The sequence below is a fragment of the Epargyreus clarus genome, unplaced genomic scaffold (genome assembly GCF_041222505.1).
Source record: "Epargyreus clarus isolate Ecla_fem2 unplaced genomic scaffold, WU_Ecla_fem_2.2 ptg000018l, whole genome shotgun sequence".
Lineage (NCBI taxonomy): Eukaryota > Metazoa > Arthropoda > Insecta > Lepidoptera > Hesperiidae > Epargyreus > Epargyreus clarus.
The window spans coordinates 7381997-7442944 of NW_027332226.1; the positions used below are offsets into that span (position 1 = coordinate 7381997).

General features: G+C 35.1%; 1 long non-coding RNA gene across 1 annotated transcript; it reads left to right on the forward strand.

Annotated features, from left to right (window-relative positions):
- Positions 1-37575: 37575 nt before the first annotated feature.
- Positions 37576-38771, forward strand: LOC140749634 (uncharacterized). The gene is made up of 3 exons (XR_012103110.1): positions 37576-38082; positions 38239-38382; positions 38678-38771. It is a non-coding gene; the product is annotated as an uncharacterized LOC140749634 (long non-coding RNA).
- Positions 38772-60948: the final 22177 nt, after the last annotated feature.

A 60948-nucleotide genomic window follows, 5' to 3' on the forward strand; every position in this document is an offset into this window, starting at 1 on the left:
AAATTACGGTCGACTCTGAGCAAGAGTAATAGTGTGAACAGCACACAAAACGGTAAGTAAGTGATTAAGGCGTGACCCTGACGTTTTCAACAGTTGATTTTTACTACTTCTCTACTATCTTAAATTAGAGAAAAGTGGTAAAATTATCCTGATATCTATAGTAGAGCCCTAACAAAATCGAATAAGAGTAAATCGTATGACTCGTGTAAGTTAAACGGTTAAAACCTCACGTATTTATCTGTTGATTACTGACTACTTGTTACGGTATAACTATATACGGTATAAAATGTGATAAACTATCCTGACACTGCAGTAAATTGCATCTCAAGAGTGAATGAGTCTTGCAAACAGAAACTAAACAATTACAGCGTCACCCTCATGTTATCACTAGTCGATTTCTCGCTTATTTACAGCGGTACTTTGGGGACAAGTGTAAAAGTGGTAAAATTATCCTGACATTCGCGGCAAATAGCTCTCAAGAGTGGGCGAGAGTAATCGTGTAAGGTGAATTACGAACAGAAACTAAGCAGTCACAGCGTCACCCTCATGTTCCCACTAGTTGGTTTCTCATTGCTTTATTACAGTGTCAAACTACATATATGTAGAAAAGCGGTAAAATTATCCTGATGTCTGCAGCAAATAGCTCTCAAATGTAGGCGAGAGTAATACATCGTGTAAGGGGCATTACGAACAGAAACTAAGCGGTTACAGCGTCACCCTCACGTTCTCACTAGTTGGTTTCTCACTGCTTTATTACAATGTCAAACTAGAGATAAGTAGAATAGTTGTAAATTTTTCCTGATGTCAGTAGCAAATAGCTCACAAAAAGGGGTGGGAGTAATACATCGTGTAAGGGGCATTACGAACTGAATCTAAGCGGTTACAGCGTCACCCTCACGTCCTCACTAGTTTGTTTCTCACTGCTTTATTACTGTGTCAAACTAGATGTAAGTATAAAAGTGATTATATTATCCTGATGTCAGTAGCAAATAGCTCACAAAAAGGGGCGGGAGTAATACATCGTGTAAGGGGCATTACGAACTGAATCTAAGCGGTTACAGCGTCACCCTCACGTCCTCAGTAGTTTGTTTCTCACTGCTTTATTACTGTATCAAACTAGATGTTAGTATAAAAGTGGTTAAATTATTTTGATGTCAGTAGCAAATAGCTCACAAAAAGGGGCGGGAGTAATACATCGTGTAAGGGGCATTACTAACTGAAACTAAGCGGTCAGAGCGTCACCCTCACGTTCTCACTAATTTGTTTCTCATTGCTTTATTACTGTGTCAAACTAGAGATAAGTAGAATAGTTGTAAAATTATCCTGACAGCAGCAAATAGCTCTCAAAATTAGAAGTGATTAATACACTGTGTGTGAGAGAAGCACTGCGAACTGGACCGACGCGGCCACAAAGAGTCCCTTGCATTTTCATTAGATGAAATCTCACTTCTTAGTACAGTTGATATCGACATCACCGACATTGAACGTCGAAATTCGATAAGAGATAACAAAACTATGGTGACATTAATCTGATGTTCCAATTTCCGCTGCAAATAACTTAAGAGTGGATGAGAGTAATACATCGTATGAGGGGTATGAGACGGGTACGAGAGGTATTTCTAGTGAAAACGAAGTAGCAACAGCTTCGCTCTTACGTTTCCACTAGTGGTTATTTTACTGCTTGCTTACTATGGTAACCTTTCTAAAAGCGATATTTCCAAGTCGATCGTCTTCCACATGAGCCACACATGATGATTCATATCGCTCTCGATTCGATAATTTCACATCATGAACATTTCTATTCAAATATTTCATTAGTTGCGACAGTAAAATCTATTTGCAAGTGACTACGATATATTACATTCATTCGACTATCCTTAAGTTCTTTAATTTATTTCCTCGCTCAGATGCAGGAAAAGGAAAAAGCATATATAAAACAAGATTAATTTGATCCCGGAAGGAAATATCTCTTGAATGCGGCTGACGCGGTTAACGCACCATGTGTATAGTTGTCGGAGCGTAAATTGCATTGAAGTATTATACTGGTGTTGGAACCACTCTAGTTTCAATTACTGTTAGATCTTATTTCACAAAACTTTATAGCAACGCAAGTAGTGCGGACATTAAATTATTTTTATGAAATTGTTTGACTTGCAGGTTTGCAGGATGGAATGCAGGTTTCCTGATTTTTTATGTCACCATTATCGTCGAAGACCAAGTAACCCCAGAATTACCAAATTGAAGTTGTACTATAGATTATATTTGAAGGTGGTAGAACCCTTTGTGGTTCGACTCCGGCGACATCACCGCCCCACCTATTTCTACCTAATAATAGCAGTGTTAGGCGTTGCTGTGCTCCGGTTTGAAGGGTGTGGTAAGACAGACAGACTTTTCCGAAGCGTTCCAGCTTAGTCCTCAGGGGTAGCGGCGCATCTGTGGTCGACCTCAGGTAGGAATATCTAACCCTATCTAGGCTTGATTACAGATGTCCATGGGCGGCAGTAGCCACTTACCATCAGGTGGACTGCATGCTCGTCTGCTACTCTTATATTATAAAAAAAAGACTACCATTTAAGACTACGTAAGAACGCTTCATATAGGTGTTTTCTCTTTACGATATCCTTTAAAACAGAAGTAACCAGTACTAGAAGCAACCATTATAAGGTAGAAATAGGTGTAGTCTAAGCGTTTGGAGTCGAACTACCAAGGGTACTTAATGTTTAACAAAAATATATCTTGACTTTGACATATTAGACGAATAGCAACAAGTGAAAAAACTGGTGACATTAATTTGATATTCTCAGCAAATAGCTCTTGTATGGGGCGGATGAAGGTAATATGCCGTGTAAGAAATAGTTCGAGCAGAAACTCAGCGGCCACAGCGGCACACTGATGTTTCTTGGCTGAAGTTCTTATGAGTAAGATAGTCTTTGGCAAAAAGTATGCTTCATAATAATGAATATTACGTTCCTTGAGAAAAAATATGAGAATTTCAGTGATTTCGTTAATACTAACCAATCACCATATAATTACCATACATAGTCGAAAGCTTATCTTCATACATAAATAGTTTAAAAATACATATGTGTGTTTGTTTATGCATTTAAGAAGTTATAATTCTTACGCATAATTAATACAAATTTGGCGAAGCACTACGTGTTTTTTGATAAAATAAAAATAGTATCGTGTCGTACTGTGGTCGTTTGGTATCATATCGATAATGACAAAATATTATTACCGTAACCTAACGCTCCATTATAAGTGTTTCACACATACTCTTTTTCCTTCTTATGGCGTGCCAAAAGAAGTAAATTAAAAAAAGCGTTGTAGTTTTAATCGACTAGTAGAAGTAGTGATTTTAATCTAATCCTATGAAGATCTTGAACGTGGTGCACGGAGGTAATGGTTTGTGCGCGAATAATTCAAGCTAAAACTCGACGCCTTAAGCACTACACTAGTGAGAACGTAATATAAAAATATTTTTAATAGTAGTAGTATGACCCGAGGTTTTTTTTATGATTTTAAAGTAGCAAATGAGCATGCAGTCCACCTAATGGTAGATGATCACCGATCCGAAGTCAATCAGAGATGCATTGCCACTCGTGAGGGCAAAGATTCTTTCATTATTATATAAGTTAGCCAGCATTCACATCCTTCCACCAAAACGCAATATATTTGAAATAGGTGTGGTGGTGTCAGTTACACTCTAACTATGTTAGCTCTACTACCTTATCATAATAAAATAGTGAGAATGAGTTATAATCACTTATTTTCTTAAAATTACACCCGTACGATGTAATATCCTCGCCATTTTGTGAGCTATTTTCAGCGGATATCAGATTAATGTTACCATTATTCTACTTGTCTTTAATCTAATACTGCAATAAAGTTGTGAAAACTCAACTGCTCGGAACGTGGGGCGACACTGGGAACGTTTAGTTTACGCTCAAAATGTATGATGCAATAAAGTTTCATTCTCAAAATAATTTTATACTATACATTCTTATAGAAAACATTTTTTTTTAGAATGGTGCATCTTATCATCAAACTTTCGAGTTAATATGAGGCCAAAAAAACACGAAGTGAGTTTTTCCGTGAGCTGTGAGGGCTGAACGAACTCTTCAAGCTTACAATTTAACGCTTTCTGCATTGATTGACCACACGTCCAATTATGACAACTATGTTATTAATAAGGCACATAGATGTTCGTATGCGCTTAAATTTAAAAGAATGTGTAATAAAAGAGACTACTTATAGTTTTAAAATAATTAGAAAAATAATAGAAGGTAACAACATAAGTGAAGAAAATTAGTAATTTAATAGAATTTTAAAATCAAGTTCTCGAAAGTCGTGCACGAGAGTAGTTCCCTTGAGCGAACACTTCAAGCTCAAACATCGCCTGCAGCACATCGCGTCATACTCACGCCGTATTTCGACGACAAACTTACTAGAGGTCTCACACGTTCTAACGTATCTAATTCTTAAAAAAAATAACATACAGTAGCATTAATGGAGAAAATTAGTGACTTTAATAGAATCTTACCATCACGCTCTCGAATGCGGTGCACGAGAGTAATGCACTTGAGTGAACACTTCAAGCTCAAACATCGCCTACAGCATACCGCGTCATAATCACGCCCAATTGCGGCGACTAACTTTCTAGATGTCTTACACGTTCTAACGTATCTAATTCTTAAAAATAAATACATACAGTAGCATTAATGGAGAAAATTAGTGACTTTAATAGAATCTTAACATCACGCTCGAAAGCGGTGCACGAGAGCAATGCACTTGAGTGAACACTTCAAGCTCAAACATCGCCTGCAGCACATCGCGTCATACTCACGCCCTATTGCGACGACAAACTTACTAGATGTCTCACACGTTCTAACGTATCTAATTCTTATAAAAAATTGATAAAATAACAGGCAATGCTACATTAATAGAGAAAATTTTTGACTTTAATAGAATCTTTACGTCACGTTCTCGAAAGCGATGCACGATAGTAATTCACTTGAGTGAAGCTCAAACATCGCCTGCAGCACATCGTGTCATACTCACGCCCTATTTTGACGAACAAAGTTACTAGATGTCACACACTTTCTATTACTAATTCTTATAAGTAATTCGAAAAATAATTGAATATACAATCATTAGTAAATAAAAGTGACGATATTAAAAATAAAGATTATTACATCAGGCTCTCGAAAGCGGTGTATGAGAATAATGATTGAGCTAATATTTCATGCTTAAACATGGCCTCCTAGTAGCACCATAATGCAATGTACCCAGATCCTGCAATATCATCAATTTAATCGAATCTTTAAATCAGCTATCACAATAATAACATGAGTAATGCACTTGAGCAAACTCTTCAAGTTGAAATATCGCTTAATCCATCATCCTACTTCGCGACTTACATAATATAGTAATATTATGTTAGAAGCAATTTAATAAAAAAATAAAGTGTACTAACATTAGCGGCTAAAAGTGGCGTCTTTAATCTGATCTCAACAGCAAGCTCTCGAACGCCCGTGGATGAGAGTAATGCACCGTATGAGGAATAGTTCGAGCGGAAACTGAGCTCACGCTGAGCTCTGACTGAGCGGTCAAAGCGGTCACTGCTTATTACGTCTAGTTCTGTTTTTAAGTATATATTCAAAAACAAAACAATTAAATAAGCGATAGTTTGTAGTAACATTAGCGGGGAAAAGTGGCGACTTAATCTGATCTCAACAGCAAGCTCTCGAACGCTGTGGATGAGGGTAATGCACCGTGTGAGGAATAGTTCGAGCGGAAACTGAGCTCACGCTGAGCTCTGACTGAGCGGTCAAAGCGGTCACTGCTTGTTGTCTCTAGCTCTGTTTTTAGATACATATCCAAGAATTTTCGCATCTCTGTGTCCTAAAAATAAAAATTTCTTGAGTCTTAACAAATGTTTTTTATACAGTATGTAAACATACAATTATTTACACAATTGAAATACTATACAAACTTTATTTATTTATTTATTTGCATGATTGTTGTAACTAGTAATTTGATATAACCCAGTACAAATATTATGGGATTTTAGAAGTATCTTGATTCCCGATCAATTTGAACTTGGATGTCGTAGTTGACATTTATCATGTTATTGTATGGACATCATATAAGGGTTCTATGATTCGGAAGGGACGTTAAGTCATGGGTTCCGTTGGTTTTTCCTTCTGAGCCGATCCAGAGGTGAGAAAACATTTTGAGTGATTTTAAAACATCTGACACAGGTTGACCGCTGACCTGTCCCTTCATCCACCAATTTGTACTGAAGCAGCATACTTAAACATATTTACAAAGATCTTCCGCAGTTCTTGAAGGGCCCGTATCCTCCAAAAAAAGGATTAAACGAATCATGCCCGTTATCTATGCCTGGTTTATTAGATAAAATATTTTTTTAACATTCGAAAGAGATTTAGGAACCACTCGGAAATTGATTTTTAAATTTATCACCTACCTATGACGGAAGCCCGCCGATCGAAAATATGAATTATGGAGCATAATTAAATTCGACTCTTCTGAGCGGAAATTATGTAAGATTAATCAACAAAATCGGTTTGGTGTTATTAAATTTACATTATCTTTTATATTCAAAAATACTTTCATATAACATGGATTTCGTTATTAAGCTATTGCATAGCTTTTATCGCGGGCTTTGAGCGCGGCGACCGAATCGAGAAATTCCGTAACGAAAATAAGTAACACCTTTCAACAACTCGGTTGCCTGGAGACTTGATATCCAACTATCAAGTCTCCAGGCAACCGAGTTGTTGACTGTCAATAGAAAAATATGGATATAATTGAATAAAGTATTATTTTACATTCCTTATTATTTTATTTGATATTGGCGACGAGATGTCGAATGAACTAAAAACAATAAGAAACTACGAGCCACATTACGTGGGTTAATGAAACGAACCGAAAATTACATTTCGGGAATAGAAAAAATTGACAATGAAGAAATAAATATACGACTGAATTCTTTACGAGAAAATTTGAACAAATTCTACGCGATTCAAGAAAAAATTGGATGGCTTACAGAAGAAGAAAATTAAGAAGAGGAAATAAAATACAGGTACGAATTTGAAGAAATATATGCAAAGCTAAAATTTAAATTTTTGAATGTACAAAAAGAAAATAATCGGCTAATACCTGAATGTTCTTTTATATCGGCAAGAGCGGAAGTTTATTTTATAAACTGTTAACTGTCAAGGCACGCTTGAGACGTACACCTAATACAAAAGGGTTATCACCTTATCAGTTAATGTTCGGCAGAGAAGTAAGAACCTATATGTATGCCTTATATAAGAAATCCGCCCCACTATCCAGATTACATTACAATGCACCGCCAACGAAGGAGTTCGGACAAGGTGATAAGGTACGAGTACAAGTCCGCAGTTACACCAACCCAAGAGTTAAATGGGAGTTCGGAGTCGTCATCCGAAGATTAGGTAGACTCCATTATGAAGTCAGAACTGAAAATGGCATACTGGTGCGCCGTCACCTTGACCAAATGCTGCCGGCGCCCCTGGTGGTGTAAGTGAAAATAGCGGTGGAGAACTGTTGGATATCAAGTCTCCAGGCAACCGAGTTGTTGACTGTCAATAGAAAAATATGGATATAATTGAATAAAGTATTATTTTACATTCCTTATTATTTTATTTGATAACCTTAATTCGTCAACTTGAACACAGATGGCAGTAATACACATTTTTTTTTATAATCCGTGCGGAAATCTTAAAATTGCGTGAAGTATATTTTATATTCCCATTAAAAATTCAAAATTATATTACCACATTATCCAAATTATATGTTTTATCAACATAAGCTATGTTGAATTCTGGATTAATAAAATAACGTAAAAGAGTGTTTGTAATTTTTAAACGTACAATTACAACTGACAGACTTGACAGTACAAAATGAAAACGCCATTATGATTTATGGTACAAGTAATTTGTGTACAGTGTTTTAAATATGAACAACCAGCAATATAAATGGATCAATGCGATGTGCCTGTAACATTCGGCCAAATGTTACAGGCACATCGCATTGATCCATTTATATTGCTGGTTGTTAATACTTTACGTCACTTATTAAATACTTTTCTATTTTATATTTTAGAATGTTCAGTCTTGCTTGGAGTTATGAAATGTCAGCTGATATTTGCAATGTCTTATATAATAGAGATATGATAAAATAGTGGATAAAGATGTATTAATGTAAATGTTGATGATTATGGAAGAATATATTGTATTTCTGGAATTCCTTCTGAGCGTTTTCATAGCATAAAAAATGCTATGCAATAGCTTTACCGCGGCAGTCTCCGAGTGCCACACGTTTTTTTATGCCTATGTTTTTTTTTAATATTGTGCATTATGTATTATGCATACATGATACTTAACATTTCATCTTACAGAGTGTTTATACTATATTTTATAGGCACGAAGCATTGCAAGTAATTTAATCGCTAATTACTAAACTTTCAACTTTTCTTTCTGTAGGCATATTAGGGTTGCTTATTTATTTTCTATCATTGTTATTATTAACGAAACCAAACCGAACCGTTAAATGCGGTAACAGAACAAAATCGAGTTCGATTAAACGATTTCGCAGAGATTTGTGGCCACGGAAAATGCGTGTTTGACACCTCCATTATTGCATCGGGCTTAAAATTGGATTGGATTGGTGCAATGGATTAGAACCGGGTTAGATTGCTTTACGTGCGCGTAATTGCTCGGGCTCCAACACTTCGAACCGGAACGGCACAGCTCGCTGTGCTGCTTTCCGGCAGGAACGGGTTAAAGTTTTTGTTCGTTAAAGTCGAATTCATACACGGGTTTGTATGCTTTACCATGAAGTTTACATAGGAATTACAAATGTGGATTAAATTATGTTTTTATTCAATTAAATCATAGCTTAAATGACTACAAATGTAATAATGTGAACTGAGTTAATGGCAAATTCTGAAGCATTGCACTTTAAATAAATTGTAAAATAAATATTGCTTTCATTTAGATGCCTCTTATTGAAATTATTGTAATCAACCTTCGTTAGAATAAGATTATGAGTAGGTATTAAATTAATTAGTAAAATATAATGAACGAGTTTATTATGAACGAGCTTTTGCCCGCGGCTTCGCTCGCGTTACGAAGTAATATTTTCATCCCCTATTTTATCCCTTTGGGGGTAGAATTGATCAAAATCCTTTCTTAGTGGATGCCTACGTCATAACATTTACCTGCATGCCAAATTTCAGCCCGATCCGTCCAGTGGTTTGGGCTGTGCGTTGATAGATCACTATGACAGTCAGTCACCTTTGAGTTATATATATTTAGATATGTAGCGATTTTGTCTCTGGTGTTACTAATGGTAGATTATACTGATTTATAAGATACATTCTTGCTCATGAGACTGTTATATTAGGTCTTAGTACTACAAAGATTTTTCTGTTACCAACCATTAAACCACTTTTGTATCCACTCCGACCCAATTAGCAACCGATAACAACTTAATAAAACAACAAATTGAAGAAGTTCCCCCATTTAGTTCACCCTATTTTAGGTATCAGTGTAGACGGATGCAATCACTCGTCGACACCTTATCGTCAGCTAGTTAAGCGTTTCGCTGATTGTTGGATTGAGTTATAAATCTCCTGCGGCACGCGATCCTTCGGCCACGAGTATAGGCGGAACAAGAAGTGGTTTATCTATTGCGTAAAACCACAAGCCATTACTGTTTAAATTATAGGTATTCGAACGTGTGGTTAGAATATGGTACTCGTACAACTTGTAATTACATACGTGTATACGTTTTGGTATAACAGTATGATAACGTCGATTATTTGATATATTTTTTTATAATATAGGAGTAGAAGACGAGTGCAGTCTACGTAATGATAAGTGGATATTACTGCCCATGGACAACTGTAATCTAGTCCAGATAAGATTAGATTCCAAGGCCGGTCACAGATGCGCCTCTCTACGGGACTAGGCTAGAATGCGTCGGAAAAGTAAGTAGATTATAACTTGTGATTGTGAGCTATATACCTATTAAGTCCTTTCTTAAATTTTGGTAATGAGGTGCAAATCAAGGTACCTAAACCAAAAAGATTAACTATGTAGTAGCCCTATATAATTGACATCTTTGCTAAGTACCAGGTTAGTTTTGTAAAATAATAACTTATGCCCACGACTTCGTCTGCATAGTGTCTTTATAAAACCCAAAAAAGACTTCGTCGGCATCGATATTTCAGGCATCGGTTTTTTGTGAAACTTAAATAAAAACAAACAACATCATCACTATACATGTAGATAAATGACTAGTGATTATTGAAGAGATACTGCATAAAATATGAAATTATAACGACATTCCATAAAGTTTTTATATCTAGGTCAATTAAGCTCTTATGCCAGTAATTGAGCTTGTTAAGTGATAGGGTTATGAGGAGAGTACATGGCTTCAAATATAATAAATTGTTCGATGTCGTTACACATGAGTGTGCTTAATAATGTATAATTTATATCGAGAAATGAACTTTCTTTATTATTATTTATTTATTTATTTATTATTACCTACAGCATATTCACTAACATTACAGGAATGCCTAATTCGTTAGTAAATGTAGTCCAATGTGTTAGTATACATAATACATATATTATTAAATACTTATAATATTCATTCATTATTATTATATAAAAGTTTAATCGTTTTAGCATTTGTCAATATTGAGGTATAAGTCAAATATAATATAAGTCAATACAAGTTAAATCAAATTATTAGTAAAGTAATTATTATAGTACATCAAAGACGAATATTAACTGTTATAATTTTTGATAGTACTATCGGATCGGAACACGACTGCAACTAAATGATATTATCTAAGGATTCTTATATACAAGCGAGACCGACAGGCGTTGACAGTCGCTAACTACAAGCGCCGACAGTCGGCGGCAGTCGCCAACGGTCACTGACAGCCCGAGGACAAAGCACGACCAAATATTGCGATCATGTTTTGTTATCGGTCGCTGACGACAGGCGGTAAAAGCTAACTGTCGTCAGCGGTCGCAGATTGTCGCGTGCTATTGTTAGTGAGCTAGCGACAGTCGGCGGTCATCGTCGACAGCAGTCGCTAGTATTGTGTATTAGGCACTTTCTACACTCACAGCCCCGCACTGGGATTCCCTGTATCGTGGATGCTATGTACGCACACAGAGACAAATACACAAACACCCAGACCCTTTAATCTAAATTCATCATTTAGAAATCTTTCTGGCCGGGGATTGAACCCGGGACCATTTGCGCGTCGTCAATTAGCTTACTACCACTCTACGTGACTCTACTATTACTGCTACTAATTATTATAATTTTATAACTGCGACCCTTTATTAATAAGCTACAATTTAATGAACTAAAACCGCTATGCTCCAATGAGGTATGCTCAAGATAGGTTAGCAGCCAATCCATTGCCATTTTTTTTAAATCATCAAATAAAATTAAGGAAGGATAACTACAAAAAAGCATGAATGAAAATATAGTTAAAAAAACTAAAAAAACACGCTTTTATGATAAAATCAACTAATAAGTAGAAAAGTATTCTATTTCATACTTTCATACATGCAGGGTAAGATAAGGATGTATGTTGATCTATTTCTACTGAAAAACGGAGTTACTCACTGACAAACATACAATGGAAGCTAATATAAAGCGTGTAAAAAAAACTTGCCAATCATTTCAACAAAAATAATATTACGAAATGCGAATTACAATTCTAGTTGCATTTTATGAATACACATTTCGTTTGTATGAAAAACGTGCTTTTATTATTTCGCATCCGTTTTTCTAATCAAGATATATCAATAAAAATGTTTGAACTGAAAAATGGGAGCACAGAACCATGAATAGTTATAAAATCAATACACACGTAGCGTAAACTGATAGTTAACGTGAAACTAGAGCTGTGCAGTTAAATTTTATTTAAACTATGTCTAGCTGTTTCACGGGCTGTGATATTGTTCAACAGAGGTAAATAATCCTTTTCCAATAGGTACATTTCGAAAAATCAAACAAAAACTTTCTCGCAATTTTAGCGATACAAAGATTATTATTTTTATACTAGCGGACCCGGCAAACATTGTACCGCCTCAAAATCTATTTATCAAATATATTTCATATAAAATATAGCCTATGTTACTCGTGGATAATGTAGCTTTCGAATGGTGAAAGAATTTAACAAAAACGGCCCACTAGTTTTTGAGAATATTCATTACAATCAAACAAACAAACAAAGTTTTCCTCTTTATAATATAAGCAATAATAAGCATAGACTAGCTGACCCGGCAAACGTTGTGTTGCCATTTAAATAAAAAAAAAATTTAAGGGCGAACAACCGTTATCACTTGGGGTATGAAAAATAGATAGTAGCCGATTCTCAGACCTACTGATTATGCATATAAACTTTGGTGAAAACCGGTAAAGCATTTCGGATGAGTACGGTACCTAACATTGTGACGCGAGATTTTATATATAAGACAAGTGGCAAATGGGCATGCATTCCAACTGATGGTAAGTTGCGTTGCTGTTCAGAAATATATATCCTCAACGTCAAGAAAGAAGAGAGTCCAACCTGAGGTCTGCCACAGACGTGTTGCTACACCTGGACTAAGTTAGAACGCCTTAGGTAAGTATGCCTAACCTTTTTTTTTCGTGGGGAAACCCTTCATGGGTTCCTCTCAGCTGCGGGTGTTCCTCTGGACACCTTTTGTCGGGAACACGGGTACGCTAATAGCACTCGTCCGCGATCCCGGTGGCGTTTGCCCACGTCCGGGCCCGTCTCGGTTCGGGATGGAGCTGGAGCTACTCCATCCGCTCATCTTTAAGGTGCACGCGGGAACACCGCGCGCGCCACCTCGAGGCTTAATGGTGTTTTTGACGTAGGACACTCCCGTGTCCTACGCCAATGCCTCGCAGCGTACCGTCGAGATATTACTGCCGTCCGATACGGGGCACACGCAGTGTATCCCAACCGCCACTGGAACGCTTTAGCTTCACCTGCTGCTGGATTGCAACGGGCTACTGGGCCCCCCCACCACGACAAGGCGCACTCCAACTTGGGGGGAGTATGCCTAACCGAACCTAACCTAACCACACACTTCATTAGTAGAACATAGCATTGCAACACTGCTGTTATTAAACAGAAATACCTATTTCGTAACGTTGGTGTTTTCGAAACTCAATCACGAAGACTCCTACCACTTCTAAAATATACTACGAAGAGAGTATAATTAATTTTAAAGGCAAATAAAACTAAAAATCTACTTCCCACTAACTCTGCGAAGAAAAAAATTAACCGCATCAGCTGAGATCCCACGAGATAAAACCATGTCTAAGTTAATAAGTTCGTTGGAGGAAGCTTTGATAAGTAATATAAAAATACACTTCACCGCCTTCAAATTAAATTAGGCAAGAAAATAATGATTTATCATTTATTGTTTGAATTCTTGACAAATAAAAAACATTTTAGAGAACATTAACATAGAAACGACGAATACTAATTAATGTACGTAATAAATAAATAAATATTTCAAATATTTTTGAGACATTTTAGAACGGAGAGGCAACACTTTATTTACGCAACAATTTCTGTTCTCAAAACTAGTTACACGTTTTTGTTAGGACTGATCAATCTATTTATTTTACTCATCCGAGGGAGTAAGCCGCAACTTTCTATATTAATGCGTTTTAGAATCTAATCCGGCTTAATACGTCACAGGGATAATATTTTTGTTTGAAATGAAAATGTTATGTTTTCATAATAAATAAAAGCAAATATTTCTTGAACTCTCTTCTTGGAATGATGTTGTTACTAATACATTATTCTGGACATTTCAATGTAGACTTATTCTACAGTCTTTAACTCATAATGGAAATAAATCATTTTAATGTCTCACATTAATTTTATTTGCTTATTAGTCTATATATGAATAAGAAAATAGTACACATTTCGGCTTACCTCTTTCGTTAATTTTGTCATCCGATTTTATTTATTTTTTGGTGTCTATAAATAGACAAGTTTTAGTTTTTTTTTTTTTTCATTTGATTATGATCGAATTTTGAACACTGGGCAAATGCGGCGAAGTGTAAAATTATACCTATGTAAAACATCCTATTATCATGACATTATGAAAAATCATAAAAATGTAGCAAACAGATAGGTACCAATGTAATAATTGTAATTCTTGCTAAAGTTCCCAATCTTAAACAATTGGTAGATAAATTTCTTATCTCTTGGCTATAAAAAGATACATTTTGTATATACGAAAATCTTAAACTAACATACGATACATAGGTAACTCAGGTGTTATTTTTATAAAAGCATTTGAAAATCCTTACGCTGAAAAGTATTGAATAGTATCCAATTTAAATCTGTATCGTGGGTTCGCCACACAAGATTTTATCCGCGCTTTTACACTCATTTACGTATATTCAGGACCGCCTGAGGGTCTGAGAAAACAAGATTTCTATCGCATTCAATATCAAGAACATGATAGGAATCTTTTCTCGGAGCCACTCGCTATTTAACCCTTGAAACCATATTACACATATCGGGTCACCCAATCCCGGGCTCGCTCTAGGGAAATTAAATTAATCTCACAAAAATACAGAGTAAAGAGTATAATAATACTGGAATAACACAACTCTCCGACATAATTATATAATTGTGAATAAAAATACCCGTATCATAAGATAATACGACGTAACATAATGTAATACTGAACTTGATTTAAATTGAAATCATAAAGGCTCAAGTGACGTGATGGACACTAAGGATCAACCACGTATACTACTGGGTTCGATTTCCAGCCAGGCGTTTTAAATATTGAATTTAGAGTAATTTTCTAGATATTTTTATTTCGTATGTGTGTGAAAGCAGTAATAACCTAGTGGAAAGAAATACAGTCTAGGGGTTACAAAAACAAATCAAAACAAAAGGACAACAAAGGGGTACAAAATTATTTGTAAAACATTATTATTATGTATTGTATTCGAACTAGAAACTACACGCTTGAGATATTTAAAAACAATCACAAGATTATGTGAAGTCTACCAATCCACACTTGGCCAGTCCGGTGGACTATGGCGTAAGCTCTTGCTATGAGAGGAGACCTGTTCAATAGTGATACAGTAATAGGTTGAAGACTCTGTGTGTCCTTAACCCCTATGACATAGATAGAAAGCGTCACTATTTTTAAGTATGAAATACAAGCGATTCTAAACGCCCTATTAATTGTGGAGGGGAACATATTCTCACAGCGGATATATCGACTAATCTGTTCTGTTCACTGTACCAAACTAATTAATAAGGGAGTCATTGAGGAATGTATGTATTATTGTATATATATGTACTGTTGGAACGACATAAATAGATGTGACGGTGGTGCCTCTGGTGCCGAATTACGAAAAGTTCTATTGCCTATAATGAAAGCAAGAAATGATTAAGTATTCGTTATTACGTTTCTCAGTATAATGTAAAAATAAATTCAATTATTGGTAGCTAAAATGTAACTAAATGAAACACAAGATCTTTCGCAAGTTGTAACTGAATCCATTATTAAGCTCTAACGGATAATTTATTATAAATATGTGGAGCATGCAACACTTTCGTAAATGCATTTGGAAATTTAATTGTAGCGGAAATTAGTGGACAAAACAGCGTATCTGAGCGTTAAATCCCAATAGAAACACTTGTACTCTAATTTATGTTTTAAGCTTGTCAACTGCAAATATACTGGCGCATTGAATAAAACATTAACAAATTAACTAATATTAAATGTAACTAGTAGAAAAATAGATCATTTTCCACGAGTTTTTTTTTTATTTCATTAATATCTTCTATATAAAATTCTCCTGTCACAGTGTTAGTTACCGTACTCCTCCGAAGCGGCTTTACCGATTTTCACCAAATTTAATATGCATATTTAGTAGGTCTGATAATCGGCTACTATCTAAGTGATAAAGGTTTATTTAAATGGCAACACAACGTTTGCCGGGTCAGCTAGTATATACCTATATGTAATGTTAATGTTTGGGTAAAATGTAGCAACTTTTCATTGGTTCCCCTGACGATTGAACAGTTTTAAAATTGATGACGATTATATTGTCCTGATCTGATGATGGATTCGAATGTTAACCATAGTACAGCTCACGTAAACCAGATATCGTATTCATGTTTAGGCTTGACGAATTAATCTTGATAAATACTCGTACCTATCATTTGTTTACATGAATTAAATAAACTCATTTTTAATTTCACCAAAATATACTTATAGGTACTTATTTAATACAGTTGATAACTGGAAAAATCATAGCTTTGTAAACAAAACTTAATAATTTTTTAACGTGTTTTTTTGTGTTGTTCATATTAGTATATTGCAAAGAACACGAATCATTATAAGAACTTAGTATTAATATTATTTATTAAATTAAAATTGAAAATGTCCGAATAAAATTAAAATAATTTAATTTGTTTGTTTAATGTATTGGATTACAACACTTACATTACAATAAACGTATTGTTTAAATTAGCGCAGGATTTTATTATAATGTGACCGCAAACGGAGCCACAAAGTAGGTGTGAGTAGTTCTGATTAAAACCGGTCTGGTGGAGAAAATATATCCGAAATGAGTAACTGTTAACAGAATATCTAAACACGAATTTTACTTATGTAAGGTTTACAGTTATGGTAAATAATGTATGATTAAGTATTTTTGTCTTATTATAGAGGTACAAAATAGGTATACAGTTTACCTAATAAAGTATATTGCCGGCTTTGGTCACAGATGAGATCCTGGACCTAATACATAAGTAGTAGAATAAAACCATTTCTTGTTTGGTTTGTCTCCAATTTTTGTAAATTGGATCAAGAAACAACAGCAACAGTTGGCAGCAACAGTCGGCGATGGTTCGCTGACTGTTGCCGCCCGCCGCTAGCAACCAACAACCATTCACGGTCTCTCATGTCAAGCAGCCACAGTCGAAGATCGTCACCACCGGTCCTCTTACAACAGCTTCCGACTGCTACCCATTGCCATCGACCGTTGTTCACTGACTCAAACTTAAATGAGAACATACTCGTAGCACTCAGTACATTTTTACAATATAACTAATACTAAATTTTCTAACGTATATAAGTTCAAAAATTACGTGCGCCTTGAAGTTTGAATCCGAATGTCACGTCATCATACCAGCATGATGGAATTCTTCCCATTCGTACTTCACTGGTATTCACCTACTCCGAATACCGAAGCAAATAACGCTATTCAATAATACGTACATTCACACACAATACACGTAATGCCTGTCAGTACGTCCATACATCGTGACCCGACAATGACGCACGGTATTCCTGCTCGTGGAATACAATCGTCATCTTCATTATAGTATGATACTCGTATGAAATATTTATATGAACTTATTAACATCATGATCCCTATTTTTAGAAGTTATTATGTAACATTCATCAGTTAATCTTCGTAGGAGAACTAACTCATTCATGTTCTGTGACCCTTACCATGATTTTTTACGTTGTGACAAATGTGATTGTTTCGATATTTGTTTACGTATTTGCCAATACAATTTCCAATCAGCGCCCCTAGCGGATTATATCAGAACTTGGAAATTGTATGGGCCAATATGTAAATACCAACAGTCATATTTGTCAAAACGTAAAAACTCATGGTAAAGGTACTTAATAATGGATTGAGTAAACGTAACGTAAAATTGTGGGATGTTATGAAAACTCATGGTAAGGGTACTGGCCGTAATGTTAGGCGTGGAAGCCCTACTGTGGTGGAATGCATACTTGTCTGTTATTTCAACCTTGTATAATAAAGACAAAATTCAAAAATTAAACAAAATCCCACGACGGTTAAAACGTAATTGAAAAAGGATAAAATTATTAATTAAAACTCGTCTTCAATAACTTATGTGACGAGAGATAATTAACGTAAATACTTTCATGTAAGTTGGTTAGATCTCTCACAGAGTCGCATATATGAACAACAGAATATTCGATTTCATAGCACTTTCCTACGCACTTGTTCTCGAAGATGTAGATATGGCGAAACATCGCCTGTCTAATATGTTATAACACTTAAAATAATATAAGCAAGTCCGCAGATGGAAGGGTGATCTCTAGTGGCTAAACTTCGAATGACTCATTAGAACACTCCCAGTCAGAAAAAAAATCATACTTGTGGAGGAACTTAAAAAAAATACACGAATCATGTAAGTATTACAGGTTTTTCTAAATTGTATTTTCTTACATCTTGTTTTTCCGACTTTAAGGTAGGCCGCTAGACAATGCTTTTAGCCTTAATTCCACCTCTCTTGTATATTTTTGTACAGCACATTTTATTTTTTACAAAGAGGAAAAGAAATATACAACGGAAAACACCGAACTCTGACAAGATTTCGACGTTTATCACTTCGGTGAGTTGTAGCAATCGTCATCAACGGCTGAAGTCACAAAACTAATTTATGTAGGTGTTAGTTGGAATGCCTAGTGTTCTGTCTTTATCGCATTTCGCAGTATTGTACATTATTTTGTTACCTACAATGATATTTCCGCACATAATAAATCCCTACATAAAAAATATATCTATTACAGTGTTTAAATATTTGTACGTAAAAAAAAAAAATATCGAGGTATTTTTTGCAATTATTTTAGCTTATTTTTTTCTATCCGTGTTTGTATATATATATATATATATATATATATATATATAATTTAATAGAGATAGGTACGGAAAAAGCCTTTTAGATGTTATATGACCTTTGCATTCCGTGCACTGTCATATACTACATCAAATGAATTGCAGTACTGCATGTGTTTCGGTGGCCAACACTACTAAAAGTTTAACCATTAATATTATTAATGTTATACCTACTTATTAAGTTTTTAATTATCTTTGCCCTTTGCATAAATTTTTGGTTAGTCTAATATTGACGTTGTAACTCGTGTGAGGGTGATTTAGGGTGGATAATTGACATTAATGGGGGAGTGAATCGGCCATAAAAACCTATTTAACGGGCAATGGCATAATAATAGGGGTAGGGTAGCAGAATATTAATTCTAGCTTATGGGGTAATTAATTTGCGATACTCTATTCCAGAGTATCGCAAATTAATTTATATTTTTATAAAGAATAATCGACTAAAAATGAAGATCAGGAAAATAGGTACGAAACATAGAGACACCACTAGAGTTTAAACTTTGAAAACTATACAACGAGTTTCTAAATTAGTTTACGTAAATTAAAATAGAAGTCTATTTACGCCGTTATACAATATAGCAGCATATTTTATTACGGAATAAGTTTTATTGGACTATGGGCGAAGAGTAAGTAATATTTATTATATAGCTTTCACTTTGAATAAAATATTACATGTTATTCCTACTTTTATCAAGACTTCAGATTTAATTTTCATAAAATATACGCCATCACTTCACAGGTAATAAACCAATACGAATAGTACTCAAATCCTTCAACGATCTGACTTCACGCATTGAATTTAAATCCAATTGGTATTTCGTAATAGACCGCGCGCCCACAATCTAGATTATTTTAGATATATGAAAGCCCGCCGGTGTCCCGTTGCGTTCATATAGTGCGTTATTACCTCGCTGTAGGGATAGGCAACAGTTTTGACACAAACATGTGACTAGAAAAGCTTTATTGACGCAGGTATTTTTTACTTGCCCAATATTCTCATTTATTACTATAGTAGGGCCATTTAAAGATTTTCTTTGCATTTATCTCATAAATTCACAATAGATATGAGACTTCATTCTAATGTAAATATTATGTACATTCATTCAAAGGTATAAAAACCATTACTGTCTTTGTAAATTGTTGACAAAATAAGTACGTTAAAATAACGTGCAATTGCAATAACGATATTTAATTATAACTAACTGATTTAACTACGACTTTAAAAATTCTCCTTACAGCAAATGCAGTCTATTAAAATATTATTTTTAGCGTTTAAACCCTTCAACTGAGTACTTTCGTCACGCCGCATTGCATTTAAAGCCGATTGATATTCCGCAATAGCCGGCGCATCCACAATCTAGATAGATGGAGAGCCCGCTAGTGTCGCGTTGCGTTCATATATAGCGCGTATATTACCTCTCTGTAGGGATTGGCAACAGTTTTGACGCCAACACGTCACTAAACACGCTCTGTGATAATACTAGCTGCTTCCAGTGACGAACTATTAAAAATTAAGAAATGGAAAATTCCAAATGGTATTAAATGGTTTTAAGTTAGTTTAACTGATCTATGGAATTATTTTAACGTTTAACACAGTAGTACAAATGGATGTAATGTTAATTCTACGCATATTTTATGTCACATACTATAGAGATTTACAACATTTTTGTTTGTTATTTTTCTTATACTTAACTTTATTTTAATAAGCAAAATGACTATATTTTGATATTGTTTGACTTAAGTGGCCTCTTCCCGTATAAATTGGAAATAACCCGGATATTATAGTGAAAATATTTCCAATAGCCAAATGAACCCGTGGGCCAAAGGTTGCCGGCGCCTGAACTACTCTATAGGGAAAAAACCGTTGTTACGTACACGGATACGTATCTCTATCAAACATTACACACAGCTATTATTGCATATAACAGTGAAATATTGCAGCTGCATTGAGCGAGCGAAAAAGTTCAGTTATTGAAGAATGAAAAATAGATGGTGAGAGTTTATTTTAAAGCAGATACTATTTTTTTTATAACCAAATCACCGATATGACTTTTGTGAGGCACGAATATTAATTGGTTACGAATAGGCATTGGTTATTAAAACGTTACAACATAAATAACAATACAAGTACAACATAAATAAGGGAATTTGCTTCGTACATTTTAGCATAAAGGGATAGATTGTCCAATAACGTATGTACGATGCGGTCGCTTAAACCTTTATCAGCAGCGCAGGTAATGATAGAGGCGGCTTACCCACGCCGCATCGGAGTATGTGCCGGTAATTGGAAATTGCTCTTAATAGCTTAGTTTGTTTAATGTTTTATTTAATTTTGGTTATGGTTAAACATGCCCATATATTAGAATTATCAGGTTATTACGTGCGTTCGTTTACTATCTAGTTAATAAAATTTAATTTGTAACTACACTGCGCATCATCGGAGATTTTTTAATTTTTTTTAAATCATGAGATTGTTTAAATGTATAATTATTAATTTATTACTTCTTCATACACAGTTATTATTAGTTTTACAATATAATATTTTTAATCCAAACATAAAAATAATCTTATTAGAACTTGGCTTATCATGGTATATTGTATTTATTACGAAGCATATATTTCTTACTCATTACCAGTTTAACAGAATATTACAGATAAATTATTATTTTTGCGATAAATAAATATATTTTTAAATAAACAATTCAATGTGTACAAACAACACTTAGAAATAACGCTAATAACTAAATGTACTTTATATATATTTTCCTTAAAGGGAAAGCGAAACCGTCCAATAACGTGTGTACGATGCGGCCGCTTAAACCTCTATCAGCAGCGCAGGTAATGATAGAGGCGGCTTACCCACGCCGCATCGGAGTATGTGCCGGTAATTGGAATTTGCTTTTAATAGCTTCTCCTATTTGATGTTGGTAACACATGTCCACACGTTGCAATTATCACGTTATTTGTGCTGGTTCGATTACTAGCGATACAATTACAATTGCTATATACTAGAATACATTACGCATAACGTGGAAATGTTCTGAACTCATATATTATTAACTCATTTATTAACAATATTTGGTGCTGTTTTTGATATAAAAAATAGATACATATAAGTATAACATAACGAATACTTAACACATTTTCATTTCATTCATTAATTATCTACTAACTTTACAAAATGTTATAGATACTCAAATATTTTTAATAACATTAAATTATTCAATGGGCAATTCATCAACCCGTAATCCGCATATAACTAATATGCTTTCATACATTTTAATATAAAGGGTAGAGAGGTCTTCCAATAAAGTACGCTGTGCTTAAGGCTTTATCAGGTCGCGCAGGTAACGATAGAGGCGAGCATTTACCCGCAAAGCATCCGAGTGTGACTGGTAATTGGTATTCAACCTTAACATATACTTGTTGAAGTTATATATTCGACTAATTTTGTCCTTCATATGTCGAAATTTATGGAACTTATTATGAAAAGAAATAAATTTGAAATTATTTTGCTCTGGCTATCTAAAGAATACTATTTGAGACTTTCGTCATTATCAACTCCTTATACCGTTCAGATAGTACCCGTATTATGGTGATAATTTTTTTGTTTCATATACCATTAACAGCTCTGTGGAGGATTTTTAAATTTTGTAATATGTTTTTTTCAATGGTTTACTACAAGTGATACAAAATATCTACGTATCTACCAAAAATCATGTTTTTAGGCTAACAATTAGCTAAATATTACCATATTTTCTATAAGTAACTATATATTTTAATTCATATTTCAACGTTTGTATTTAACCCATTATAATAATGTATGTGACATTACTACTATTACGTGTTTTACATTTTTTGTCCAATCTCCATTGTCCAATGAGATTAGGTACGACGCGGTCGTTTAACCCTTATCAGCTCGTGCAGGTAATGATAGAGGCGAGCTGGAATCACCGAGCGTTAGTCGTTGTGAGCTAGGAATTGATATTTATCCTTGAAAGCTAAGTAACCATAGTATTTAACTCATAAAATATGAACTGTATCTAATTTCGTGTTTAATCTTTTTAAATTGAAAAAAGAAAGACGGTTAGTTGAAATTGTCCAATAAGATTAGGTACTGCGCGGTCATTTAACGTTTATCAGCTCGTGCAGGTAATGATAGAGGTGAGCTCGAACCACCAAGCGTTAGTCGTTGTTTGCTAGGAATTGACATTTATCCTTGAAAGCTAAGTCCGCCATAGTATTTAACTCATAAAAGATAAACTATACCTAATTTCGTGTTTTATTTTTTTAATTGAAAAAAGAAAGACAGTTGGTTGAAATTGTCCAATAAGATTAGGTTCGCCTTGGTCATTTAACCTTTATCAGCTCGTGCAGGTTATGATAGAGGTGAGCTCGAACCACGGAACGTTAGTCGGTGTGCGCTAAGAATTGATATTTATCCTTAAAATCTTAGTATTTCAGTTCTTAGTACAAATGTAATTTTGTGGTATGTTAGTAGCGAAGGGAATAACGTGATCAACTTGTGACGGTAAGTATTCACTTCTAAGTACAGTATAATTTACTATAAATACAGTATAATGTAAAATTCAGCTCATTTGAAGTAAATATGTTATTTATGTATAGATAATTCTAACCACTAATTATTGGACTTAAGATGCTTATAGCGTACCTACTCACGTCAGGTCATGTAAAACGCCGCTAGGTGGGAAAAATACAAACAATACCTACTTACTGCACGCGAGCTATTGATTATACCAAGTTGCTGTTTGTTTGTCGATAACGAGTATGTAATAATGTACATAGATTAACATTTAAATGAACTAAATATAATGTAGTCCATGTATAACAATATATACAAGGGAAATATAATAAAAACAAAAACCCAACTGTTCAAAAATATAATCTATATTACTTCTACAATTTAGACAAATCAAACAACATACCATTTATGCTAAAATCCGTGTAACGGCTTGGACTGTAGGGCGCGTCATAGAATGAGACCTACATACAACACTCTCAGCAAAACATTACCCTCTGCAATCAGGTAAAATACGTAGTTATATTGATGGGTGTTTCCAGCGAGGGCGCGATGCGGTCGCTCGAACCTTTATCATCAGCGGGTAATGAGAAGCGAGCATATCCGTGTTATGCTCTCAACGCATCGGTCGATGGGCTCTGGTAATTGGCGTTTACCTGCAATAGCCAAATGAATTGTCCATATCAGATACATGTTGATTGTGATATACATAATTATGTTGTGTATTGTATTAAATAAATAAGTTGACTTTAATAAAATAGTTGCTACTTAGTTTGACTGACGCGCCACTCTCACGCGTAGTAAGACTGACATTAAAATGAGACCATTTAACTAATCGTTGAAGATAAATACAGCAGTGAGCCTATTCATGAATTGATTGTCCGACTTAAAAAAATAAAGGTTGTAATTTAGACACTGGAGCGGCAACAAAATATGAACTTATAGAGTTAGTGAATCTTTAAATTTTATTAGTGATCGTCGAATGTAAAAAAATCTGATAGGCTTTCGTGATACAAATTACATATATTTGAATGTACGTTACATGTAGTTTATAAGGATACAGCCTACCAACATGTAAGAAGTTCCACAACTTCAAAATAACGTTTACAACGCACATAGATCACAAATAAACATAACTTTGAACATCCAACGTAGCGGTGAATAAATTTAATCGTAGTCCCGTTATGACTGCATTAATTCAGGGCTTTGGGAAAAATATTACAAGGCTTGAGACCTCAACAATACTTATAGCCAAAGTTAAGAACGAGGATTTCCGAAACAAATAGGGGTTCCGCGATAAGACACTCAGTTTATATTCAAGCACTTTCATTGTAACAGAACAAAGGATTTTGTATTGTTTGAAAATGTGTTTTGTGTAAAATGGCTAACAAGTTCCGCGAAATTAAAGGGACTGTCATACTGGATATTATCAACGTCATGTTATTTGATTTGTAACTTGATACGAGGACGATCAAATAAACGTAGTGTGTAGTGGCCTAATTAACAGCTCGCAAAGTTGTATACACGACGAGAAACGATAAGCGAGAAACTATAAGTTCTCTATTTAAAAATTTAAATGAACTGTCACTGCTATAGTGAAAATCGTGAATTTTATTTATAGTGTGGTAACTTTAACGCTTGAGAATCCCTGGTATGCTTATGCCGTTCGTGATTCGGTGAGAATCTCGTTAATCCTACTCAACTTTTACGTCACCTCCCTTTCGAATGGATATGTAAGCAGACATAAGAATCAAATTCAAATAGAATTCAAATAGAACATATTGTGCAATTTAATGAATATCTTATAATGTTTACTGTAAGGGAGGTAACATATAAACGACAGCTAATATACGCGCTGTCGCACAGGCAACACAGGCGTGTCGACGACTGCCACCGACTACTGTCGATAACCGTTTGCCACGCACGGTGGTAGTCGACGACAGTCGCTGGCGACAGACAGTGACAGTGGGCGACAGTCGCCGGCGTAGGCAGTTGCGGATGCAGGCAGTCGCTCGTATGTAAGCATCCTTAATTGTAGGTACTTACCTAGAACTCAATAGTCCTTACGTGCAATAATATAATTAATTCTCTCTCAACTACAACTGCTGATTCACGTTCGACGTTCATATACTTCAACTGACACGGAAACTAATCGAGTCAACGCTATTACTTGTCAATAACTGTTCGGAATCTTCGGTTATATTGCTATTAACTTCCTATTATAGGTCTTCGGAACATGCATATTCTTGTGGGTTGTTATAACTGTAGTACCTAAGTAATTTGAAAAGTTAAGATAAGAAGGGACCGGTCAGGAGTTGCATAATATATTTTAATATATACATAACTTTGAAAATTCAGTGGTGCGTGCCTGGGATTCGAATCTCGGACCTCTCGATTACGAGGTCGGTTTTCGATCTCTAGGCAATAACTGATTTCAATTATTAACATTAAATACATAATTTGTGTTCTGTCCTTCTGTCTAGTATTCCAAAATGTACAATAACCTTGTAAGGAGATTTCAGGAAACTTAACGCAACTTTATGACTTAAAACAAGTGGTGCCTGTACTTATTTATGGCTTAATAGTTTCTTGTTATTCTGCGGTAAAACAATTTCTGGATCAGAATTTCGCAACCCCTTCGACACGTCCTAGTGTTGACAATATCTTTCCTTGCACTCTGCAAATATTTGAACACTTCCCCTCCTAAACTCGTAGAAGATAGTAGTTCGTGATGTCATTGGATATAAAGGCCAAAAAATAATAAGAGAACGATTATATAGAACTGTATAACCACGTATAAAAAGAAAGTGAAAAAAAAATATATATCCTGACGTAACAAAATTGAATATTATTTTTATATCATCTATAATACTGAGAACTGACGATGTAAGAAAAGATTGATATAGTAATAACAATTTTAATACGAATAGTTATTATGTTCATCAAAACCAGTAGATTGAAAATATCCTTTCCAATATTCTTTCGTTTAGAAATTCACTTGAAATTTCTTGCGAGACACTTTAAGGCGCATTTTATTAATATAATATGAAGTCGTATCTCAAAGTAGTTAATATCATTTTAGAGGTTTTCAGACAGTTAATCTATTTGATATAGGTCTGTGGTTAAATTCAACTATGTACCAAATAAAAAGGTATAAATGCGATATAATTAAGCATCGAAATTGTAGGCACTTCGATATAGTTATGGACGACCTGTCACTGTACCTACATTAAAATAGTTCAAACATAAGTTAATATAACACAAAATTCAATATTTTTTCTTATACGTACACTAGTTTTTGCCCGCGGCTTCGCCCGCGTTTAAAAGAAAATAATATAACATACTAACATACATAAAACTGAAAATTCGTATCTTCAACTTTGCTAAAGATCATCACTTGATCAAATGCATAGTTTACGATTCAATCCTTACTAATATCGATTAAAATAATCGATTAAATTAATAATAGTTTTGGGTCCAAAAGATCGATTCTCCGATTAATCGATCTTAGATCGCCATCCCTAGTTCCCGTGGGATTTCCGGGATAAAAACTATCCTATGCTCTTTCTCGGGTCTCTGACTATCTTTGTACAAAATTTCATTAAAATCGATTCAGTGGTTTAGGCGTGAAGAAAAGACAACCAGACAGACAGAGTTACTTTCAGATTTATAATATTAGTAAGGATTCAGAATAAATTCGGACTAATAAAAGTTACTTTTGCCAAAGCAACGTCGTTTATAACATAAGAGAACAGCTCTTCTAACCTTTTACCTTCAAAACATGTTCTTTGTGTATCCCGTATGCCAACATATTTTCTGCGCCACTAGATTAGCCGTGGATTGTAAAAGCAGTCTTAAAGCGCAATATTAGGTTCCAGGTAAAACTCATAAACTTTATGAGATCCTCGTGCATGTGTTTTACATGTAATGTCCTTTGAGACTTATATACGTGAAGATGATTAAAATAAAAGTTGTTTTACATTATTAGCTTTGACTTCGTTTACTGATTAGTAGGAGCGTAATAAAGAATCACTGCGTTAACTAAGGCATTCAGAAACCACATATGAGTACATAAAGATGATTAAAATAAAACTTGTTTATCATTATTAGCTTTGACTTCGTTTACTGGTTAGTAGGAACGTTATAAAGAATCATTGTGTAAACTAAGGCATTCACAAAACAGTTAATACGCAAAGATGATTAAAATAAAAGTTGTTTTACATTATTAGCTTTGACTGCGTTTATTGGTTAGTAGGAACGTTATAAAGAATCATTGTGTAAACTAACGCATTCAGAAATATACTATTTAAAGAGTTACTCCAGGTTATTTAATTGGAGTAAGTAGCATACGAGCATATAGTCCACCTGATAATAAGCCACTCAGGAGCATCTTTTATCAACTCTAAATAGAATGAAACTCCTATTTAAATAAAATAAAAAAATAAAAATGATTTATTGCATCAAAAGTAGTACATTGTTTTACAATATTGTTGGGTACCCTCTTTTGAGTACGTTAGTACCTATTTGAGGTCTATTAGTGCGAATTAAAGTATGGTTTAAATCGAAAACTTTACATAAGTGTATGCAGCATCCAATGAATGATATGAAATTCATGATGTACAATATATACATGTTCTTACGACTTCAATATCCAATCTTGCCAATCTTATAAGGCCCTGCAATAACGCTGGCTTGATCGGTATCAAAACAGATGCCACTATTATTCCATATCTTTCGTTTTCCTCGTACGCTTCAATATATCATTGATGACAAAATCATATAGGATTTCATTTTGCTTATGGCATTTCTGCGGTGGCCATAAGTAAGGGTATGTCAGTAACCATTTTGATCGAAATTTGCCTGTGTTTTGCGTGAAATGTGAGTAGGTAATACATTCATTAGGCTTATTCAATAGCGAATTTGGATAATACATATCATGTAAAGCTACGTGTTTCGAACTTTGTTGGAAGATCATTAGTTGAGTTGATACGTACTCAACCCATTACTGTCCCACTGGACACGGGTCTCCTCTCAGAGTGCGATTAAGGCCATATTCCGTGAGATTTTTTTTCAGAACTCTGGCGTGCAGGTTGCCTTGCGATGTTTTTCTTCACCAGTTAAGCAAGTTATAAATAATTTCCAATACCCTCGTTTGTAAGATTGGAGGTACCTGGGATTTGAACTTCGGGCCTAACAAAGGAAAGCTAAGTTACGAACCAGTAGACCGTAACTGATTTTTTCATTGGTTGATCAAATATAATTTATTATTGATATATTACGTGGATTAGACTCTAAGATTTTCATAGGTTCTTCTTAACAATTAAATGATTATGATACTTAATTTTCGATGTAAAAAATATTCTATGGAAAAGTCATAGATAGTCGAACACCGACAACTGTGGAAGGATGTTTACCGACTAAAATAATCTCGAACCTGCCAAGCACTCGAAGTTAGAAACTTATTAATTAGTTTGAAGTTAGTTTTGGTAACATACATCATCATTATTATCTAATAAACAAATTTTATACATCAATAAGGTTATTTTAAACGTAATAAATATTTAATTGTTAGCATTATTTTTAATGATTTTTATTGTCAATACAAATCCAGTAATTAATGGTAAATTTTAGGTAGAACCCTCTGTGGTTCGACACCGAATCACCTACTTCTGGTTAATAACAGCAGCGTTGTGTTGCTGCGGTTTGGTTCAGGGATATATACTTTTCCGAAGCATTTTAGCTTAGTCATCAGGAGTAGAGGCGGATCTGTAACCGACTTCAGGTAGGAATCTAATCTTATCTGGGGTTGATTACAGATGTAAATGGGCGGCAGTAGCCACTTACCTGTGGATTGCATACTCGTCTGCTTCATCCATATTATAAAAACCTCTATTTATTAACAATGGTTTTTAATAACTCCTAATTCGCATTTTGACATCAATCTTATATTAATAATTCTTTAAAGTACAAACTAACCTCAATAAATTATTGGTTTCGGCATGAAATAATCAATAAAATAGTTTTAGGCCAATGCCAAATTAGGAAGGCAATTTTCCATCCAACCTGAGTCGAATTCAGTCAATTCTACTGTTTGTCGAAACCCGCGGCGGTTAGGATAAAATTGAAAATGTTATTTGCTTCTATCAGAAACTTCGGTTTCATTGCGTATTTAAATTCTAACCGCTTCTTTGGGAAAACTAAAGACTAATGGATTATGTGGTACGTAGTCGTATAATTTCTGTGTTAGTAGATATAGTGATATATTACGCAGGAATCCATATATTTTGAATTCATATATTGTTTGTAGTGTTTGAAGGTCCTCTGCTAAATGTAAAATTCTTCACGTAATGCCACTTTGATCAGTGTAAACATGACTATGGAATCATATATATATATCATATATATGGAATAGCTGTCTTTTACAAATCATCTACGTAGTGATAAAGTGGCTTTTGTCTTTCTTTCCTTTTACGTTTTAAGAAACTCGGCCTCTCGATCGAGGGGTCCGAGGTTCAAATCCCCAGACACGCACCTCTGATTTATCAATATTATGTGCGTATTAGAAATTAATTATCACTTGCTTAAACGGTGAAGGAGAACATATTGAGGAAACCTGCATACCTGAGAGATTTATAAACAAAACATCTCAAACGTACGTGAAGTCTACCAATACGCACTTGGCCAGCGCGGACTATGGCCTAATCCTTTTCATTCTGAGAGGGGACCCGTGCCCAGCAGTGGGATAGAAATGAGTTGATTATGATGAAGATTGATCGATTCACTTGATGAACGGAAATATGTAGAGCATCAAATTAATAGTACAGTTTATAAAGAATTGAAAAATTGCCTTTTATTTGCCAATAAAATGCGCGGTAATTTTTCTTACGCCTAAGATAAAATCTGCCTGACAAATTCGCTAATACAAAATCGTATAACGTAAGAAAGTTTTAAGCTCGACAGTAAAATATGGCGGCAATAATACTGGAGTCGGCGTTAGTCGAATTCACAGTCAATCCTTCTGTTTGTCAATCAAACACGGTGCGGATCCGTTGAAATTGAAAACGTTATTTAATTTTCCTTCATAGGTACAGCCAGCTCCAAAAGTAGATGAACAGATTAAGGTTTCAAAAATACCCATTTTTTTGTTTACGAGGGGAACCTTCAAAAGGTACCCGGTGCCGTGGGAGCGACGCAGGGTTATGTGGGATTCTTACCGCACTAAAATTCCTCGGTGGCCGTCCTCGGCGCTGCGTATCGGGCTCCGGGATCTCCAAAGGAACAACCGGAGTCCTCTTAGCGCGTTGCCCCATCGATCTCCGCCCAGGTGAGCTTGACGCTCGCCACACAATCTGGTGCGTACGACGGTATGCGACCACACTTACTGCCGCTGGCTGTGCGGTTCAAGCTCCCACTCTTTCCGCCCGCAACCCCGGAATCCCTTTTAGTCGCCTCTTACGACAGGCAGGGGATACCGTAACCCTATTCTGCTCCCGAAACTACAGGGACAATACCTATACACCTAAGCGTTCATAAGTAGCTAACCACAATTAGCACTATAATTAAATGAACGTCGTAAAGTTTCAAAAGTAGATGAATACTACAGTATCAAACGTAGCTGAACAGTGACATATCATATTAGTGTCATTAGCCATTTTGCACATACCGTGTCCAGTTAATATTGACATTTTACGTTGTTCATTTAATTACGAGTATGATGCTAAGGATATTTAGCTACTTATAAGGTTTGGGTGTATACTGTATATGTATTTATGGAATTCTGATCTGCTCATCTACTAATGAAGCTGACTGTACATGTATTTATTGTGGTATATTTCATTCTCAATTAAAGTTTAAAGTGCGACGGGACGTTCATAGGGCTTTCTGATATTCTCAATTTCATATATTAGGATGGTATTTGATGTTGGAGTTTGCGAGGCAATATACCTACTTTAAACGATATTAAATGTGTATTCGAGTTGTATTTGCTGTGATATTTTGTTAAATGATTTTTATTTATTCAATAAGTAATTCTGAGTAATAAATTCCTTCTAAGAATTACAAGTTAAAAGATATATGTTGGAGTTTTGTAAATATCGCTTATATCATGAATAAAAAATTTTAAGGTATTTTTTTATATTCTTGTCAGTGAATCTTTTCGCTTAACACCCATTTCATAGTATGCATGGTTCGCCATCTTGAGGCACCGCCATATTGGATTTGGGATGACGTCACAATGCTAATAATGCATTGTTATCTAAACCAAAGGTGTATGCTAAACTTAATCGGTTGCGATTAACTGGTTTACTTACTTCTAAGTTACTTTACATAGGTATAAGCTATATGCAGAGATAGTCAAAAAGACATTTTATACAGTCACAGCCTGACATGGACACACAGAAAGACAAATACATAAATATCTAAATTCAACATCCAAATGTCTGGCCGGGGATCGAATCCTAAACCCTTTGCGCATCAGATTGATATTACATCATTCCCGTCACGCGATCGTCAATTAAAAAAAAACATTTATTTCTAAATGAAGCCCCAAAACTTAACTTTATAATATTTTAATGAAACAACACTACAGCTATTTCCTAGGTGAACTTCCAATTTATTCTCAATTGAGTAACCCAACGTGTGTACATAGCAACAGTATCGAATATCTAGATGCCTTGTCCACCATCTTGGCTATTATTGTGTTCGAGCTAGCTTGCTATAAGGGTAAATCCAATGATTACGGGAATAGCAGGCATTGTCTTACCCTTGCCCTGGCAACGTCTCTGTTTACAGCTTGCATAGGATTAGTGGAGACTAAAAGCTAATACAAGCTAATAATACACAAAGTAGATATGCAATATACGAGTATCTAAAATATTAATGTTAGAGTAGAGATAGAAATAATTTGCCATTAAAGTAGAGTTAAAATTAAAAATAGTTTACCTAATAATAAAGGCAAGGTTTTGTTATTAATTCGTATATTTCACATCATCTAATCATCAAGACGTTCTCAATCGGTGTCCATCAGGCATCTCTGATTTTTCAAGTTATAAGCGTATAAAAAAATAATTATTGCTCGTTTTATTGTCAAAGAAAGGCATTGCGAGTAAGCCTACGCGCAGAAGAGTGCCCAGTGTAAATTCTAATAAAAGATTTGTACAGCGCGGTGGACCCTGGGCTAGACCCCTCTCAATCTGAAGGAAGACCAGCAATATGACAGTAATGGGTTGACGACAACGACGACTAAACATATACATGCTTTTTTATAATATAGGAGTAGCAGACGAGCATGCAGTCCACCTGATGGCAAGTGGCTACTGCCGCCCATGGATATCTGTAATCAACCCCAGATAGGATTAGATACTCCTACCTGAGTTCGACCACATATGCGCCGCTGCCCTTGAGGACTAAGCTGGAACGCCTCGGAAACGTATGTCTCCCTTACCACACCCTTCAAAACGGAACACAGCTACGCCTCACACTGCTGTTATTAGGCAGAAATAGGTGTGGCGGTGGTGCCGGCGGAGTCGAAATACAAAGGGTTCTACCGACTTCAACTTCACTCAACTTCACTTGAAAGGTGAAGATTATAGTACCATCAATCCTAGTATCCCTTATTCGATTTATTAAATAAACCAACTGATTCGGGTTAAATTTATAAATCCTAATCATTTACACCTTTCGGACTCGAATAATACAAAGGTAGCGACCCAAAGCAACTATAATACGAGTATTTTACTGTGCTCCAGAATCAATTCTGCAAAATGATAATTTTATTCATAGAGTTCCCGCTAGAATCGTATCGCTTACTTTGTCCGTGATTTGGTTTAGAAATATTTTATGAAACAGCCGTGCGAACCGACCATGCACATGCTACTAATGTGTTCCTCATGTCCTTATGCGCCGTTACTTAAGTACTTAGGTACTTGTACGCTTCTAAATGGCTGACGGTAAATGTATGTATTTACAGAGCCATTTGCTTGCATTGGTATGACTATATGTGTGCATGGAGAACTTGAGAAATTATATGCAATTCTCGGAAATGTATCACGACGCCGAGTGATACTATTCGAAGAACTTGGCAAAATTGCGTTGAGTTGGTATGCTTTTTTTATATAATTGAAGTATCAAGCGAAAGAAACATATTACGGTCCACCTGGAAGAAAGTGGTCCTGTCGCCCAAGAAAATGTATAGGTCCAGGGGTTCTACCTGAAAGAAGCGTTCCACTCCAGAGCACTAAGATGTTAGTGTCAAATACTTAAGAAACTGAAACTTGACTAAATTAAATAGAAGAAACTGCTACAAATTAATTTTCCATTTAAAACGCGTTCATCTAAGAAATTAGTATCAAAAGTCGAAATGGCTGTTGTCCAACAATATTCGAAATTTAATTTGAACTTGCCAACTGGAGTGACATGGGGGCTTTGGGGCGACAAAGAAATATTGCAGCCCATTACCTCCACAAACAACAAGTGCCATCAGTAAAAGTGTGACCTCGCGAATGTAAAGTAGTTCGGTATACAACAAAGTAGCAGTACGAATATGCTCAAGGTACCAATGAGTAATGACGTCATTTCTCATCCACCTTATGAACTCTAGTATATCCATGTCGTACAAAATTTCACTTGTTCTTTTGTTAATAGAAAGTTGGGATTCAGACGAAAATATTTTATGATGAAGCGTTTTATGAGCGCCGTTTGTTTCGATATGCCATTTAGGGTACGACTGTATTGGAACAATTTATGGACGCCGCTTGTTTGTGGCTTGAAGAATCGTGTATTTTGTAACAAATACGGAACGTTGTTCTGAAATTTAATTTCTGGAATTGTACTCTACAATTTTCTGTATGAGATTTTTATCATAGTTTCTTTATAAATGACTCTCAGATTCCAATATGACGATATATGGTCCATGGAAATAATTTCGTGCAAAATACATTTAAGTTTGAAACGTTAAAGTTTATTCATGTGACGTGATTCATTTTATTTCGTAGCAAGGAGCAAGGCGACTATGTCTAACTACAGGTAAAACTAAAATCCTTTTAGGGGTTAATTATAGATGTAGTTACAGGAACATGATTTATTCAATATTTGCAAAATCAAAGCGATGAGTAGTGTTCCCGACTCAACGTCGGGATAGTAGTATCATTTAAACCTCATTTGGCTCGATAACGCACCTACACGTCCGTCCACACCGACGCTCTAGCATGACCGTCCCCACACAGTCTAACCACAGTACAAATATGGAATCCATATTTCTAGTGTGGTCTAACTCCATGTCGTATGCGCTCGAGACAAACTACCCACAAAATCATACACTACACGATGCTTGTTTACTTTAATTTATCTTAACACGAAATACTATCACATCTGTCTTAAAACAGCGAAGGTTAACACTTGTAATAAGACGATATAGTTATAGCGATAACGCCTTTTAAGTCGAATCAGTACCCTTACCAGGAGTTTTTACGTTTCGACAAATATGACTGTTTTGGTATTTGTTTACGTATTTGCCCATACAAATTCCAATCAGCGCACCTAGCGGATTGTGTGAGAACTAGGAAATCGTATTGGCCCATACGTAAACAAATACCAAAACAGTCATATTTGTCGAAAGGTATAAACTCCTAATAAGGGTACTGGTTATGATTTACCATTAAAATTATTGTAGCAAAATAACTATATTTTATCATTTTCCCACACAGGATATATTCAAAATCTTCTATAGACACCTTGAATGAGTAGATGGGTGTCGGGCCACAGCGAGTGATAAAAAGCAGGCATGTGCTAAATTGGATTTTGCCAAAACGTTTTCTTATTACGATAAGTGCTCTTTATAGGTATACTGCGCTAATGTTGTTTAACTAGAGTTTCAAACTTATGTTCTAGTAAACTAGATATTCGGAGAATTGGATACCTAATCATGTTTACTTAATACTAATATTACGTTAAATAATTACGAGATATCAGTTGAATAGCTGTATGAATAATATTAATACAAAGTTTCAATTCATTAGTATAGGAACCAAATTACGTGCGTTTCAAAACAAAGAAGACGATTGCAAAAAAGTTGTACAGGTACTCCATCGGAGATCCCGGAGTTCTACCAAAATACTACCTCTAACTAGGTATCTCAACCTACCTCATTTCAAGCAATTAGGGCGTATCTAGACTCCAATTCCAAATTTGTCTTAGCCGCTTAATTTAAGACCTGCATCTCCCAACTTTGGCAAAGGCATAATTATGTTAATTTGCTTCTAGTGTTCCAGTGAACTACAAATTCCTGAAGGTATTCCAATTAATTAATTCGAATTGTATTAATTAATTCAAAGATAATATATACTATGCTAAATAAATACTTGGTACTATTATGATATTCATCAATCTACGATGTAATTAGTAACCGCTAACCAACCATCTGCTCGAAATGGTTCCTATTTTTTATCACGACGATAACAATTGGATCGTACTGGGCAATTTTCAAAAATTGATAGCCTAGTGGTTAAATCTCGGCCTCTTGACCGAGGGCCGAGTTTCTTGTCCTAAGCACGCACCTCTGATTTTCTGCGTTATGTGCGTATTATAAATTAATTATCAATGGTTTAACTTTGAAGGAAATCATCGTGAACTTACCGCTTCCAAATCTATTTATCAAATATATTTCATATAAAATATAGCCTATGTTACTCGTGGATAATGTAGCTTTCGAATGGTGAAAGCATTTTTAAAATCGGTCCAGTAGTTTTTGAGCCTATTCATTACAATCAAACAAATAAACAAAGTTTTCCTCTTTATAATATTAGCATAGAAAAAAAATCTCAAAGATAGGTGAAGTCTACCAATACGCACTTGGTCAGCGCGGTGGACTATGGCCTAATCCTTCTCATTCGGAGAGGACACCCGTGCCAGTAATGGGTTGATGACGACGATTTCTTAGTATATAAGCATATAGGTCTCTATTATGACTCCCGCAAAATAACTGTCCGTAATCGAATATTAACACAAAACTCATGGCGAGAATCACATAAAAACAGAATTAAAAATGCATACGAGATATATTGACAGCGGTGTATCGAGAAGGAGCAGGTATGATAAAAAACCGATCATTTATTTACACCTACAATTTTTTCCGCGTCATTTATTTGGCGCCGATACACATCATTCATATTTATGTCTCTTGCTCAATAAATGGTGAAGTGGGAATTTCAAAATGAAATAACTTTTTTATCCATACAAATAAATTGAATGAAAGTGCCTAATTGTGAACTTCGATAAAAGCTTTTTTCAAAGATAGTTCTTATTTGCGCGATAATAATATTATTCAGATGTTTATTCTTTAAAGTTTACAGAGAGCAGGGAACTATTTTGAACCTTATTCCATTCTTCTCATCAGAATCGTCAGGAATCAGGATTAACTATTTTCCATGTGCGATATTAGCGTGGTTTTTAGTTTGTAGTTAAAAAAAGATAGGATAAGATAAGTGGATATGTTAGCCTAGTTTTACTCTCGTTTTCAGTCTATCTTAGTAACGATATTAAGGGCCGTATTAATAGATGGATCTCAATATCAATCTTAAGTTCGTATCAACTGAGTCGCTCTTAAGTTGCGATCAGCGACTTGAGAGCGTCGCTAATTAATAAATGAGTATCAAGTGCGTATCATTTGATACCGGTCTCAAGAGAAGCATCTCATTCGAAACAGTAGAACAGATTAAAAATATTTTTTAAAATGACAGCTATGAATGAATGAGAGTTGAACATTACAATCACGTCATGCAGCGTTTCGGTTCCGCTCCTTTGCTAATGCAATAAAATGTTTAATGTAGTGAAATATCTCATTAAATATATTTATAAAATAAACAAATAGTTTTTAAATTATATATTTAATTAAAAGTAAATGATTTCACGTGCAATATTTTTCGGAAAAAATATTACGAGTTCGATTTCAGATACTGTTACTGTGAACAAAACGCGTCGCGTCATTAGTTTGTTTACTTTTGTTCCGTTGTTATTTGTTATGAGTTGGTTGTGAAGTGCGAATTATTTAGCTGTATTTACATTAGTTGGACTGTTTTATTATGGAAATGAATAAGAAACACATATTCAGGGAAGTGGAAACAACGTTTTCATATAATAGTGTAGTGGAGTGTATTAAAATTGACGGATATTATTCGCAACAGAAGGACTCCGCATGGTATAAAATTGCTAGTGAATATAATGCCAGCTCGCACATACCCCGTCAAGTAAGTACTCATCTATTTTTCATGTTTATCAATAACCTTAAACCAAATAATAATAATTCTTTATTTCATGAAGCATCAGTACAATTGCAATCTTCTCAGAGTAGTCTTTATAATAATCGTTTATTTTAATTCAGTATCGTCAGCTGCCTAAATTGGGTAAAAAACCTGTAGTATAGGTTAACTTCCCTACAGAGCTACTATACTCTCTTATATTATTAATTTAGAATGAACAGAAACTTACAATACAAATACTACAGAAACAACATATACAAATGACTTGTATTTGATAAAAATGGCATGATTTTATATTTATGATAATGTTGTAGGATACGAGTAAACAAATAATGCGGTTGTGGATGACCTAAAGCAACAACAATGTGAAAACATTGTCAAATGGAGGCGGCCCTTCTACCAGTGACGCAGAAATTAATCCAGATGTATCGTAGCTGACTCCAGGGCTCCTTGTTAATGCTGATGATGATTCCGACACTGTATCAGGTATGTATTTAAAATGTTTTAAAAGTTACTCTACATATCTAACTATTTGAAGTACTGCATCTACATATCTAAATATAGTTAGCTATGCGTTAGTTAATGTTATACAATAATTAGTAATATTTCAGACTGCATTACTAATATTATTTTTTATTTTAGAAATGACTGTTATGCCGCGCCTAATGATACACAAGAAAAGGAGAAAGTTATAATCAAGCCTAGCACTCCACCCTGTTCACTTTCTTTGCATCCGCCTGCTGCCTCAATGTTAGAAAAAAAAAGAAAAGCTTTTGATTTTATTAGGTATTAGCATTATGTAATTTACTTATAACATTATTATTATATTCAATAAAAACAGAGAAGATTCAATAGGTATATATTTTAAAACCTATATTTGGTATTATAATTTAGAGTTACATTTTAAGTAATAATAAATCTCCTATTTAATATAAAAAATTATATTATAAGGAATTTCATTTTATTTTTTTTAGAACTATATTATGAATTAAAGCTGCATTTGGAATAATAGAATTTAATAAGTTTCCTATTTTATATAATTAGGTTATATTATAAAGCATTTCTGGTTTTTCTCTTTCAGGTAAAGCTGAGTAATTTAAAATTTAAATCTACTTTGAAAAGGAACTATTTTTTATAATTGTGATACTAGAAACAGTTTTGTGTAATATATTGTTTATAAAATTATATTTGTATTATTTTTGACACATACCAGCCTTACCTTACACATTTGGTTAAACTTTGTATGAATTGAATAATAAGATATACAAAAAAAATACATTACAGAAGTATACTCTGAGTTTAAATATATTTTGAAGGTGGTAGAACCCTTTGTGGTTCGACTCAGGCGGCACCACCGCCACCCCTATGTCTACCTAATAACAGCGGTGTTAGGCGCTGCTATGTTCCTGTTTGAAGGGTGTGGTAAGGGAGACAGACTTTTTCGAGGCGTTCCACCTTAGTTCTCAGGGGTAGCGGCGCATCTGTGGCCGACCTCAGGTAGGAATATTTAATCCTATCTGGGGTTGATTACAGATGTCCATGGGCGGCAGTAGCCACTTACCATCAGGTGGACTGCATGCTCGTCTGCTACTCTTATATTATAAAAAAAATATATTAGTTACAATTGCAATCTTAATTAAATCAACCAATCCTGGATAAAACGTGAGAAAAATAAAAAATAAAATAATTTCATTACAATTAATTAAAAAAAATCCATTCAATTAAAAAATACAACATAAAAATTTAAATCCTAATAGCTAAATTATGAAGTTGAATCAAGATATAAATTAATATAAAAATTAGTGATACTGTGAAAGAGAAGTGTAAATAGAATCTATACCTTTTTTGAAATTTATTTATAGGCATTTAAAAAGGATTTTGAGCGTCCCTAAATAAATTTTCGGTAACCGAGAACTAAAGCGATCATCATCGTAATCATTCATAATAATCGTAATAATCGATTTCGTCGAAAATATTTTCGAAATCCATTTCGCGGCTATACGTAAACGTCGTCTCAAGTCAAGGTCCGACTACACTCAGCTAATACCATCTCAGAACGCATCTCAAGAGGCTACTTGAGAGTGAGTTTGATTTATTAATTAGCGAATGCGATGACAGATCTCAAGTGAGAGCGCGTTTAATGTTAGACACTTAAGTTTTGTTTATTAATACGATAACGAACTTAAGATCGCACTTGAGTTAGATCTCAAACTTGAGATCGGTTTATTAATACGGCCCTAAGATCAATAAAGATATGAACAATATGTGTAACAATAGATCGTCTAATATGTGGGTAGATGGACTCTAACCTTTTACGGTACCCATTCTGACCTTTAATCTGCTTAATGTGGGTACAATCCTTCGAGGAACCTTATAAAAGTTCAATGAATAATTCTTTTTATGTACCGTTACTTCGTATTATCAAATAACATAATGAAATACAAACAATCCTGATGTCTCCATTATCCAGTATTGTGGTGTTATTAAAACAAAAAAATTGATAAAGATACTCGTAACATTAAAATAATAACGCGTATTGGAACACAGATAAATAATTAAACATCTAGACTTTATCTTTAATAAATAAATTCTCGTGTCACAATGTTAGTTACCGTACTCCTCCGAAACGGCTTTACTAATTTTCACCAAATTTTGTATGCATATTCAGTAGGTCTGAGAATCGGCTACTATCTATTTTTCATACCCTTAAGTGATAAGGGTTAGCACCCTTAACATTTTTTATTTATATGGCAACACAACGTTTGCCGAGTCAGCTAGTTATTATTTACAATATCAATTGTGTTATTAATTTATTCGTTCGATAATATCATTTAAAGATACAGGGTCCTCAGACTGCTAAACTAAATTAAACTATAATAGGTTATGGAGTAAAATATATTACCTGCCCTATAACTACTTTTATTCTTTTTACAATATAAAAATAACAATAGAACTTGAGTAGGATACGCGGAGGTCGGCAATAGATGCGTTGGTACCCCCAGGATTAAGTCTGAATGCTCCGTATAAGTCATTAACTTATACCACATTCTTCTAACCGCAGCACTTATAACTGTTAGCTATTTGTTAGTCAGAAAGAAGTGACAATGCCACGAGAGTCGAAACACAAAGGGTTTAACCACATTCAATTTATCCTACCTTCACTCTGCTAATAGCAACTAAATGCGACCAGAGGATATTAGGAACTAAAGTAAAAACATTATGGTAAATAATTTAATAGTTAACTTCAAGGCAACTAGTGTGGGCTGTGGGCATTAGGGTGTTGGGATGTTTTGACCGTAATTTGTTTAATGGATAAAGTCTGAACCGAACCACACAAGAACTACGTTAAACTGTAGTTCTACATGGGTTCGGCTTATCTTTCAGTTTATTTTACAGATTAGTTAATAATACACGTACCATACAGTTTAACTTGTATGTTTTTGTGACGAATACACAATATGCTTACTTTTTTAATATTTCGGGTTTTAATCTTATTTTTATAGTCTAACGAGCTTGTGTCCGCGGCTTCGCTCGCGTATCAAAGTAATATATTTATCCCCTTGGGGGTGGAATTGATCAAGATCCTTTCTTAGCGGATGCCTACGTCATAACATCTACCTGCATGCCAACTTTCAGCCCGATCCGTCCAGTGGTTTGGGCTGTGCGTTGATAGATCACTACATCAGCCAGTTACCTTTGAGTTATATATATTTAGATAATAATCAGAATTTTATAACATTCAAATAAAATTCTATACTATCATGTAGTTGTATGAATGTTTGACAATTCAAACATACTACTACATTATAGTATATTGTTTCTTACTTTATTAAATAAATAAAGATGTTAAAGCCCAAATAAAAAACACACTATTTAATAAATAGTGTATTTTTTATTTCTAAATAAACTCAATATTTTTGTGTTGGTAAACAATTCGTAACTTAGGATAAATCCTCTGAGATAAATATATTTTTATAATCAGTAATGTTTTCCGCTTCCGTTCAATATGTTAATAGATCTGAATTGTTAATGGAGGTGACATGTGGAGAGTACAAACACCACTAATCAGGTAAACGGATGGTACTTGAAGTTACGAACAACAAGATATCAATTTCCTGTTGTAAATGTTCTGTGTATAATGTAACAAGTATTTACTTATTTACATAATCTAGAGCACGGTAGTGTCCTCGCCAAGTTGGGTAATCAATACTTTACCATTTAATGAAAAGTAGTGGCAGCTTAGTGGTTAAAGCTCGGTTTGGCTCGGGGATCAAATCCCAAACGCACTTTTGATTCGCCGAAGTCAAGTGCGTATTCTAAATTAAATACTTACTTACTAAATAAAGGTAAAGGGAAGGAAACCTCCACACTAGAGAGTTCCTAGAAAAAGATTTGTGTGAAGTATACCAATACGCCCTGCGATCAGAATTGGGATTAATGTATATCTCCACTTAATAATACTGGAACAGCGTGGCTGAATACGCTCTAGAACAGAAATAATTTGCCAAGTACGCGTCGAACTCTCACATGGAGGCTTCTGTACCACCAAATGTTCATTATTTTTTACTTATCTTTATTAATTTTATTATTTTCAATAATATTTAGTTATATGACACAACACTAGATGGCGTTGGGGTGATGATGAATGATACGTAAACAACGTATAATAATTATATATTATAAATTTATTTTTAGTATTTATTGTTATAGCGGCCACCGTTATGCATCCTCTGTAAAAATTTCATGTGTCTAAATATTACGGTTCCGGAGATATAGCTCTGTGTTAGACGGACAGACGGATAGACAACGAATTCTTAGTAATAGTGGTACGTTTTTACTCTTTGGGTACGGATCCCTAAAAAACTAGTGTCCAAGGCAAAATATAAACGAGTTCCAGCGACGCAAAAACAACCTTTCGTATATTAGGTCACCGAACAGAAAACGGAGTTTATTACGTGTAGTGCTATTCAGTGGAGTGCTTTTCGACTTTTAATTTTTTAATGCAAATGGCCTGTTATCGAATATCGCGAGGCAGTTGGAATTGAAAATGGAAAAATACAGACGCCTTTCGGTTTTCCATTACCTCCTCCGGGAGGCCGAGCAGGGAATAACCCAGATACTATCGTAACAAAACTGTTTCTTATTCGAGTTTTTTACGGGCTTATTAACCTTTTGTAAATTAAATATTGGAAAATTTAAAGAATAATATATGTTGTATATATTTTTGAGTGACCCTTATTTACTTGACCCATTTTCATTACATATTTAACGACAAAATAAAGGCTAAATAGGACTTCAAATGGAATTATATTAGTTTGAATATGTCTCTCTATTCTCCTTTCATAATATTTTGAGTATAGTACAAGTTTGTAGATTTGTAAAAAAGGTATAGTAACTTAGGTCCTAACTGAATAAATAACACCAATAGTACTTTTTTTTAATAATAACATTGCCTTAAGGTAAAAATCCAAACTCTTATTTTAAACTAGCTAACCCGGCAAACGTTGTGTTTCAATATAAATAAAAAAAGTGTATGTGTGTCAGCTACGACGCACGATTGGAGTTTACTCCTTACGAACGATAATTATGATATATATCGAATAGAAAAAAGGGTAAATGAACGCATCTGCTAAAATGATAAGAGAAACAAACATATATCTGTAATTATTCGGATTATTTATATTACTTCAATAATGCGTATTACATAAAGTATGTTACAAAATAATATAAATAATAATAATAATAAAAAAAACATTAAAACTTGATGGTTAGGTTGCTGTTTATGTACGTTGTATATAGATGTATACAATAGATGCTACTATATGCATTTATTATACAGCATGCATACCCTGTACTCGGCAGCAGTATACAAGTTGTGGCAGAACTTCGTAATACGCAGGCGCGCAACACACACGTACAAACATACGCACACATTCAACTCTCAGACTGGAGGTAGTAAACTATACAGTGAGACTACGAAGTATCGCGCAAAGAGGAGACCCCGAGAATGAGATACGCTGTGTAATGTATTCCATCTCATTCTTTTACACGTTCAATCCTACAGATATATATGTTTGTCTCTTTCTACGTTACGCCTCAACTTTTCGTGTTACACTTGATTTTACTCCTCATAAAATTTCCGTACCGGGCCTTATAACTCAAATCGTTTCTTAAGGAGTAAACTCCAAAAATGTTAAGAGTGAACAACCTTTATCACTTAGGGGTATGAAAAGTAGATAGTAGCCGATTCTCAGACCTATTGAATATGCATATAAAATTTGGTGAAAATCGGTAAATCCGTTTCGGAGGAGTACGGTAACTGACACGAGAATTTAATATATAAGATTATAAATCAAAACATAATTAAAGAACTTGTCAGCGTACAATATTACATACACATACATATACTTCTGTAATATAAAATTTAAGATGTTATTAACTTCCTCGTAGCCTTATAATTAAGTGATAGTAATTACTCCTTTATTGTATATGCGTGCAAAGCATTATAATTTGCCCTAACACAGATAACTATGGATAATTAGAATGTAATATAGGACTGTGAGAATTGAGGGGATTGCCTACTTATTTGCAAAATTTCAAGTACAGGATTTCTGAAAAACCTTAGTAATTACCCTAAACTGTTAAATAAAAGCAGCCTTTGTTATTTTAGTTCTAAAATATTGAATAAAATATAAAAATAGAAGTAAATTTTAAAAAGGGTTTTGTTTATGAAAATAAACCACAACCTAACTCTCGGTATGAATGAATATTCCATTTATACCCTTTATACCCTAAGTGTCATAACCGTGGTACTTATCTCAACAAAATGGTTCGAAACATCAGTAACCCACTTACTAAACCAGTTAACTCAGCTTTTTGGCTTATAAAAGAAACCATTTGCGCAATTTTTGCGGGTAAAGGGGTCACGAAGCACGCACTCGAAGCGTTGCTTGGAGAAAATTAAAACAATTACGAATGATGTTCAGGGGGTATCCATTAGGCGTTCCGACCGGCGTTACAGATAATGCTGGCAACGTGGGGTTATTGTTCGGAACAACAATGGCTGTACTTACGCGAACGCTCTTATCGCGTCAACCACGTCGTTTGTAGCGACATGGCGGAGACCAGCCCACCTGCATTGCGAGATATACTTGTGCTACGACGTAGCGCTCTAGCACTGTAGCACCGTAGCTCTGTAGCACTGTGGCATTTTAGCAATATTGATGTATGTAATTTGTCTGTCAAGTATGACTCTATGTTTTCAATTACTACTGCATCGATAATAAAGTGATAGTTATCCCGTAGTATATCTGATATCCTAGAGAAATCTCCTTATGCAAAATTGTAACTATATAATTCTGGATAGACTAATTCAGAATTTTACCACTTGTATATGAGATTAGTAAGAATCCTATTATATTTATATTATTTAATAATTATTACATTTGTAGTTTGTCTACAACAGTCACATAATACTATTTTTCTTTTAACAAAAATAACAGTAATCCATCTCTGTAACATATAAACCATATAAACTTGCCTATTCTGTCTAAAATTGCAAAAAAATAGTTACTCATCTCACTTATCGTTTAATCTGAACAGAATAATATAAAATAACAATGAAATAAATACGAAGTAGTCTTAAGTGCTTATAGCGACTAACGTAAAACGATTAAGAGATAAAGAATTAATCATCTAAATTGTATAAAATTAACAAATATATTATGAACGTGACAAAATGTCACGTGAATAGAGTACTTGAGTGATAGGCGGGTCAGGGTTTGTCCATTAGCTTGATTACGGCCACAACGTGGGCTTAGGGTGACATTCTTCCACACGTTGAATAGACGCGGGTACACAACCCCGTCTATTCATATTCATTCACGCTATTCAGTTTTCAATAAATTGATGACATGTGAATTTTTGTGAATTTTTTCTTTCCTTTAAATCACTTGCATTAATCTAAAGTACGAGTATATTGAATAATAAAATATATTTGAAAAGGGAAAACTGACTTAGTGAAAGCTAATAAATCCTTAAGGTTTTCATCCGATAGTAGTATGAGAAACTTATTTTTGCGAGCAAGTTATAAGTCCACTGTATGTATTCGACACATACATTTTATCTCATTGAATTAATACTTACACAATATTTTAGTACATTTAATATGTTTTACATTTTAACATACATAATATTATTATAACTTCTACTATATATTTCTTAAGTAAAATAGTCATATTGTTCCATATGAGGAATATTTGAAATAGACGTGTCACGAATATCCATTATGGGGGTACACATCTGGTCCTCGCCTGCTTCCTGCCATGTATACTGTACATAGTAATCTATAGATGGGACCCACTCAATCACTGCTACCGAATGTACTTCGATTCACGAATGACACACATAAAATAGTCGTAAAGTAAAAATAAAATATGACGTAAAATTAATTCCCTCAAAACGATGTATTTTACCTTAAAATCAATCATTATGTATAAATAAATGAATGTTTGTCTGTATGTCCTTTATAGAATCGTAAACGATGCATTTGATTACATGATGATCTTTAGCAAGGTTGTTGTGCACAAAGATTTCTCAGTTAGTACCAGATGGAGCCACTGTCATTCAAATAAATCCCTTAAAACTTTTTTTAAAGTTTCTCAGGTATATAAGTCTCCTAACGATGTTTTCTTTCACCAGTAAAGCAAGTGATAATTAACTTATCATACACAAATAACCTTGAAAATCAGAAATGCGTGTCTGGGATTCGATCCTTAAACTCCTCGTTTAAGAGGCCTTATTTCAACTACTAGGCTATCACTGCTTATAATCCCTTTGATGCTCATGTATAATCGTGTTTCAAACGTATTTGTAAACGAAATGTCGATAAGAGAGAAAAATTACCGATTCATAATGGAGTAACTATCTCTTTTACACGTAAGCGTACGGAATAAAAATAAAAGTGCCAAAGTGTCACGTAAAAGGAGTACTTGAATGATAGAGGTGTCACGTTTATCCATTAGGTTGATTACGGGTACAACGCTCGTCCCTAGAGGCTAACTCTGACCTTCCGCACGCGCTGAATAGACTGGGCCTATTCAATCTTGACTATTCAAACTGTTCGATCGAAACATGACATGCTGCTGATTTCTACTATTTAATCTAAATTCGAACAATAGTTCATGTATTTAAAGTAATAAAATACCAAATAATCTATTCGATTTGATATTATCTACGTTGGTAATATAATTTGTTTGCAGCGAATAATTAGGTTTCATTGTTGTGGAATTTGTTTCTATTTACAAATGTGTAATTTATAGCAATGTGTAAATTGTTAACATTTTTATGTATGTTAACATTGTTATTACTTTATTAATAAACAATTCTTAGTCTAATATTAATGCAAGACAAAACACTTAAGATTTTTTATTTTTTTTTGTTTGCGCAACTATTAATGTTCTTTAGAGTTATTAATAATAAAAAATGAATAATTATAATTGTAATTGATTTTCTACCACTGGAAGATCTACTCGATTATTTAATTTTGTAAAGATTTGGGTACATACAAATATTAATTAACCATACTAGTTTTCCACGCAGATGGTTAGGTACTATTCTCATTAGGTTTGGTGGACATCTATGTGATGAAAGTAGATTTTGCTCAGAATTAGAGTATTTCTGTACAAGTAATGGTCTGAACCATATCTAAGTCTGTTTGCTAGTAATCGAGATCACTTCTTCTTCAGACAGATTGACGGTATTCGAGGCTTATATTGTGTATTGACGTTGGCAGAAAGCAAACAGTAGATTAGGTAACGTTAGCTGTAATCTAATTTGTGCACTAGTGACGGTCGCAATGTAACTTTCATTCGGATAAAAGCAGTCTATGTCACAATGCGAGTCAATGGACACTTCTGAACATTTATTCGCTTAATTTGGCCCAAGTAACAAAAGATCGAAACCTTTTACCGTTACAATACTAATAACATTGCCTTTTATGGCCCCGTTCACTATGAAATTAAATTTTACTGATAGTGGATTTTTTGCGATAGCTAACCTTTAATTTGTTCTTCTTGAAGTTTTGTAAAAGGTTTCTTGAAATATATTTAAAATAGTTTTTGTTTATGTAGACCTAAGAAATATAAGAGTCATTTTAATCCTTAAGGATTTGAAAGTACTAAAAGGATAAAAGTATTTAGCTTTTTTACTTTCAAAACGACCTTGTGTCCCTTTAGGATTATATTATTTTAAATAATGATTATAAATATATGAACTTTTGATCATTCATTCAAAGATACCCTAATATATAGTCGCATAAAGTAAATTGTGTGTAAATGCCTATCTGGGCACGAATGGTAAATAAATGTTATTACGGTAGCAGCAATGTTTCGTACACACATAATCTCACAGTCGGACTCCCAATGTGTGTGTATGTGAAAGAAAAATAAAATTTATTTATCCCATTAATCATCGCGAAACGCAAACGCCGTAGAGTTGAATATAAACATTCTTTGTAATAAATTACAGAAGTACGTTATCACATCAACAGTAACCGTGTCTACAAACAATAGCGGGAAAATTAGAATGGTAAATTCTATATGCAAAGCTCCTAGTTTTGTATGATTTACGATGTTTACTGAACCTACGGCGTATTTAATAACCTGCTAAAATGTAGGGTTGGCAATTCTTTCCGAAGAATATCGATTCTTAAATCGATTCGTATCATCGTGTTCATATCAAAATGGTTCAAAATATATCGATGCCTTTCAACTAGATTACTTTATATCTAGAACTAGATTACTTTATATCTTAACAGCTGCTGCCAATTATATCGTCAAATAAATCTAACTTGTCTTCCGTACCACCCAGTTTGGCCGACTAGGAAAAAACTAAAAGTAGCAAGGCAAGGTTGTATTTCGTCATTTTATTTTTCTAACTACAACCGTTGCAAATTTCAAAATCGAATGTTGATTTTTCGGTATCTGGGATCAATTCACTAGTTCATTTCATTGCTGAATTTCGGCAAAAGAGTCGATATTTTTTGGAAGCTTTTTAGTCAGTAGTTCGTTTTTATAGTTTAGCCCAAAAATCGATTATGGATTCATCGATTTCAAATTGCCAGCCCTACAGGAATGTTCATACGTATGCAAATTCGTACTTAAATCCCGACTCCATGCGTTAATATTGCGTATCCAAAATTATTATATTAGCTGATAGGCCTGTAATAACACATGTCATTATTATTAAAAAGCCTTCAATTAGGCTAAAGCGCGCTCGTTCATGATTCACATATCATTAAATCGTTTGAAATTTTGATATTTTATTAATGCAAACCTCACTGATTCGCTGATAATATTTTATGTAATTACCATATTAAAGTTTAGATTATGATATCATATTGTATGTATTCGTATGTACCAGTAATCAATATGTAATTAAATAATGTAAATATGTATTTGCTAAAAATATAGTATGTATTGTATATATCTTCTAGGTGTATCTTCAAGGTGGTAGAACCCTTAGTGGTTCGACTCCGGCAGCACCACCTCCACACCTATTTCTGCCTCATAACAGCTGTATTAAGCGCTGCTGTGTTCCGGTTTGAATGGTGTAGTAAGGGAGACATACTTTTTTGAGGCGTTCCAGTTTAGTCTTCAGGGGTAGCGGCGCATGTGTAGCCGGCTTTAGGGAGAACCCTATTGTACTCGTATATGGAATTAATTATGGATGTATGTATATATTGCAATGACCACTTACCATCAGGTGCACTGCTTTCTTGTTTGCTATTAAAATCTACTAGGTCTGTCGGCATCCACATCCTTTGAAATGCAGAACTGTATCTCAAACTACTTATATTGGATCGAACTATATTGGGTACCACCTTATACTTGTACTTTTCCTATTTTAAGTACTCGACGTCTTTGTCTTTTTGCGTAGTTTTTTTTCTTATTATATAGGAGTAGCGGACAAGCATGCTGCCCACCACTTAATGGTAAGTGGCTCCTGCAACCCATGGACATCTGTAATAATAATATTATTAGATATTCCTACCTGAAGTAGGCCACGGATGCACCGCTACCCCTGAGGAATAAGCTGAAACCCGTCAAAAATATATGTCTCCCTCACCACACCATCAAACTAGAAAACAGCAGCACTTAACACTGTTGTCGAAGTATAAAAGGTTCTACTATCTTCAATTTGTAAAATTCTACATTCTTCAACTTCAATATTTAAGTTTACATTACCCAACGTTAACTAATAACGAAAGCGTAGCAAATTAATTATTGAAAAATCTTGGGCGGTTTCCACAAATGTACATATTTGCTAAGACTAATTACAGCTAATCACACGTTGAGCACATACGCCTGTGAATCGCTCGTCAACATCGTTAGGGATTTGATGGGCACTCAAATTAATTTATAACGTATTTCATGTGTTTATCTACACCATGATGTTTAGTGTAATGATCGTAAAAATAAATATTTTTAATCGATATGTTTTTGAGCACTTTTATGTATTTGGTTTAAGAGGTTTCGGTTTTGTTTTTAAGTTTAATTAAACTAATTTGTAAGGTAGAGGATACCTTTTTTTTTCTTCTCGAGGGGGAAACCTTCAAAAGGTACCCGACGACGTGGGAGCGACGCCGGGTTATGTGGGATTTTTACCGCACTAAAACCCCCCCGGTGGCCGTCCTCGACGCTTGTTGGAGAACTCCGGGATCTCCGACGGAACACAACCGGAGCCCTCCAAACGCTATGCCCCGATCGGGCTCTACCCTGGGGGAGCAGTTTTCGCTCCTCCCTCACCATGTAGTGTTTACGACGGTATGCGACCACACATACCGCCGTCCTTCCCGGGGTCGCTTGCTGGACGGTTCGAGCTCCCACTCTTGCCGCCCGCAACCCCGGAAGCCCCCTTTTAGTCGCCTCCTACGACAGGCAGGGGATACCGTAGCCCTATTCTAGTCCCGAAGGTAGAGGAAACCTAATGGAAAGTCACCATGACCTATTAGCAGCTGTTACATTAGGAGGAGTCTCAAATGAGTCGCCGCCTTTAAAAAATGACCTTTTTGGACTTTTATGAAAAGCCTCATAAATGAATTTGGTTTGAGGGCTTCCGTTTTCTATTTAAGTCTAATTAAATTAATTTGTAAGGTAGAGGATACCTAATGGAAAGTCACCATGGCCTATTAGCAGCTGTTACATTAGGAGGAGTCTCAATTAAATCGCCGCCTTTAAAAAATGACCTTTTTGGACTTTTATGAAAAGCCTCATGAGGCGGCAATTACAATTACTATCATGGGGTTAAAGGGTTTGTAGTCTTCCTTATGTTCTCCGGTTGCGTTCCGTTGGAGATTCCGGAGTCCTCTACGCAGCGCCGAGGACGGCCACCGGAGGGTTTTAGTGGGGTAAGAGTCCCACATAACCCCGTGTCGCTCCCACGGCACCGGGTACCTTTTGAAGGTGTCCCCCTCGTTAACAAAAAGAAAACAAAAGTCTTTCTTATGTTAAATACTTCTTTATCGTTAACACTAGTCTTATTGTCCCACAGCTGAACACGTGTATCCTGTGATTGATAAGTATTAACAATTTTATTTTACACTTTTCTTGCCTTCCTCATAACCAAGTAACAGACAAAAACTTTTATTTACAACAAATTGTCACCTTATTCGTTACTTCGTTTATTCTCAGCGGACTCGGTTACAAACTGAATATTTTATGTTACGTACAAATACTTTATGAGGTACGTAAGTGTGGTAAGTAAGTTCTTCATGAGTTTAACAATTTAATTGCCGACAAAGCCCTGCGGCTACATTTTTTACACCTCGGGATAATTTATTTATTAAACCTCATAAAAGAGGTTCTGTATTCGCCTGTTCTTTTTAGCGGCAATGGAGGGTTATGTCTTTTGAGTGTGTGTATGTATGTATGTATGTATGTATGTATTTGACATGTCCTGCAACCCAAACATGTTAACACATGAGGTGTCATTTGAATCGTTTTGTTTTTGTGAGAATGACAATATATATAGCATATTTGGGCATTCGTTTTTTTTATAATAAATCTCTAGTTATATCTTGCAATTTTGAGTTTTGAGTAACATATGAAATGTGCAATGTTTAATCCTTGATAATCACTGCGTCAGTGGGTAAAAGAAAAACTACGGGGAAGGTACAAAATAATCCAACAAAGTAACAGATTTTATACCGCATTGACTAATACTAAGAGATCCAGTAGACATACTAATTTATGTATCGTCATTCGACGATTCAAGAACCAAAATATTTAAACGAATAAACACTCATAATGAATAATTTCAAATATTAACAGTTAATTCATAAAAATATATAAGTCATATGGTTATTAATCCATTTAAGGTATGTGTAAAGCTCTTATTACACGTATGTCAGTATGAAATATAAGAAAAACAACTTTGGCCATAAAGCAACAAAGGGTTACCATCAACCAAAAATAGCACATGCTCGCCTAAACACTTGCGTACTCGAAACTTTGACGCGCCAACTTTCAGCCTACTTACCCCAATAAATATGTAGAAGTCATTAAAACTCAATCTTCACGATGCCCCTGGAAGTGACATTAACCATGACCTCGCTCGTTCGTAAGTAGAAAAGTATAATATGCATAAAAAACTATCCTAAATCTGATGTGGGCTCCATCCATCATGTAAGGCGACAGGGGCGAAGGCTTGTCGACCCTAATCGAACCACAAACATATACGCACTGGTATAGATAAGTGTGATGGGAGGTTTATAAAATGTTAAACATGTGTGCCATATACGTATATGACGGCATACATGAAACCTTCCTAGTGTAATCGATGATTTACGCCCCTTAGTAATATTCAATCCATCGAATGCTTTTCCTACCAAAAATTGTCATTTTACAATCTCTGCCTATTAGAAATTTTGAAGCTTTCGTATTTAATAAGTGACATATAAGAACCTAAATTACCGAGAAAACAAAGCTTGTTTAGGGCATAGCATATAAGTGTATATCACATCGTAAGTTCCAATAATTCATTTATGTATTATATTATTGTCATAATCATTCATGAAAGATAAAGAAACTTAAAAGAGTATTAAAGAGTAAAGGAGCGTGGGCTATTTTATTCTGTACATCTAGACCTAAAAAACATGTTTACCTGGCGGTATTATAGTAACAGCTAAGCGAATGTCAAAAGTATGGCGGTATTGTTATGGACACTCATATATCGACATTTTTCACACTCTAATTATTTTCTATAGCATTTTTATAACACGTGATGTCTAAGAAAACGTAATGTCTGGGCGCTTTCATGTAGGCGTCGCCAACATCTGTTCACGGTGTCGAGAAATAACTCAATAATTGGAGGAACCCTTTTTAGGGGTCTGTAGCTAAATCGAAGTAATCTAATCCTTGAAATTTCATCGTATTCCTCTTGTGAAAAAAATTATGTGGGTTCTATTGTATATGAACGTATTTATAGGTTCGGTACAATACAAATACACGGGTCATGCCTGTAAAAATGTTGGTTAGATAACTCTAATTTTGTATGACATGACATCTTCTATGTCGGTAAATACAAATGGGGCCTTATTCGGAGACCGTATGAACTGTATATCAAAGCTTGAAAATTCCTGCAGTACTCTAGTAAGTAATGTTCAATAATTTACATTATTAATAAATTGTCTGACTTTAAAAAACAAAGCTTCAAAATATTTCACTGCGGCTGTAAACAATTACCTCACCTTTTTTAATTACACACAGTAATTTCACCTCACACGTGAAAACTTTAAAATGGACCTTTGATATGGGCTTTCCTTAAGCGTGAACAGATTCCTCTTAGGCTTGAAACTACAGTATTCTTGTACTGTTTCATAAGACCGTAGTCGGCGCTTGCCTTTGTTTGAAGAAACCAACTCTTTGTTTAACTTTCTAAAGTATTAAAAGTATTTGCGTAAGTTTCGCACCTTAAATTTAATACCTTTTAGGCGAAATGGAATTTGGGCTTATTTTTCATACTTTTTTTTTCTTTTAGTTTTAGATTTCATTTATTAATTCGTTTTCTAAAGCATGTTTCCTCACGTTTCCTTCGCTGTGAAACCAAGTGACAATAAAGTCCTAATACACACATTTCATTAAGAAAAAGATGCATAGGATTTGAACTATGGATTCCTCGTTTGAAAGGCCGCGTTTCGACCACTACGCCATCACTGCTTTTATTATTATTAATAATAATAATAAACATTTATTGCCATAATAATACAGTTTACACAAAGAATATTAAGTAGTTGAATATTTAAATATAAATGATTATCTCTTGAAGTCCCTATTGAGGTAAGTATAAATAAAAGTCTAGAAGATTTATAGCTCTATTTCCAAGCTCGCAACTCGCTATCTCATCTACATGAAACATTGTAGACTTCGAGCAATAAGAGTAGTAAAGTTTATAAAATAGTCATACATTTATAATTTTGAAGGTGGTAGAACCCTTTGTGGTTCGACTCCGGCGGGACCACCGCCACACCTATTTCTACCTAATAACTGCAGTGTTAGGTGCTGCTGTGTTCCGGTTTGAAGGGTGTGGTAAGGGAGAAAGACTTTTCCGAGGCATTCCAGCTTAGTCCTCAGGGGTAGCGGCGCATCTGTGGCCGACCTCAGGTAGGAATATCTAATCCTATCTGGGGTTTATTACAGATGTCCATGGGCGGCAGTAGCCACTTACCATCAGGTGGACTGCATGCTCGTCTGCTACTCTTATATTATAAAAAAAAAAAAAATTTGAATTATATAAAACTCTTAAGTAACCTTGTGTTAATTAAGACTATTATCACAGTAAAAATCTGCGTCTGTCTAAGATATATTAAAAGTAGTGTTATTTTTTCTTAATTATCTATGACTGTCTATGGTTTGTTGATATACGTATTCTGTTGCTTTTTATACAAGATTGACTATGTATTCAGTAGTTAATTAAATTTTTAAAGAAAATAAATCTTATTATTTATACTTTCTGCAGTACAGACATAAAAATAATAGTAATATTTTTTTTCTTTTCCATAAATTTTCACACAGGTGAAAAATATAAAATTAATTACAATCTAAATCGGAATTTTGTAATAGGACGCTGGGCAAAATGATTTTTATTAAAATTCTGGTAATTTTTCGTAAGCGCTAAAATGTTTGCCAAGTTACGCCAGGAATTTTATTTGCTTGGTTCCCTAAGAACAGGAACGTCGGCAGATTAGAGTAAGTTTATATAATTCCACTCATTTGTGTGCGTAGCTTTGCTCATGTGTGCATAACTTTGTAAATACAATAAATGTTAGTGATGTGACTCCTACTAGACTATTATACAACCTATAGAATATACCAACGAATTAGTTTATTTACAACATAAAGTTTAGATATCATGATGCAGACATGACTGTTTTTCAATAAAGGTTTAACCATTCCGATCTCTTCCTGATTCGTTGGTAGCAATACTTCCATCACACTAAATTCTGTTATAAAATGACAGTGTTAAGCATTGTATAGTTAGCACTTTAATGTAAACATATAATAAACGATATAAGATGGTGATTCGAGGCAATAACTACAGTAAGAGTTAAATAATCTACTTAATAAATTACCCACGCGAACCACTTCAAGCAGTGATATCATAGTGGTTGAAACACGCCCTCGCAATCAATAGGCCCGAGGTACGAATCCCAGCCACGCACTTCTGATTTTTTAAAGTTATGTACAATATTAGAAATTAATTATCGCTGTAACTGCTAAAAAACACTTCGTGAGGAAACTTGCTTACCTAAGAGATGTGATGTCTACCAATACGAATTTGGCCAGCGCGGTGGACTATGGTCTAATGTTCTCATTCTGAAAGGAAACCCGTGCCCAGAAGTGGGAATAATTAACGGTTACTACGTCTAATTGTTTTAAACTAAATATAATATTGAAACCATCCATCACTGTGCTCTCAAGAATAATAGTTTTACTGACAATCGCAAAGTCATGCTGGAACCTTCCCCACATTATTGAATAGACAGTAGACAGGTATATGAGAAATTGAATTTTTCTCGTATGACTTTCAGGTAAACGTAAGTGGTTTGCTCTTCTTGGGTGTCAATGTACTATTATTTTCACTCAAATAGATCTGAAATACAAATAAGAAACATGCCCAGTTTTCTGCTATAAGTCGAGATACTAATTGTTAAAAAATATTACTGTTTAGAACGGATTTTAATTTGATGAATGTCAAGTTAACTTATTTAAAGTGGTATTTGTTTATATTTGAAGGGGTAGAACCCTTTGTGGTTCGACTCCGGCGGCACCGCCACACCTATTTCTGCCTCATTACAGCAGCGTTAAGCATTTTGGTTTGAAGGGTGTGGTAAGGGAGGCAGACTTGTCAGAGGCGGCCCAGCTTAGTCCTCAGGAGTAGCGGCGCATCCGTGGCCGATCTCAGGTAGGAATATTTACTCCTAATATGCAGAAAAGAACATATTGTGATAGGAACTAAATATTTCATAATGATAAAATAAAATATTACGATTTTTTTCCAGATAACGATGACTATTTATTGAATAAACATTTATTTTCATTAAATACAAAAAAATACGAATTTATTTCAAATCGTGACAGAGAATCGTACAGTCGATTGCGCATGGCGACGCGTCGCCACACCGTACACACTACTGCATATAGACTGTATATATATACCATCGTATAGCGTGCGCCACGGCATGCGTCGCCACGCCAGAAATCGGTTTCACGTGCGGCTATAGATGTTTCACATCAAAAAATACAAACATACAAAAAAGAAACTCGCCCAGTTTTTTGCTATAAGTCGAGGTACAAATTGTTAAGAAACATTACCGTTTAGAACGGTATCTTAACTTGATGAATGTTAAATTATCCTATTTAGTTCTATACCTTGATCTATCTTTGGTTTGTTCGCTTATATTTATATTATCCTCACCCCAATACATATTAAACATCATCGTAAGTCTGAACTATTTCCTGAGACGATTAATATATCTAGGATACACATGGATACGACAAATGTACGACAAATTTAATTTGCGTTTGATTGAATTAGCAAATTTCAGACATCTGTTATCAATTAAATATAATCCATGTAGAAAGAAGGTCTACCTGAAGCGAATTACTAATGCGATGTTACTAAAGACTAAGATGATCCTCATTTTCACGCTAGAAATGTCGTGGCGGTAGTAGATACCTCCCTGGTTGAACTATATTTTATATAGATCATAGTAATGTGAATCACTTCAAATATTATATTATATCTTACTGTATATTAAAGCATTAGTAGCCACTCATGCGTTCTAATATGTCCGATTAAGACACTTCGGCCATGTCGACCCTTTAAAACCAAACGCTTTACAGTAGGTACTCGTTTAATAATGGTGAACGTTTCTGTGATTCGAATGTGTTTGATAGACAACAGTGAAGTAGAATAGCCAATACCTACCGAATAGCTAGTCTGACGTTCACACATTAGCAACACATCACGGCATCAATGACCAACTGAAACTCGAAACAGAGCTGCAATTCTCTTTGACGAGACGATCTTCAACTTGTCCATCGTTCCTCTCATTACATACTCTTTTACAAGAACGAAAAGCAAGCAGCATGAATGAAAAAGTAGATTTGCAAAGGTATTCTTAAAAAGAAATTGTATTCGCCAAATTGGCCGACATTGTGTGTAGCGCGGATGCGGTCCCCCGCCGCGGCTTGTCACTGCTAATTTGCACACAATTGTTCATCCCGGGCTGGAGACACTTGTCTTATAACCAGCGAGTACATAGAAGCGAAGCGTGGTCTATATAATACCTTAAGGTAATGGTGATTAAAGGTTAAGTTTTCGATGTGTTAGAATAAGCATTCTACATTTAAAACGAATATTGGTTCGACTGAGTTGGCATGATAGCTATAGTATCATCAGAGCTCCCAAAGTTCGGAATGCTAGTGTGTTTCGGTTTGAAAGAAGTGGCAATGTGCGCTTATCTACTTATTTTCCTTGACGATAGTAACCCAAAGTCAATTTTTGGATAACCGTTTCATAAGTAAAGTACATGTCCATTTGATACTTCTATGTCATAAAAACATGAAGTGATACATAATAAAATAAGTATGCCTAATTATTTCTAGGTGCATTGGTTTTTTCAACTTTTATAAAAAAAAAAAAAATCATAGTAGCACGTAAAACATCTGTTCCGTTAGTATGAGTTTTTACGTTTTTACAAAAATGACTATTTTTGTATTTGTTTACGTATTTGCCCATGCATTTCCAATTAGTTCTGATACAGTCCGCTAGGGGCGCTGATTGAAAATGTATGGACAAATACGTAAACAAATACAAAAGCAGACATTTTTGTAAAGATGTAAAAACTCAAGCTACGGGTACTGTTTACTATGTAACATATAAATACCAGCACGAAGTTTTTTCGTTTCTCGCCATACGTTATTTCAACAACTCGCCTGCGGTGCAACATGTGCTAATAGTAGAGAAATAAGAAGAGGAATGTAGCCGGAAGTCTATATAACTCACTAATTGGGCTCGCAATTTTGTATTCCTTTCTGAATTTTTACTAAGTCTATGAGAGTTCGTTAAAACTTTCTACTGTATCTACATCTAAGTTAGGAGTGGCCTCGTTTTTTCCACTTTGATATTTAGTATCAAGTTAAACTTTGATTTTTGGGGAATATCTGATAGCGCTAAGTCTAGAGCCAATAAGGACCTAAACTGAACGCAACCCACTACACATACTTCTTTTTTACAGGTACAAATAAAATAATGACATACTCGTAATATAATTTTATTTGTGGATATTATTTATTTATACCAAAGTGATGTTTTGCGTCAGGATGCAGCAGCCAGGATAAAGAAAGACCGAATTACTTATATATAGGGTGTCCCGTAAGTACCACGACAAACTTGGGGAGAACATAGGTGAGGGTCTGACCTCTCTGGGAAAAAAAACCTTAGTAAAAGTGTCACCGTTTTTGCACTATCAATTAATTTAGATTTTTTGAGAAATTCAGCCCTCTTCATCATCTTTCGTTAACTGCGTGTACAAATCTGGTAATGCAGTTTTTTTTGCTAAATACTATGTTAAAGTTGTTCTATCATATCGAAATGTAAATTGGTTAAAAGATGTAAAGGAACCATGAATAAAATTGTTACTTTCTTTAAACGGGTTATACCAGTTCAAATTTCATGGACCATAGATTTAGTGATATCGAGTTACATCAATTCGATCAAACTGATAGTCAAATTTTTTTAGCAATATAATTTGTTAAACAAAATTTCAAAGGCTTCATTTATTTACATTTGTAAATATCTTTCTTTTACTAGTACTCTGCATCATTTTGTATGTGCCATAAACATGCACATGTAACGTATCCAAACACCTGTTATAAATAAAGGCTTATCAATTTAAAATCCAGAAATGTTCTGCGTGGTAACCGCAACCGCAAGGACACTAGAACCCTTATCGAACAAACATCGTTACAAATCTAAGCTTCAAAAACTATACGTACTAAAATTGAACCGTTTGGAAACGATGACCAATATAAGTACGAGATACACAGCGCACAAGCTAGAGTATTAAACTCTACATAGCGCTTTTTGCCCTAGGAGTCAATAAACAACCAACCCCCTTTTATTTTTTTTGTTGACGAGGAGGAAACCTTCAAAAGGTACCCGACGCAATGGGAGTGACGCCGGGTTATGTGGGATTTTTACCACACTAAAACCCCCCCGGTGGCCGTCCTCAGCGTTTGGTGGAGAACTCCGGGATCTCCAACGGAACACAACCGGAGTTCTCCTAACGCGATGCCCTTTTATCGGGCTCTGCCCTGGGGGGAGCAATTTACGCTCCTCTCACATCCCCTGGTGATTACAGCGATATGCGACCACACAAACCGCTGTCCTTCCCGGGGTCGCTTGCTGGACGGTTTGAGCTCCCACTCTTGCCGCCCGCAACCCCGGAAGCCCCTTTTAGTCGCCTCTTACGACAGGCAAGGGTTACCGTAGCCCTATTCTGGTCCCGGTACTACAGGGACAAACCAAAACCCCTGTTTGCATATTGACGTCACATAGTTCCGTGCCTTTATTTTTTTGTTCACGAGGGGGAAACCTTCAAAAGGTACCCGATGCCGTGGGGGCGACACAGGGTTTTGTGGGACTTTTACAGCACTAAAACCCCCCCGGTGGCCGTCCTCGGCGACGCGTAGAGTACTCCGGGATCTCCAAAGGAAGGCAACCGGAGTCCTCTTAGCGCGTTGCCCCGTCGGGCTCCGCCCAGGTGAGCTTGACGCTCGCCACACCGTCTGGTGCGTACGACGGTATGCGACCACACATACCGCCGTCCTTCCCGGGGCCGCTGGCTGGACCGTTCGAACTCTTGCCATCCGCTACCCCAGAAACCCCCTTTTAGTCGCCTCTTATGACAGGCAGGGGATATCGTAGCCCTATTCTGGTCCCGAAACTACAGGGACAATATATATAGTTGCGTGCCTAGCGCGCGATTTACAGCTCAATAACACTTAGATAAGGTGCTACTAAGTGATTGTCAGCACTCGCAAGATACACATCGTTATGACACAAGAGTATTTATCCTTATTAATCGAGAGATTCTAATAAAAATCGTAAAGAGAGATTGAAACTTAATACCCCCATTTCGCCTACAAGTATAATAGGCTATAGAAATTAGAACCATATGATTCGACCAGGTAGGAACCATCGCTTTATGTTTTTCTAGCATCAAGCAGTTCTGAAGTATCGGTGGAAAGGTGGTGATGTTAGCAGAGTTTCATATGAGGACACCATTTTAAGTCTTAACAATGGTAACACCTACCTGGAACCTATATGGATTTTTTTACAATATAGGAGTAGCAGACGAGCATGCAGTCCATCTGACGGTAAGTGGCTTCTGCCGCGCATAGACATCTGTAATCAACCCCAGATGGGATTAGATATTCCTACCTGAGGTCGGCCACAGATGCGCCGCTACCCCTTAGGACCAAGCTGGAACGCCTCGGAAAAGTATGTCTCCCTTACCACACCCTTCAAAACGGAACACGGCAGCGCTTAACACTGTTGTTATCAGGCGGAAATAGGTGTGGCGGTGGTGCCGGCGGAGTCGAACCACAAAAGGTTCTACCACCTTCAAAATATGTGACCGGCTTCAGATAAAACTCGTGTAATATATGGAATTTGTTTGTATATTGGTAGTAAATACTACATACTGTCTGGTGGACAGGATTTTGCTGTTTGAATTTATTTGAAAAAAAATGCGAAGCAGCTATTTGCATTTTGACGTCACACAGT